At 40.0% G+C, this 72,089-nt stretch overlaps 1 protein-coding gene and 1 pseudogene across 2 annotated transcripts; one reads left to right on the forward strand and one right to left on the reverse strand.

Moving 5' to 3' along the window:
- Positions 1–9,024: 9,024 nt before the first annotated feature.
- LOC101654832 lies at positions 9,025–9,863 on the forward strand (annotated as a pseudogene).
- An 11,623-nt stretch (positions 9,864–21,486) lies between these two features.
- COPS2 (COP9 signalosome subunit 2) lies at positions 21,487–52,251 on the reverse strand. Of its 2 annotated transcripts, none has more exons than XM_004709421.2 (13): positions 52,182–52,251; positions 40,976–41,089; positions 40,223–40,300; positions 33,359–33,484; positions 30,814–30,903; positions 30,609–30,686; positions 29,119–29,293; positions 28,477–28,655; positions 28,328–28,380; positions 25,805–25,902; positions 24,412–24,494; positions 24,134–24,192; positions 21,487–23,528 (listed from the first exon to the last, which is right to left on the reverse strand). In XM_004709421.2, the coding sequence occupies exons 1-13, from the start codon at positions 52,233–52,235 to the stop codon at positions 23,384–23,386; spliced, it is 1,332 nt and encodes a 443-aa protein (XP_004709478.1). In that variant the 5' UTR covers positions 52,236–52,251; the 3' UTR covers positions 21,487–23,383. The 2 variants fall into 2 exon arrangements, with proteins under 2 accessions (XP_004709478.1, XP_004709477.1); XM_004709420.2 differs by having other exon boundaries at positions 30,814–30,924.
- Between the last annotated feature and the right edge of the window lie 19,838 nt (positions 52,252–72,089).

Genomic DNA, 72,089 nt, shown 5'->3' on the forward strand with positions numbered 1-72,089 from the left:
TGACCAATCAGAGCCAATCTATACCTAAGGAATTCTAAATACAAATGGATTAGGGTCTCATTACCAAGGTGTCCAGCAAGAGGAGGAGGATGAAGTGGTAGGGGCTGAGGTGGTGCAGAGCAACACCGTAGGGTTTTCAGGAGCGATCACCAGGTCTTTCTTCCATGGAGCCGCTCAGTGGTGGGTTCAAACCACCTTTGGGTTAGCAGCTGTCTGGCAATAATCGTATTTGGATCCTGAGAATTCAAGGGATGTGTTTCCCAGGACTGGGGCAGAAGGGACCTATAGAGTTGGGGTGAGAGGAACCAGGGTTGCTGATCCAGTCCATGTCACCAGCAGATAGGGAATTGTTTCATGATAACCGGAACCAGAATGAGCACCAGTCTGGTCTTATAAAAATTATCTTGAGCTTTGCTTTTCATTCTTTCTCCCACTTTATCCAGGAGCTTCTGATGTGATTCCTTTCAGAGAAGTTTTAGTGGGAGTCAGACATCATCTAGTTTTTCTGGTCTCAGGTCGGGGGTGGGGGACTGATGGTCATGTGATCCATTAGTCCGTTAGATTCATTGTTCCTATATGTCTTTAATTTTCCTCACTCTTCTCTCCTGCAAAGACAGACGAATAGTTTCTCCTTAGATGGTTGCTCTTGAACTTCTAAGACCCTAGTCAGTACTCACCCAGGTCTGATCTACATTGTCTTTGTGGACTATGTTAGGACAATTGACCTTGGTTCCCCCCCGAGACAATGATTTTGAGGTGTGGGAAACATATTTAAGGTAAGCTTCACCAAAACTCCGCAAACAAAAATAACTTTCTATAAACACTCGTTTGTTGTTGTGCACTGTTGATTCTGAGTCACGGGGTACCCTATATGGCAGAGTATAACTGCCTGTATTGGGTTTCCTAAACTGTCATCCTCATGGGGGAGAGTCCCTGGTGGGGCAATGCTTAAGCACTTAGCTGCTAACCAAAAGGTTGATGGTTTGAACCCACCAGTTGCTTTACAGAAGAAAAATGTGGCTGGCTGTTTCGGCATGGATATAGCCTTGGAAACCCTATGGGGCAGGTCTATTCTGTCCTATAGGATGGCTATGAATCAGAATCGATTCAACAACAGTAGGTTCATTTCTAAAGGAGTAGATCTCCCAAGAGTTTACTCCTGTGGAGAGCTGTTCCCCCCACCTGCCCACCAAAAAACCAAACTTATTGCCAGAGAGTCAATGCTGACTCATAGCGACCCTGTAGGACAGGGTAGAACTGCCCCTGAGAGTTTCTGAGATTGCAACTTTTTACGGAAGTGGAAAGCCTTTTCTGTCTTGGAGCAGTTAGTGGATTTGAACTGCTGATCTTGCAATTAGCAGCCCAACTTGTAACCACCACTGGGCCACCAAGGTTCCTGTGGAGCCGTGGGTAGGGTTCAAATCATCAGCATTGGGGAAAGCAGTTGAGTGGTTAATTATTGCCCCTCGCTTTGAATCAAGTCCCCTCTGGTGAAGCTTCTGGATGCTATTGTTTGCCAGAGGTCTGTCTGGGCAGGTGTCTGAATGCAATCACTTGCCAAATGGCACCAGTCACTTTATGCCAGTTGTGTTTTGAGAAGTAGCTACCAACACGGATGGCTTGGGTTTGGGAATAACCCCCCAAACCAAACTCACCGACATCGAGTCAATCCCAACTCATAGCAACCCTGTAGGACAGGGTAGAACTTGCCCCTGTGAGTTTCCACTGAAACTGTGAGTGTTTACAGGAGTAGAACGCTTCATCTTTCTCCTGCAAAGTGGCTGGTGGTCCCAAACTGCTGATCTTTCGGTTAGCAGCCCCACCTATAACCACTGTGCCACAAGGGCTCTTGATTTAGGGACCGTTGGTGGTCATTCAGCAGCCTGGACCCTCTTGTCATCTCTCAACAGAACCAGTTGATATGCCGTCTTCTGCCTTCCATCGTGGGGCACTGGGTACCTGTGAAGGGACAACTCCCTCAAACATTGAGATGGGTTCAGGAAGATGCGCGTGGCCACTGGTTATGTTAGGGTTAACCTACATTCAAAAGACTCTGAGTGTACAATGTACAGACCTGAAGCTGGGGAGACAAGAGGCTGCGGGAAGAGTTAGAATCACAGGCATTGTGTTAGACCGAATGCTGGGTGGGACTTCTTGGGGTGCTTGGTGTAACAGATTTTGTGGGGGTGCCATGGAAAAGCTTTTCATCTTCTGAAATAATTCAATACAAAGGAGGATGTTCTGCAACGCTTCATAGCTCTGGGGGAAAAAAGACTGAAAATGGGACGTTGAATCAGATAGAACATTTTCTTAAATTCCACTTTGAGAATGCGCAAGAGCTCTGGGCTACACTTTTAAACAATGGCATGCAAGTCGGACGGGCAAATGCCTTCAACAATTTCTATTTAAAGAGACAGCACATGGAGACAAAATCAGGCATGCTCCGTTTCCACAGAGCAAAGAACTCAAAGAGCAGGGAAGGAGATTGCCCACGACCTAATCAGAATAGAAGCGTACACGAGAGAGAAGGGGTCAAATGGACTGTGTAGCATGCTACGGAGTTTGTTTGTCTTGAATATGCATATTCAATATGGATCAGAGATTACTTAATGTTCCAGATGGAAAGATTCCAGAACTTCATTTCTATTTTTTCTTATTTCACTGAATTGCTTCTTTACTTATTTATGAAACTGTATTATTGTTCCTGCCAGCAGAATCAACAGATAAATGTTTGCTTTAATTCTTCCAGTAGGGAAATTATCACCTTTAGCTCTATCGGATCTCAAGATATGCCATGTGATACGATGGGTGGATTGGTTACTTAGCTGGGTTAAAACTCACTAGGGCTTTGTTGGGAAACAAATTGATTTTGTACAGTCCAGCAGCCTCTCACTGTCCATGCTGCTGCTGTCAGGTGCGTCCGAGTTGGCTGTGACTCATAGAGGCCCGGCACACAATAGGATGACACACTGTCCTGCCCAGTCCCCCACTGTCCTCCGATCGCTCTGTTTGAGCCCATTGTTGGTCCGTCCATTGCTATACGTAGGCTCTTATTTAATCATCTGAACACCAGCTTAAGGTTCAAAACAGTGCCCAGCAATACAACGTGACTTTCTCCTCATTAAAAGAAAGATTTAAAATGTTGGACTGTCTTTTAAATGTTTAGTCCAAATAAAGGATTTTTTGTTAAAATTACTTTGATCAGATAACCGTATACTTTATTAGATCACCACTCTTCTGTCAACATATAGCAATACACATGATACTGAAGGGTGGACTTATTAAAAAGTATTTAGTGAGGGGCTGTGCGGTAGATGTTGGCCATGCAATGCACCAGCAGCTCCGCTCAGTGGGGAAAAGATGAGGTTATTTGCTCGGATAAAGATTCCCCATCTCAGAAACACTACAGAGGGTCCCCACGAGTCAGAATCCTATGCAAAGCACCAGCCTGTTTGGGGAAGTAGACAGTGGGTAGTGGGACGCTGTCATGGCTAATTAATTTCCTTAATTTACTCAAATAACATGAGCCATCTATGTGTGTTAATCATTCCCTTTTTCCTTCAGTTATTTTTCTATGTGTGGTATGCTTAAAAAAAAACATGAAAAAAATTATAATAGCACTTGGGAGGGAGAGTAGCCAGGAGGGAGATGGAGCAGTTAGCAAATGAACATAATACGGAGACCAGTGTTTGCTAAGCATACAGAAGATGAAAACTGGTGCTGAATAACTAGTACAAGACTGGTGCTTAAGAACTTCAGGAACTCTGTGTGCTGGCAGCCCATTCATCTGTCTTCCGCTGCAATGGAAGGACATGATTTCTCAGTGTCGTTCGATGGCTGTCTCCCACTGGGCCTCAACTTCTAACATCTGCAGCAACAGCAAGCAAGGCCAGTGCCTCTTGCTCCCGGAATTCTCTTCCCCATTTGATGATAGCTACGTTGTCTACCCTGTCTTCTCTTGTTAAAACTAAAAATTCCAAGTGATGCAATTAAAAAATATATATGTGTGTTTGTTTGGAATCCAAACGTAAGATTTTCTTTTTCACTCAATCCCTGTCCATTGATTCTGGGATCCAGTGCAGAAGACACTTTTCCCAGGTTTATGTCTTCCTACATCTGACCCATACGAAACATGACTGAAAGCATGTTTTTAAAAGCAAGAGTGAGTTTTATTTTACAGTTTATGAGTAATTGGAAAGAGAATGATTAGCATAAAATGACTAAATCTGTCTTTGTTGACTGCTTAGAAGTATTGATGTTTTTATTTCAAAATACTATGGATTACATTTATAACTAAAAATAGTACCTCTCTAAGAGGGGGCATGAAGCGATTTGTGGGACAATCCCATTATTTTGGAGTTCCATTTTTTCAACCAACTTTTTGAAGACACACATGTATATAGGTGAGTTCAAAAATCTGAAACAGCATTTTTTCGTGTGATCTAGATAATTTAGACATGACAAGGGTGGCACAGAGCTAAAATATTCCCTGAAGATCAGAGAAAGCTCATGAATTAGAGATGATTTCTTGTCTTGTGACTTTAAAAACACTAGTTTGGTTAGTCAGAAAAATAAAATGAGTCAAATTTTCAGCGGAATACATTTCTCTTAAAATGGTCAGGCTGTATCATGGCTTTGAAACAAAAGCTTGAAATAAACTTTAAGCTGTGAACAGTGTTTTTAAGGTTTCACCAAACTACACTAATAGACTTTTTACAGAAGATGTTTGACTTTCCTAATTTAAAGAAGCACTTTTTAATTGTGTTAAGTCAAACAATCATTAAGGTTACTTCTGGTTCTGTCTTTTTAAATTGACTTGATAAAGATTCTCTCGTATTCATCACACAACAGCTTCTGCGGAGCGTTGGCACAACTCCATTTTCAAAAAAAAATTTTTTAACGGTGTCTCTTCAATTTCCTCTTAGAAAGAATGCGTGATTTAGACATAGATCATTTCAGTAGCTATCCATGAGTCCTTCAAGCCATCTTAGCAAATGATCACAAGACACTGCTTTTTGTTCCCAGTGGAATACACAACCTTGATCCTCAGAAAGAAAACAGCTAAAACATTTTGAGTTGATTTTTGTTGTGGTTGTGGCTGCTTGATTTGCATTTGCACGGCAACACAGACCGCAGATGTTCGGGAAAAGCCTTGTTGGCGTGGGAGAGCACTTTGCAGAGCTCAGCCTGATGGATGTCACGGGAAAGCAGAGGAAGGAGACTGCAACGGCATTGACCTTCTGTGCTTTCCAACGCTCTTTCCCTGGCCACATCCTTCCAGACTGGTCTCTCTGTCCATGGACTACTAGGGGGGGGGGGGGGACTTCCTTTTCCTGAAGCTCATGTTTCCTTCTTGGGACCACAGCCTGGCACAAAACTGACAGGGTCTTCCCCACCTTAAAAACCTGACAATACACTTTAGGACCACTTAGTGCTCTGCCTACCAACTTAGCACTTGATGATGCTAACTGATGGTGGTGCTGGTCCCTGAAAACGGAAATGTGGAATGAGCCAGAGGCTCCTGAGTTAGGCAGGTCTGCCCAAGCCCTGAACCTATCAGGGATTTGCTTGCATTCGGACCCCTTCTCTGTGCTCCGGCTCCAGAGGCGTGAGCCTAGCCCTGCTGCTGCACCCAGGCAATGCTGGGAAGAAACAGCAGATTGGAAAGGAATCATTGTTGTGGGGGTGGCAGATGTGGGAGGGTCGGGATTGTGAGGGCAGGGTATCTGCAGGCCCTCTCCGGACTTGGCTTTGGAGTCCACCTCCAAGGCTTTGGCATTGTCCTACAGTCATGGGAAATCGTGACGTGGGCTTGACCAGGCAGCCCTCTTGGAGAACTTGAAAGAGGACACATGGATTAGCCGTCATCCAGAGGAAGGAGCGTTGGGCAAGATGTGGGCCTGGAGGGCAGGCGGGCATAGCTTTACACTTGGCGAGTAGGGTTGAATTAAAGGAAGAGGCGAGGATTTCTAGCGCAGACGTGGAGTTAGTAAAGGAGGAGGAGGCTGGGGGATGGATGCAGTCCAGAAATGAGGAAGTACGTGGGGTGACGCAATGCGTTGGGCTTCTTTTCCACCCGTTAAAATTCCCTAGTAGGATTGTCCTTACACTGCGAGGCAGGAGACCTGTGCCTGATTCTTGGTTCGGTCACTGATGTGCCGGTCCTCGGATGGATCATGACACTTTTGAGTTGAGTTTTCTTATTTGGAGAATAACAATTCCATTAGATAACTTTCAAGATCCTGTCTATTGTGGCACCTGGCAATGTAAGCAGACCAGAAAGCACACATTAGTCCCAGAAACAAAACCCAGCTCTATCTGATATGTACACATGAGCATTGACCTTTGCCACCAATATATCCATGGATGTGACGACTGAGCATGGAGTGGGCAAAGTTAGGAAAACTTCTTAGACACAACCAAACACCTTGCAAATACAGGGATTCGGGATCATTGTCATAGGGGACACCAAGGTCAATTGGCATAATATAACTCACAAAGACAATGGTCTATGCCCTGCTTTGGTGAATAGTAACTGGGATCCTAAAAGCAACTATCTAAGGTACAGCTATTTGTCCTTAGAAAAAAAGAATGATGAATATCAAAAGACATATGGAAATAATTAGTCCAATGGGTTAATGGACCATGTAAATATTAGCCTTCATCATCTTGAGACCAGAAGTATTAGATGGTCCCCGGCTACTAGTGCCTGCTCTGAAAAGGATCACATTAAAACAGTGGTTCTCAACCTTCCTAATGCCACGACCCTTTAATACAGTTCCTCATGTTGTGATGACCCCCAACCATAAGATTATTCTCATTGCTACTTCATAACTGTGGTTTTGCTACTGTTATGAATTGGGTGACCCATGTGAAAGGGTCATTCAACTTCCAAAGGGGTCTTGACCCACAGGTTGAGAACTACTGCATTAGAAGGTCTTGGATAGAATGGGGGATGGGGGTGGGGAAAATGTGAAATAAACTCCAAAATCATGAGACCAGTCTTACTAGTCAGATACAGGCTGGTGGAACCCCAAGACTATCAGGTCTGGAACTAAAGTCAACCCGTGTTCGAACAATCAACCATTTAAGATCCAAAGGGCAGTATTTATCCAAGGGCAAAGTCCAGAGAGTTAAGGAGGAAGGGGAACAAAATAGGGAACCCAGGAAAGTAGTATAGGGGAGGGTCCATTGAGGGGGATGCAATGGATGAGTTGAAACAAAACGTGTTTGAACTGTTGAGGGTAAAACGGATGATCCACTCTGGCAACTTTCACCCAATTCACGATAAAACATAGCTGAACAACGACACAAGGTCAACTCTCTGCTCTCCTTCCCATCTCCTGTCTATGTCCTGTTTTCTCTTCTCTGTCTAGTCTTTACAGCACCTTGAGGGGTTACCTTTCCTTATCATGGGGGGTGGTTGGGTGAGTGGGGGAGGTGGGGACTCTGGGGGTGGGGCGAACAGACTTCACAGAGCAAGTTCTTTGAGTGGTTTCTCTCCCAGAAAGATTCTTAATTAAACATCACAGAATGTTACCTGTTGACAAGCAAGGAAGTAAACCACGCATGGGAAATCAGTAGAGTTCTCCTCTTCTTTTGTTTCTGCGTGTGCAAAATAACACTCCACGTGGGTAGAGTCCTCGTCCTGTCAGACTTTTAAATTTTTTCTAATCTTACTGTCTGTTTGGAGGGCTTATTTTCCTTGTGTGGTTGTAATGACACAGTACCTGTGTTTTGCCGGTTTCCACCGAACCTTTCATGGACCATGTACTCATTCACCAGGGGGCAGGCACATCCTCTAAGTTGGATGGCGCAGTGTGCTTTGAGAGGCTAGATCAAGTAATGGGGTAGCACAGAGCAGTCCATCTTAATTGTTGAAACTTTTCATGCATCGGGAGGCCGAATGAGTGGAGATTTTGAACAGGGGGAGTTCTTGGGCCTCCGCTTCCAGATGTTAAAAAACTACAACAACCCGTGGTGGTAAACTTCTCTGACTGATGAGAAAGCAAATGGCTGTATCCACCCGGCCATTTGAAAGGACTATTTCAGCTGGTTGTTGTGTTTAGTTAAAGCGATATTTCTTAAACTTGGACATGTTGGTTCATGATGTCCTTGGGCCTCCAGCCTTCTGGCACCTTAAGTAATTCAGAGGGCTAGCGAGAGTTCCCATCAGCTGGCACCCACAGTTAGCTTGTGAGAGAGCATGTAGCAAAGCCTTTGCCCTCAATCGAGGCTCATGTCCCTGCACCTCACCCTGGTGGCACAATAGTTAAGGGTCATGAGTACAGGCTCTGCTGCCAACAGAAAAGTCCACAGTTCAAACCCACTCTTCTCTCCTCGGGAGAAGAAACCTGGCGATCTGCTCCCGCACAGGCGAAACCCTCTGGGGAGTTCCACATCGTCTTCCAGAGTCTCCAGCAGGCAGACGTGACTTGACCCCATCGCCGGTGCTGGGTTTTATCTACTCAACTTCGGTCAGGAGGCGGGAGAGCTGATGACGTCCTTCTTCTTGGTTCTCTCTTGGCTCCTAGACCCCAGCTTGCTTCTGACAGCACATAATGCACGGACTTCCAGGAGTTCGACATACTGTCACCAGCCCTCTGGGCTCCTGAACTTGTGAGTTGATCGCCTACTTCGTTGGAACTCTCAGCCTGTGGGCGTAGACCTGATCCACGTCCAGCTGAGCCAGCCATAAGCCGTCATTACCTCTGCCCTGTTTTGAAATCATGAGTGGTTCGTTTTCTGTACTTCAGTGGAGAGCCTTTCACCAGGTGGGGATCAAGACGCCGATTTCTCAAAGGTCATGCTTCCAAATTCAAGTTTGGCAAGATACACCAAACATCGAGGATAAGCACGATAGCAAAATAAGGCTCAGCAATCTTTTATACAAAGATGTTCAGCGTGTGTTATTTGTAAAAACTGACCTAATCCCGAGAAGTGGAGTGATTGACTTAATGATGATACGTTCTCATGATCAAGCATTAGGCAATTATTTAGACTGATAATTATTGGTGAAACGCGATGGCGGTGGTTTTGAGGCTGAGCGTCTTCTGCGGTGCGCCGGGAGCCCGCCCGAGCTCTGTCCCACCGAGCTCCAGTGGTCAGATCTGCGCCTGCCTCAGCATTTCCCCAGGACCGCTCTACTCCGGGAGTGCAGCACATCCACCTGTCCCCATCACCACGCTGCATCTGTCCACTGGACTGGTGAGAGGGTCGTCAAGGTTTTGCTCCTGGGCCTGCTCCCAGCTGCTTATTTGAATCCCTGCTCGGCGATGGATTACTCCCTGGCAGCAGCTCTCACGCTTCACAGTCACTGGGGCATTGGACAGGTTATTACTATGTCCACGGGGATGTTTCCCAGAAAGCTGCCAAGGCAGGCCTGTTGGTACTCTCAGCCGTGACCTTCGCTGGTCTTTGTTATTTCAACTACCACGACGTCGGTATCTGCAAAGCTGTGGCCATGCTATGGAAGCTCTGACTTTTTTACTTCATACCCTGAAAATCGATTGTATACCTCTTTGCCTCTGCTCCGTTATGCCATTCGCCTGTCAATAAGGAGGAAATAACAGATATGTCCAAAGATTAAACCTGCAGAGAACCATATGACTAGGAAAAAGTGTGAGAAGAATTGTATTCACGAGGTAGACTGAGCTCCATTTTCTTGTGAGATGATAATGGAACGAGCTCCTAACTACTCCCCAAGCCCACAGTATAAAAAAAGGTATAGGAGCCCTTGACTTTGAATTAGATAGTCTCTAAGTGAGAATTCAGTTTGTTACTATCAGCACGTTATGATTAAATCTCTTCTGTTTGTTCAGGGAATGATAGAAATTGGGCAGGGCTGCTAACTCTTAAAGATTTAACAGAAAATTATGTAGTTGTAATTTTTTAATAAAAAAAGATAATTATTAAAAAGGCTTGAAGGATGAAATGAAAGGTTTATACTATTTGGCTGGGAAAGCAGAATGAACCATTGCAGACAGAGGGTCATCTCAACCACATAAAGCAGACACACGGTGGAGGGGAAAAAACCAAGGTCAAAAGGCAAAAGGCAAAATGCTCTCTCTCTCGGTATGGATGACCTTTTTCTTGTGATTTTCTGGACTTTCTAAAATTGGTATGTATTCCTCTTACCATCAGAAAAAGATAGTCTTTTTTTTTTAAACAACTTATTAAGGTTTGTTGCGTTTCACTTATTTCAACTATACAGTCCCATGATGTTTAGTGTTGTAACCACCACTGTGAATCAGTTTTAGGGCTTGCCTATCTCCCTGATAACATCCCTCATGCCCATTAACAGTGAATGCCCATTTACTTCCCCAACACCCGGCCCCACTAAAAAGACTTTCTCGCTATGCCATTTCTGGACAGTTCACATTAATATCATACAATATGTGGTTTCTGATGTCTGACTTTTGCTTAGCACGCTGGTTTTGAGATGCATCAGTGCACGATGCACTAGTTGGTTCCATTTTGAAGGCCCAGTATTCCATCGTATGAATGTTTTTGTTTAACCTGGTGGCACAGTGGTGTTGAGCTGGGCTGCTAACCACAAGGTCAGCAGTTTGAAACCACCAGCTGCTCCACAGCGGGAAGATGAGGCTTTCTATTCTGGTAAAAATTACAGATTTAGTAACTCACGGGGGCAGTTCTACCTTGTCTTCTAGGGTTTAGCTATGAGTTGGCACCAATCTGATGGCAGTGAGGTGTTTTTTGTTTTTAATTTATCAATTGGATTTTTAAGTTAGTTCCCGTGTGGGGCTCTTCTGAATGCTGCCGTGAAACATTTGTATGCACAACTTTATGGAGAGCACCTTTCCTCTTTGGAACATGTTTTCATTCTGTAACGCTAGGAGCTGGGTCATCTGGTAGCCTTCTGGAGAACTTTTCCAGAAACTGCCAAACTGTCTCTGAAATATGGCTAAAATAACTTTTGTAAACACAGCTCCACGACTGGAAGTCTACCTGTCAGCATTTAGCTACGCCACTGAACTGGCTCTTCCATTTTATTCTTGGCAGAACTAGCTGGGAACCTGGGGGCCAGGCTTTGACACACGTTAGAACCATTCTTGCGTCCTCCCCTCCTCCCAAGATAACATCTTAGAAATTATGGAAGCGTTCTTGGTTGCTGCATAAGGAATCTTATTTCCTTTAGCCCCAATGAACAATGGACTCTACCCAGGCCTTCTGAGCTGTGGAAATATCTATCACAAAAGCATTTGAGTACTGTGTTCAGAAAGGAAGTTGCCTGACCCCTTTGGAATTAAAAATTCCCTTTGGAATCAACAGAAAGACAGACAAGACAGAAAGAAAAAAGATCCAGTAGACAGCCTTACCTTGATATGACTGTAATCATCAAGAATTGAATGATTATCCACTACACTGTCCAGCACTTTTCTAGGTACTGTGGATCATAGAAAAGGAATCCTAGGTGGCCTTTGCCCTCACGAACAGTAAAGCTTAGTTGATAAGATGAAGCTAAACAAACATGACACAGAGAACAATTAAGTGTGGGGTGGTGACCATTCAATGAACTAAAACAAATTAGACAGAAAAAACAGAGTCCCTGGGATTCATTTCTCACTCACTTCTTCCTTCCGCATTTACTGTCGGAGTCACTGAAGATAAAGCAATGAGCCGAGTAGCCAAAATCATTACCCACACAGAGGGCTTCCATTCTGGAAGACAGCAACACACAGAAATACATTTTAATCCTGTAGGGTTGATCCACTTGACAGCATTGGATTTTTGTTTGTTTGTGTAATATATTACCTGTTTTATCTATTAACAGACTCTGACACGTTAGAACCATTCTTGGCTATATAAACATTTTATTAGCTGTTAATATATATAAACAAATATTATATTGTTTCTTAAAAACAGCAACAGCAAATCCACTGCTGTCATGTGGATTCCAACTCATCCCGACTCTAAAGAACTGGAACTCCGTTACATAGAGTTTTCCAGGCTGCCATCCTTACAGGAAGGAACCTTGGTAGTGCTGTTGGGTGAGTGCTGGACTGCTAACCACAATGTCAGCAGTTCAAAACCACTAGTGGCTCTGTGAGAGAAAGATGAGGATGTCTACTCCCATCAAGATTTAGTCTTGGAGGCCCTATACGGGGTCACCAGGAATTGGAATTAATTCGATGGTGGTGGGTTTGGTTTGCGTTTGGGAGGTGAAGTGGTTATGCATGTGGCTTGGGCCCAGATGGTCAGCAGTTCAAAACCACCATCAGCAACAAGGGAGAAGGACTGGGCTTTCTACTCCCATACAATTAGTCTCAGGGTCACGATGAGTCAGCATCGACTCTCGATGGCAGTGAGTTAGGGAAGCACACAGGTGGTGGGTCTGAAGCACTGTCGTTGAACCTTGAACGCTGTGCTACCAGGACTCCTCCAGGCTGTTACTGTAGAACAGCTGAGTGGGGTGCAACAAGGGTACACGGGACAGATAGTAGATGGGAAGGCAAGGGGTGAGGTCTTCCACAGCAGGTAGAAGTTAGGTAGCACAGAGGTTAGCACATGGCCTCGAGTCAGAATGGCCTGAGCTCAAACTTTAGCCTCCTTCTCCTGGATCTTGGACAAGTGATTTAGCTTTTGTGTGCCTCTGCTTCTGGAACTGAAAGTTAACAGGAAAAGAACAGTGCTTAGCTCCAGGTTGCATTGATGAGTACAATTAGATAATGTACATCAGGCACTCTACATAGCTGAGCACGCGCAGTAGGCGTTTAAATAACTAAATGGCATGTTTGTTTGAAGTGAATAGAGAAAACGTTTGCAATGCTAAAAATAATGGAGTTGTGTTTTTCGCTTATAGGACTTGAGAATGGTGGGAGTATCTTGGTCAAAAACTCTTAGTGAAACGTCCCACTGCTCAAATGGGTTTTCTCACAATCTCCTTCTTTGTGAGGCTGCCTCGGGAATGCGGTCGAACTAGTCAGGAATCCCACTCCCCAGCGTGCTGACCACCAGAGGCATTATGACATTTCCCCAAAATATTTGCTGGAATTTTCCCCCCTCTCCAAATAAATGAGTCATTATTATGAGATACTGTTTATTGTAAAACTCTTGTGTTCTTGCCATACATATCAAACAGAAGGTCACTTTCAAGGCATTTTATGTTACAGTCGATGACAAAAGGACATAACACTATAAAATGTCATGCTTCGTGGTGAGCACTGGATTGCTGTGCTGTTTAATATAGGCTTCAGATCAATAATCAGGGGCAAAGCATGTGGCAGAACACTTAGTTAGACCTCACTGATATGAAAATTCTATGCCTTGCTATGGCGTTTCTGGAAGGACACATGAATGGTTAATAGTGATTTTATCTAAGGTCAAGTTGTTTGTTTTTTACATTTCACTATATACCTTTATCTGCTCTTGGATTTAAGAACATTCGTTTCAAGAACGAACAGATAGGATCTGCACAATATATTTCTAAGCTATAGGAAAATTCACACAAGAAAAAAACGAAATCAACTTTATATCCCCAGACTAGGTCTCACAGCACTAGATATAATTTAGGGACAAGGGATAAAAAAATTGCCATGTGAAATTGTCTTTCAAAGCAAAAGACAAGCGTAAATGAAACTGTGTAAAAAAAGCATATGTAAATGTATGTGCACACCTACTATAATATTCTGGAAGTTACTTCTAGCCTAATGCATGTTGAGAGTAAGCAAGTTTACGGCAAGAATTACCACGAAGGACTCAGGAGTACGCCGTGAACACTGGAGCCTGCGTGATTACAATGAGGGCAAAAAGAGGCAACACACCAGCGTTCAAGTGAGAAGGAACTTCGAGGCCTTATCATGGTGGCGGGCTGGATGCTTGCTGATGACACGGGGATCACTTAGGTTCCCACCTGGGTACGGGCATAGCGTGCTGCCTCCTCCAATTCTGCTCCGCTCTCCTGCGTTCAGTCAGAATCATGACTGCACAGGGCTGACAACGGATCTGCCACGAAGGTAGTGGACTTCCTGTCACTTTATTGGTGGGAAGCACATTCCTCAGTGCTTTATTTTTCTTCTTCACTCTAGCTCCTGGGCCTATAGAGCCCAACAACATGCTTATAACACAATCTTCTCCCATTCCTTAACTGAACATTTTCGGTTCTGGTAAGAAGCCTTTTGTTGTTAGGGTGTGCTGAGGGCATTAGATGCCATGCATGACAGAACAAAGCACTGCGTGGTCCTGCACCCCCGACAATTGTTCCTGTTTGAGCAGATGGTTGCAGCCACTGTGTCCATCCATGTCGTGGGGGTCTTCCTCCTTTTCGCTGGCCCTCCACTTTACCAAACAGGATGTCCTTCGCCAGGACTGGTCTCTCCTGACAACATGTCCAAAGAGTGTCAGACGAAGTCTCACCATCTTTGCTTCTAAGGAGCACTCTGGCCTTACTTTTTTCTGGACAGATCCGTAACCTGGAGAATGAATTATGAACCCTCCCAAAAGCTCCAAGGTGTACAGCAAAGTCCATAGCAAAGGCTGACTAAACATTTTTAAATTTGAGGAACGACCATCAAGAATAGCTGGATATTCTGGGTGAAGGCCGGAGGAAAATGCCCCGACACGAAAGGCTCCTTCTAAGGTGGCCAAGTGGATACAACACTTCTTAGAAGTGTCTTCGGCGACCATTTTGCCTTACATGACGGAAGGGATCTGAAACCTGCAGCTCCTCTACTCTTGATTCTTCTCCTCCACTGCTGAGTGCTGTGGCAAAAGGTTATCGAAAAAACGGGTTTTATTGGTAGTGTAAAGGGAGTTTATGGGGCAAGAAGCTTCACTGTGGTTAAATGCTAATTAAGAGGCCACCTGTCCCCACTATCATGACTCCAATTCTACCTTACAAATCTGGCTGGACCAAAGCATGTACATGGGTACAGATGGGAGCTGGAAACATCGGGAATCCAGGACCGATAAACCCCTCAGGACCACTATTGAGAGTAGCCATACCAGAAGTGTAAGGGGAAGGTGGGCGGGGATAGGGGGAACCGATCATAATGATCTACCTAAAACCCCCTCCCAGGGGGATGGACAACAGAAAAGTGGGTGAAGGAAGACATCGGTTAGGTATAGACATGACAAAATAATATTTAAAAATTATCAAGGGCTCATAATGGAGGGAGGAGAGGGGAGGGGGAAAAATGAGAAGCTGATACCAAGGGCTCAAGTAGAAAGAAAATGTTATGAAAATGAAGACAAAAAATGTACAAATGTGCTTGACACCATGGATGTATGTATGGATTGTGATGAGTTGTATAAGCCCCCAATAAAATGATTAGAAAAAAAAAGAGGTCACCTGTACATCGATTTTTTTTTTTTCAGAGCAAAATCTGCTGGCCTCTCTCTTAGTCGTGTGGTCCAGGCTAAACGGGAACAGGACTATCTGCAAAGGAGCTTTGAAAGAAAACACTGAAGATCTTATCTTCTATCATCATGAACCTTTGGTCTCGTGCATGGCTCTGAGTTGTCTAAAAACGTCCTACAATATCCTCCTCGATGCCTGATGTGACCACACTACTATAAAAACCAAACAAAACTTACAGAATATTGGTTCCAAGCCAAAGGAAAGTGTAAGTTAGTGGGGTTCTAACCCTGGCACCAGTACCAAATACACTCTCTCCCCCACATCTGGAGAAAAACTCATGAAGCTGACTAACTTGTTTGGCCCAGTTTCAGGCTTTGATCCTCCTGATGCGTGGTGGCCCAGGTGGATTCCAAGCAGGTATCTGCTTGGCTTGTGTTCTTGCCACTTTATAAGCAGACCAGCTCTAACAGTGGTGGGGAGGGCAGACCCCTATGCCTGTGCCTTTGGAGAGTCAGGACACAAGGAGAGGAGCTGGAGAGCCTGTAAAAGAGGGCGAACAGCAGAGTGATCTACCAGGGAAAGGAATGGAGATGTTCTGTCATTTGGGTCTGCACAGCACACTGAGCGGATGCATCCGGTGAGGGGTTTGGCAGCTGGGGCTAGCTAGCTTTCTGTTGCTCACCCAGAAAAGTCCATTTGTTGACTCTGTTAGATCATGATCTGCCATGAATACAGTATTCTGGGGCTTCATATTTAAAATGATATAATCTCTTTGCCCTTTTGAGTTCTCTAATGGAAGGTTATTGCGTACCTGGATTTAGCATTATCTTTCTTCAGTAGTAAAAATTATGGTCACTCCCATTAAGGATAATTAAACAAAGAAATCTACAAAATAGACAGGCAGAAGAGGAAAAAAGAGATAAGAAATTAGACAATAACAAAACACCTCTCACCTAGAAATGTTAAAGTTAGCTAAAAGCATTTAACACAAAGACAAGCTGCAGAAAGGTATAAAAGAAGATAATTTCCAAAGAGTTAGATCAACTCAAACTGTTCTACAGTAATGCTAAGTACAGTACAGTTTCCAAAGTTCTGTTGGGGGGGGAGGGGATGAACTTAAGGTTTTTGTTTTTAGCTAAATTATCATTTATATATAAAAAATCAAGCTATTGACAGGCATATTAGACACTCAGAAAATGTACTACACAAAGACATTTTGAATGCACTCCGAAGAAACGAATCTGGATTCAAGAATAAATGGAAAAATCACAACACTATCAGCTACAAAAGAAATCTTAGTGCATTTCAAAGACTCAGTCCTCCAGATTGTACTTTTCAAATAGTCCCATTGAAATAAGACTTTGTGATAAAAGGGTATTGTGTATACGCGAGTATAAGCCGACCCGCCGTCCGCCGAGGCACCTAATTTCCCCACAAAAACTGCATTAAAAATGTGCTAAAGAAAAGCTCAGCTTATACACGAGTATATACAGTAATTGCAAATAGATTTTTAATGGAAATTAGGGTAAACAAAGCAATGAACACTGCTGAATGATTGATGGATTGAAGAAAATGAATGCCAACGAAAAGCCTGCAAGTGAAATTGTGACGGGTACACCAGAGCTCCCAGTTTTGAATAAATTAATTAGAAAACAGTCATTTGAAAATGGGACTATGACAATATTAGGTACAGCTAGTCATTTCAAACAACTTTATGGTACTGGAGAGTTAATTTAAAAAAATTACATCTTGATAGTGCTGGAAAAGTAAAGTGGGTTTGAAACATTTTGTGGGCACATTTCATTAAAAGGCTGTTATTTATGTCAGAGTTAATGGTCTGCTGTATTTAAAAATTTCCTATTTTTCTTGAAAATTCAAGTGGTAAAAGGGGAGACTGAAATCTGTACTGCCAGAGTGTGACTATCCCTTTCCTGACCGAAGAGACTTTGGTTCAATTATCCCTGCTCCTGTGTCAATCCCCCACCAAGACACTTGAATCATTCTGACCAATATGCAAACATGCTCTATTATTATTACCCACATATCATCTTTTGACCCTGACCTTCTGCAGACACTGTTCTTACTTCCTATTCTTTACTCAGGAACGTGAACCTAACTTCCTGTATGACTTCCTTTATGGGAAATCCAGGATACGTAAGCCAGAGACAGTAACTAGGTTAATAATTCCCTAGGGATATGGGGCTAATAGGGACCTCATAGTTAATGGGTACAAAAACTGGGAGAGAAATGTTCTAAAATTGATTGCAGTGATGACTGTACACCTCTTAAGATATTTAAACCACTGAATTGTATGGCATGTGAATTACATGTCACTAAAACTGTTAATATAAAGTTCTTCCAACAGGGAAAAAAAACCTAACCCAACAGTGTACCTCAGCGGTCTCTGTGGCCCATCTCCACTTTCTTCAAGGGAACAGATATTCCACCCCCAGGGCTCCGCTCAAAATGCTAATTAACATCAGCAAACACTTCTAGCTTACTAAATCCAAGGGCCAGTCTTTGTTCTCATTTTATTTAACTTCTCAGGATTGTGAATCGCTCCTTTTGAAATGCCTAGCTCCTGTGATACCACTCTATTCACAAACTCCTGGGGGAGTTTCTTTTTCTGACTCTGCCTCTTCTGGTAAGCAGAGGCCCAAACAATTGTTCAGTAAGCACAGGCCCCATCCTATGTATCTTTCCCTCCCAAACCCCATTCGAATTCGTGGGCAAACTTTTTGGCTATGTAGATTCTGAGCACTTCTCACAATCCTAGTTCACTTCACTCACAAATGTGCAATAGATTTGGCTCTTGCAACACACTCACACAATAGCCAGTGGCCTTTGAATAAGTGATCAGAATGTAAATTCCCTGGGGGTGCTCCCACAATTGCTCCAAAACTATACAACTCCACACAATCTAGTTCCTGGCTTCTACTTCATGACTTCGCTCAAATTTGATACACCCGATCCAGCTCCCTTTGCCTGCAAAGGATTTTCTTCTTGTAGATTTTCTACAAGGCCCACCCCTCCTCATTCACAGGTGAAATCAGCGTTCACATTCTGAACATTATTTTGGGGTATATAATGAAGTCCTCTAAATTGTATCTTGATGTTGCAACCCGAAGTGGCTAATTTTGAAACCCCTTAACAAGGATTTGAGAAAATCCATTTCTTCTCTCACTTCTCTCCTTGGCTTAATGTCGTAAATGGAAATGTTGCATTTTATAAGGGAGGAAAGCCCTAGGAGACATCTGCTCACGCTGCTCCAGGGCAGATCACTAATGATTCAGGAGAGACCAACAGCAGAACCCGGTTTCCAGTAGTTTCCTTCCAGTAGTTTCCTTAAGTACATTTAAAGTACTCAAAATCTTCAAGGCATACCTTTCTGAATTACTGACGCATAGGTTATACTGTTAGATCCACTGTGTACAATGCAACTGTTATTTACACAGTGGTTAGTTCTTAAGAGGTAAAATGTAACTCAAATATTATGGCTAAAAAAGGCACACTTCCAGATGAATAACAAGATCCTTGAGTACATAGGTTTTATATAATCTGTAACCCATTCTATACATGATTAACCAATTTCAATGAATAACGTGTGGGAGTTCAGATTCCAGACGGCCTCTGCTACATTCCCACTTATTTCTTATCTAGTTAGCACAAGCTCCAGGACCTTGTCAATGACATTAGCATACAGACAAAATTAAGAAAACTCAAAATGCAACCAATTATAAAACTTTGCAGTATCAGTTTTACTTTATCCTTATCAATGTCCTATCTCTTGTTAAGTACAACTGAATAGCTTAATTTTGATGATCCCCAAAGTGTTACTCAAAATAGATAAACATGTAGCATTGTATTACTAAAGTAGAAGGGGCCAGGCAGACATTTTAATTAAAATTAGATGTTTAACATTCATCATTACTATGCTAATAACAAAGTAGCAAGATTTTTTGACTTCATGGAATAATTAAAACTACTAGAGGTTAGATCTAACCAGTTAAATTTCATAGTTAATGTCCAACAAAACCATCTTTAGCAATTGATTTTAAAAGGACCTAATTTCAGCATTTAAGAAACTGTCGATTCCCTACGTTTTTATTCCTGTAAAATTCCCAAAATTGTACCCTTTCAAATCTCACGTAGTGATTCAGATGGAAGTAAATGAAATCCGATTGTCTGGTGAGCCTGTCGGTAAAGGTTCCATCCACCTCGGGGGAGAGACTCAAAGGTCATACTTGAGTTAAACAGAACCCGATAGGTAGGCTTTCATCGTGGGCGGCGTCAAGTTGATTCCGACTACACTGCACGGCTTTCCGAGGCTGGACTCTTTACGGGAACACTTTGCCAGGTCTTTTCTGTGAAGCAGCTGGTGAGTTCTGCCAATCTTTCAGTTAGCAGTTAACCATTGTGCTACCTTAGCTTACATTAAGGGGGTTCAAATTTCTAATTAAAATTGTACCCAAAATAAACATAAGATTCTAACAGAAAACAAAACAGTAAAGCAGAGACATTCAACAAAAACAAATACAACTGTCACACACAAAAAAATGAGGAGAAAACTATTTTGGTCACACAAATGAAGAGCCAAGGCCTCTTGAACCTCAAGATCTGACACCCATTCTCTTATTCTGAGTACCTGGAAATGTATTAACACTTTGAAATACATTTAAAGGTCAATTCCTTCATTATTTTCTATCAATTATCTATTCAACGTGGCATATATCTTTTAAAATACTAGATATATTTTTCTAGTCATATACCTCTACAAAGAAATGACACTGCGTTAGTAGAGTTACATACGCTTAAGTATCACTTTAAAACTGAATGAAAATGTCTCAGGTTTATTTAAAATAGCAACTATAAGGATCACAATAAACAAAAGATCATGATAAACAAACAACCTTGGTAAATAATGGATCTGACCCACTCAAAAGAGGTAAGAGGAATCCACTAACCAGTGGTTCTCAACCTACCTACTGTGGCGACCCTTTATAATACAATTTCTGTGTTATGTTGACCCAAGTATAAAACGATTTTTGTTGTTACTTCATAACTGTAATTTTGCTAGTTATTAATGGGGCGACCCCTGTGGAAAGGTCATTCGACCCCCAAAGGGGTGGCGACCCATAGGTCGCAAACACCTTTGTCTTAAGGACTGATCTAATTCATGTTTTAGATCAACATAGTCTGTTCCGTATGCTGATTGTATGCCCTCACTCCAATCCCAAAAGAACTGTATTTGCCAGTTCTCTTTAACACAAAAATCCTAACGATTATTAAGAAGAATAGGTTTCTTTTCTACTGTCACATATCGTAGATATCAAGAATAGCTACTTTTCTGTCTCAGACAAATTTTACTGTAAAGTAACAAGGAATACGGTGCCACCAAAGTAGCCTCATTAACTACATTCGCCATGTGAAACCAACTTCTCAGAAGTCTTAAGAAGATGCACTAGTAACCTTGTTCATTATGACTTGGAAAGGGTTCAGGTCATGAAAGCAAGACTTAAGTGTACACAAGCAATCACATACACAACATGATGGGGGCTTCCAAAATGAGACAAATAATGGAAGTTTTCCCACCAACTTTTTGAAGTCCCATCGTATACGCCTGTTAAGAATTTGCCATTCAGTTTTCCACTTCACTTGAATTTTACTTTGATAAGCCATTGCTGAGTCAAATTTCAACCCTACCTGAATCAATGCACAGAAGTGCACACGTGCATGCACATGCACACCCTCCAAGTGGGAAGATGCCTTAGTCTGACTGTTAAAGAGCCTGTTTCCATGAACAGACATGGCAAATGAATGAAAAACCCAAACCAAAAACCCTGTATTTGGGGAATAGGATATTGCACAAAAACCCTCTGTTGACATACACACAAATACAAGTAAATAGAAATTATGGTATAGCTAGACACTGTTAGATGTAGCTCAATCTTCCACAGAACACCAAGTACACACTTTCCCTGTAACGCCTGGAAGGTGCATTCCTGCGCACAGCCAAGATACCTCAGGGAGCTCGGCACTGTCGGGTTGGAAGGCCAGAGCTGAACTGCACCATTCAGATTCCCTGCCTTCTAATCCCATCAACTCAAAGTCGGCAGGATTTGCTTCCCATGTCACCACATGCATACATATTTAAATATAGGCACAGATACTTGTCATTTTTATTTGAGTAACAAAGTCTCCAAGTTATACTGAAAAATAAATCCTAATATCACTCCTGTAAAAAAAATTAGCACACTTTTCACAAATGATTTATGTAAAACAAGAAAATACACATACTTTTATATCTCACTTTTTTATTCCCTACCCGACATTGTGTCTTTCACTTTCATTTTTCTACAATTTTCAACATGTACCTGTATTTAATACTGCCTTAATCTGCTAAAGACATTAACTGATTACTTTCCTAAATCTAAGGGTTATATACTTTTAGTATAAATATATATCACATTTTCGTAAAATTTTGACAAAACCAAATAAGCATGCCTTATTTTAAGTCCATGCTCTTCCCACTGCTTATAAAATCTAATTTAATGGTCAAAAATTCTTGGTTTGCACCCTTCAATTACCAGTCTTCTCTGTAACTGCCACTCACTTTTTACATAATAACGAGCAAATAGAAAAACCAAAAGAATTCTCTTAATCTTCTTTCCATTTTGATGGCTATAAAATAATGACCTTTTAAAAATGAAACAAACATATCCAAATCTCAATACATTCAAATGAGCTGAGTGTCTTTAAGGAAGGTCACAGTCCATTCTTTTAACGAGGGCACCACTGCGAGGCGGATTACCTTCCCCACTCTTTTGGAATTGCCGTCAGAGCTGGCTGCACTTCTACGATTGCCTCACGTACAGATTTAATTTTTAGAAACTGCAATCGGTCATTGGTGGCGAACAATGTTGCCTAAGTACAATCAAGACTGGATGCCTGGCAATACTTTTGCTTTTTATGTGATCATAAAGTCAATAGTACATATGATTCAGATTAGCTCTGAATGCAATTCTAAAAGAAGGAAATCCAAAGGTTGTGGGCAGTGGTAGATTGCTGGAGTTACACTTAACTTTCCAGCATGATCAGTACACAGAATAACATTCATTTAGCTGTCTACGTTCTCAAATATTTGTTTATATGAATATTCTGGTAGTTAGAATTTAATCCTTTAAAAAGGAATACCATTCTTCAAAAAAAAAAAAGGAAAAAAAGATTCCTTTAAAGCGTCACTATCAAAGTCAACACTATGCAAATGTTTTGTTAGAAACTAGTTCTCCTTGATCAAGAAAGGCTATTTAGAAAAACCTAAAAGCAAACAAGCAACTTATCTGCCCTCAGGTTTTTTTCCCTCCTTTTAAAATCATCAACAGAAGATAAAATAACTTGAAATTTCTAAGGTACTAAAAACAAAACAAGCCCAATGTAATAAAAACACATCAAGAACCAAACTACAATTTCTGAGCTGCACTGTTTATTTCGCTGCTTGAAACCTAAGTGACAGTATGCCACTATAATTACGGGGTTTCGTCTAAACCTTTACTACACTGCAGGTACAGAAATATGTGGACACATTTTTGGAGAATTGACATTTTGCAAAATGCAGCAGACATTTTAATTTATACATGAGAAAAGGAAGTGTTCAAAAGGGTATGCATTTCAAGTTATTGCAGGTTATCTGTGAGAGAATTTCTGCAGGTAAAACATGTTTTAATTTAACCAACAGTAGCGTGTCAGTGTATTTAAAATCATGACAAAAATCTTCTCTCTGGTCATGTTGCCCACGACAAATTACTATGATGTTGAATGTTTAGGGCAAGATGTCAATACAGCATAAATCCCATGGCATTTTGGTTTTCTTCTGGAGATTAAAGCTGTTTTTCTTGGGATAAATGCAGCAGCAAAACACAAACCAGTTGATCAAAAAAGCACTTCTGCCATAACTCCAATAATTTTCAGGACACATCAACCGACAGTCGTTTTGCCATTCCCAGTTTTTAAGGATTACATCTCTGCACTGTTGCCTTAAGTACGTCTGTAAAAGCTTGCTCTCCGTTAAGCCAGTTTACTGACTACAGCCTGGTTGAGTGAATTTAGTTGGTTGGTCCATTTATCTAATGCCGTATATCGTGCACCACCCCTCTTCTGATGGTCCAGTTCCAGGAGCTGGTTGACTTGATCAATTCGGCCATGAATAGTGCTGCAAGTAAAGAGAGAAGGCGTGTCTATACTTCACATTCACTCAGCAGATCTTCTGGACCAGTTCTTTAAAAATATTTACAATAATCCAAAATGTCAGTAAATGCAAAAGAAAAAGCTGCTGTCTACACAAATGAATGAGTTCAGTGCTACTTAGAACATTTAAACACTGGGCAAAAACCAGATTTCAACTACCTCTCATCAGTTTCATTAAAAGAATTGGTAAAGACCTACCAACTATCAAGAGCAAAGGCTATTTGTGAAGTTTTTAGAAATAATGTAGTACTTTTAAGAATGATGTAATTGTGCAAGTGTTGTGTATCTAAAAACATAAACAGCACCCATTAAATACTTCTCTAGTTGTATTATGAATCATACACTGAATGACCCATACACTGAGGAAATCTCCATTAAAAAAATCCATTTCAAGCTTTTTCAGAGATGTTTCACATGACCACCCAACTATTGAATACCATTACATACACATACCGCTATCTTATAAGTGCTTTTCATGAACAATCAAGAATTCAAATGCCCCCTTCCTAAGTTTTAATCAAAATATGCTCTCAAACATTTGTGATATAAAAAAAAAGACAAAGTACTTACTTATCCAATATACACTGCACCAGCAAGCTCTCCACGTCAGCTACATCTATGTTTAACTCCTAAGATAAAAGACCCAATATATATAATTTGAGTATATGACATTTTAAGCAGTTCACGATTTTATGTAATTCTTCTGATTTTAAGGTCACTTTCATCACTTAAAAGCAAAACCAGTGAAGAGTTTTTAAACAAGTTCAGTAACACTTTGTAATGACATAAGTACGCTAAATTTATAACTACAAATTATGAATATCATTAAAATGCAATAATATAAATACCTTAGAAATAAAAGGAATATGTATTCTTGTGTAAGGCTTTATTAATTTTATGAGCACTTGTGTTCTGATGTTTCTCAAAAGCTCTGGAAAAAAAGATAAAAAGGAAAATAACACCTGCAGCTTAACATTATGATGTCTTGTACTTCTAAATTATATTCATCAACATCAACTACATTACTATTTATCATCTCAAAGTATATCCTCCTGATTGGCACAGACAAAGGTGTTTCGATCTAAAAACATTCGGGTCTAAAAGAAGTACAGCATGAGCAGAAGCTGTGGCTCCTGTACATTTTTCTTGCTCCCACTTTGCTGACTTGACTCATGCCATGACTCTACCAACAGACCCCGCTGCCCTCTCAATAGTAACACACTCCCCACAGGCCTGTCCATCTTTTAAGGGGCTCTGCTTCACATCAGCGGACTTTCTTCTTCATGCCCTCGCAGTATACCGTCCTCTTATAATACTTCCCCTGACAGGTTTCATCACACAAAAACATTTTCTTAACTAGATTGAATTTAAGGACACGGCTTCTCTGCCCTTTTCTGTATCCACACAATGCAACACAAACTTACAATCCTAGGTTCATGTGGGAACCTTAAAATATCTGTTAAATGAGAGAGGAAGGTGGGGAGAAACAGATAATTATTTCTGAAATATTCTTTGGATCTTCTTGATGTATATGGAACTTATGTATTTGCACACATTGTCTCCACATGCAAACAACGAGTCACACAGCCCAAGAGGCGAGGGCACACGGGAATGCAAGAGTGGCCCCAGAGTGAAGGCACGACTAATTTCCTTCCTATAATATCTTTATGAAAGTAAACAGATGCATAATACATTTATTTTGGCAAACCACTCTTCTCACTAGTTTCTTATACATACTATGTGGGCACACACCTTTTAAGTTGGCAAGTTATATGAGAAAATATAGTAATCCAATAGTACACTATTAAAATTCTCATACACTTATTGGGATAAAATCTTCCCAATGTTAGCATACCTTATCATTGCATCTCAGAGCAGCATGTTCTCAAAGCTTTTGTTGCCTGTCAAAAATAAGCCCTAAGAACTAACTTTGAATTTAAGTACCAATAAGTAGGCAAGAATATCTAAATTGGAGTAAAACGTTAAGAAACAAACACCTTACATAAAATGGGCAGCTATTATGACCTTGGTATTAATAGTGTGAAACTGGCAAATGATTTTCTAAAAAAGTCTCACAATTTTAAGGAGTACACAATGCCATGACACCAATAGGACACATGTCTATGCTTTGCAATAAGAAATAAACAAAACTACCACATTAATGCCCTGCAGTTTCATTAATAAACATTGCTTGATTACGGCAAGGATAGTAATAGAATTCATTCCGCCGAAATAACATACCTTCAATGTGTTCTCTTATGAAGGGGTCATCCATTATGTTGCTGTGATTTGTTTTTAGAATCTTTTCAAATTCAGTAATGTCATTATTCTGATAGGCACTAACAGAAAAAGAACAATATTAAAATTTTCAGGTATTAAAATTTCATATTAAATCAGATAAACCAAAGAACCTATTTCCCAAATTTTATATGCAAAAATCTACATTATATCATAGCTTCTCTAATCTATGAGGAAGAAGTCATGGACATCAGAGCACATTCTTTTACAAATACAACAAATTTCTTCTTAATACTTTTGGCTTTTTGTAAGAAAGAATAAACCTTCTAAACAAAACCTTCTTTTGGGTTTATATACCGCATTTATAATTGCTAATTAAACCATCACAAAATCTTAGTTGCATCAAGGCCTGACAATAATTTAGCAACTATTCACTATTTGATGTTTTCAGATTAAATTGTGCATTTAATCAGTAACTGTTCTTAATGGAAAAAAACAAAACAAAACAACAAACCAAACCCAAGTTCATGCAAATCACTGTCTTGATGAGTTTGGCCATATCTGTTCAATACGAAAGTATAATCTCTCTGAAGGGTAGTAAGAAAATGCAGCTTCCTAATTTTTTCCTTCCAGAAAGCCACCAGCAAACTCCCAAAACCTTTCAAAGGGAGTATTTGATTTTCAAATGTATCTAGCCATACAATCCTACTATGTATCCAGTGGAAATATCAGTGGAAGGAAGTTAGTACCAAATGAGGCACTCACAAAGTAGAGATCGATGGAATCCCCTGTTGCAGAAGGCCAAAGGCTGATTTATGTTTACAATTCTCTCAAGTGTCTAATACCTGCTTTGGGGATCAATTCTGTAATACACTACGGGGACTGCTACAGGTGCTGAGAAGGAAGAAGCCAACCTTCTGGACATGGCACCACTGTCTGCTTTATATGTAAGACATATCATCAGCCACTGCACGCCCTCTGCTGTGCTTCCATCTGCTGGGTCGCAATGTAACTTCATGTTAGGGGCAGGTGATTCAAGTGCTCCAACGGGAATTACTTTCCTCTAGTCTGCTGGCAACTGACTAGGAAGATAAAATTAGGATGCATTACTTTCTTACCTACCCCAGATGAGTTACTGTAATTTACTACAGGAGGGTGTATTCAAATAGTGAAAAACATTTTCACGCACATACATTTTAACTAAGACACACTCTTCTAATACATATGGGGTTTTGTTCTCTTTTTAAATCTTAACAAAATTGTGAAATGCCTTTGGGCTCACTTGGTTGGCCCAAATTTGGCATTAAAATATGTCTGAGTTCTAACACAGAGGCCTCCTTGGAGTAGACACTAAGTCTATACAGATCTGGTACTTTTTAAGTTCTAGTAATCGGTCCTCTTACCCAGTTTAAAATAGCTGACCAACTTAACTTAGATAAACCATTAATGTCCAAGGTGACATTTCCTTTAATATTTAAGAGTTTTAAAAGTTTAAACTACTGGTTAGCATTTATCTTTATAATTTTTTAAAGGATTATGAAGTTAATCTTTAACCCAATGTACATGGAATACTCTGAAATGAAGATGGAGAAGGCACCTTTTGTAACTAAAATCAAATGAACAAACATTAAAAGAGCGAAGAATGTATAAAGAATTGCTTCGTTATTATGGCAATTTAGTTTTTATCCCCCATTCCTAATACTCCTAAAACAACTTGATTCCTCTTTTTATAGCTAAATTAATGTCTCCTTAATTACATATAAAAGCCCAATACCTTATCAAAGTCATAGCCAAATAAAGTAGTAGAGGAGTTTTCGATGGTGGGTCCTTCAATAGCTAACTATTATTACCCACACTTTCTTCCACTCAAGCTTTCAACAAACCTATGTGTTTAACCAGTATAAACACTTTCCCCCTACCGAGTGAGACAATTGTCTGGGGTCAACATTTAAACGGTTTATCATTGAGAAAATATAGAATAAAGAAATACATTTATGCAATAATCTTGTCTTACAGAAAAGGCTTGGCTTATGTGGACCAACTGATAATTTCATTTTGGATTAAGACAGATGCAGGCATAAACACTGTGAAATAATGCTTTGAAACACACACACTACATGCTTCATAAAATTGTGTGACAGCACCGGTTAAAAAAATGACCTTAGAAGATGCAACTTTCATAAACTTTATAATATTTAAAACCAACATATATATTTTAAAAAGGGCAAATTCAGAGTACTAAGTAAGTTTAAGTACCTAGTGATGTAGTGGGTCACACGTGGGCTGCTAATCACAAGGTCAGCAGATAAAAATCACCAGTGGCTCTGCAGGAGAAAGAGGCGGCTTTCTGCTCCCCTAGAGCTTTATACTAAGCAAACTGAGAGGCAGCCCTGGCCTGGCCCAGTGGGCCGCAGAGTTGGAATCAACCCCGTGGCAATGAGTGAGAAGAGTGAGTTTTGAAAATTCCTGTCTTTATGAACTGTTTTAAAGAAATAAATACATCTTAACTGAAATACAAAATCTTACCTTACTAAATTTGTCATTGCTAGAATTTCTGGATCATTTTTGTACGGCTTGGCCTAAACATAGTAAAAAAAAAAGTTTAACTATGTATGTATACCAAAAAATTCACTTTTACAAGGCAGCTAAGAGAAACTGATTAAGAGCAAACATACTTCCTGGGAGTCAAATGGATTGATTCCCGATTTCATTAGCATATTTGCCAAGACCAAATATTTTAAGCAAGTAGTTCGTCTGGGACTTCCTGATTCATCATAGTTCTTGAAGGCTTCAAAAAAATCAGTGTGTGCCTTTTCAAATTCACCTTCTCGCAAGTGCATTTTACCTCCACATTCTGTGAATGTGAGAAAAGATAACATTTTCAATTGTTTATAATAAGACTGTCAACTTTACAAAGATCAAATGAAAAGGTTTCAATGGCTTGTAGTCTTTTACTTTTATAACTTGAAGAGTACTGGCAACAGGGTACATACTTTAATTTTAAAATATTCAAGTTCTTTATTAAATACCAATGAAGAAACTACTAAACAAGCAACTGTAAATCACTGATTGCAGATGGAGCAGAAAACAATTATTCTAAATAGCGCCACACTTCAAGGATGTAAGTTCTGATAATGAACTTCTCATTATTACTAATGACACTAAAATAAATTTCATGAGACAAAAAGCATGACTTTAAAAATCCATTTCCATTATTTTAAAAGTTCACTATCAAGTGTTTTCAAGTCATTCAGTGATATGCAATGACAACCTGGCAGCATCCATTTCGTTGCCCACCCTCTTCAAACCAAACTTGCCTCTGATGACTCCCATGATCAGTGGATGAGGGATGGCAGACTTGATGTGAAGTGACTGTTCATAGAGTGCTTTAAGTTTTTTGTTATTTTTCTGTGCTGTATACATTTGAATTTCCAAAGCGTATATTTCTAATAACTGTGTACCTTTTTTCAGGTCATCTTCGCCATCATCAGTCTAGGAAAGCAGATACTCTAATTAAGATAGAACCTAGAGACAATCATATTTAATAAACTAGCACATAGGCAGATATTAACTAAGAAATCATTTTGTTGCAAATAGTTTGTCACTTAAATGGAAATGAAAATATTTAAAAACAAAACCAAATCTAAGTTGGCCCAATAAAAGTTATTAGCCTACAATAAATATAACACTTTTTGAGTTAGCCCAGGAATCTTAAATTTATAATACTATGAGTGAAAATACACTTCATATTTTATACATGACCTAGCACATTACTTATAAGGTCAGAAAGGAAACCAAATATCCTTTCTATGATCCAGTCGACAGACAAGAAAAAGACAGAAGTTATTTTGTATGTATAATATACTGTAACACTTGTCTTTATGAAGAATACTACCTATCTCTCCAGACATTTATTTATTCAATTTTTAAAAAGTATTTTCTAGATGTCATCCACGTGCTGTCTACTTGGGCTTACTTTGGCGTGATTAAAACTTAAAATTAGCCAAGCTTTCTGAACTCCAAAGTTCATAATCGAGTAAATGACCAATGGTCCACGGCAGTACAGGCCAAGAATGGGTAGTTAAGAAACACTTTATATTATGAGTGGTATTTTATAAGGCAAACCATTAAATCTTAGGTGACTGGAATGATTTCCTCAGCAATCTTTTCCCCAGAGAGATTGACAGGTATGTGTTTAAAATCATAGTGCATGTTTTTGGAAAATTTATAAACTATTAACAGTGTTCCTAGTAAGATTTTAACTAATATCTGATCAAGATAAAAAAAACAAATATAAACCACAGCCCACAGTTAAAAAGCTGAGTTGAGCTGTCCAGTCCTTGAAGCTATTTACATTAAATCTGAAACTCAGTTCCTCGTCACAATAGGCATATTCCACGTGTCTGACAGACACACACACATATATGAACAGTTCTATGGAAAGTGTTGAGAGGTGATTCATATTCAAATGACTTAGCTTTATTATACATGCTTAAAATATCTTTGCCAGATTTTCATATGACATATAACTAGATAAGAGAGGCTTACTCTAAATAAGGATCAACTAGTCAGTTAGTGATACCTGCTCAGTTCACAAAAGTTAAGGACTGAAATTAGAATGAAAACAGAATGAAATGGAATATTCAGGGGAAAACCCCCCCTAGTATTTTAAATAGTAACTTATTATTCCACTCTTATTTTTGAGCTAATGCCTATCAGAAACACCCCTAAGCAATATTTCAAACACAATGATTTCTTGGCCTTCTTATGACACACACAATTTGAAGAAAAAGGAAAGAAATGATACCTGGCAGGACTGGTGTAGTTGGCGTAAAATTTTTTGAAGCTTTCCATATTCCTCTCGCTCTAAGTATAATTTTCCAAGCTGGAAGAGAGTACAATTATTAAAATCAGAAGACCTCAGGAGGAGAAGGTAGGCATCTTTAGGAGTTTAGTTTATTAAGCACTCTCCACTCATTCTTCAAAAGAAAAAAAAAAGGGTAATTTGTTACCTTTGTGTTTGTCTTAAACCATAGTCTATCATTCTTAGCATCTTTCAAAGCTTCCAGTGTTGTTTCATAGAATTCCTGCAGTAAATCCATCTGACATAAAAAATCAGAATTCTATAATTGTAAACAGCAAATTTGTACCTGTTAATAAAGTTAATTTGAGCAAACTAAAAGTGCATCTTTGAACTTTAATACACAAATAAGATACACACTATATGTATCATACTGAATGTTTCTACAGTCCATACAAATCAACAAAACTTAAGCATAATATAGGCGAAAACATGTTCCCCATATAAATTAAAGGGCTATAAATTCTATGCTCTGGTTAAGGGCTTCTCCTTCCCAAAGTAGTAGCTTGTTTTTATGTTAACTTAAGTAAGTGTACAAATAGAGGTAGCTATACTGTTATTATTAATAGTGTTTATCTTATCCATTCACCATTCATTTAGCATCTACCATGTAGCAAACAACAAACAAGCTGCTAAACAACGAGGAACTAGCTCCTTCCCTGAACATTCTTCTACAAATGTAACTGATCAGTGAACTGGACCAATTTTTAAGTGCTGGTATGCTGCTGCACTGTGATGAAGGGGAGCGAAGAGCTCAGCTTTAGTTGTCTCAAACAGAGCCCTGGCGACCTAATTACAAAACGAGTTGCTATCTGTAAGATCTGCATTTTAAACCACAAGCCACTCTGGGGGTGAAAGATGAGGCTTCCCCGTCCAGTGAAGATTTCCAGGCAGTAGTGCTTTGTCCTGACAGGGTTGCTATGAGCTAGAATCCACGCACTGGCACTAGACTTATAGGTGGTGGTGGTGGTTTCTTGTTACCAACTTGCCAAGCTGAGGAACAGTTTTTCACCAAAATCACCCTCTGTGCTGTTTTATGACGCTGCTCCCAAGACTCCCTCTACAGCCCAGGCTCTGGCTTTGCTTGACTACCTTATTCTACACATCTCCACCTCCTGAAACCAGAGGCAAGAGGGCTCCAACCCAGGAAAGTCTGACACGTTCGGGAAAGGCTGCCTATTTACTCTTAACTGCTGATGGCACATTGATTAAGTCCACTTTCAAACCACCCCAAAAAACTTATGTAATATAACTTACAGAATCTACAATCTTTTTTTTTGCTCCTGGTTCTTCTTTATTATTATTACTTTTTAATCATTTTATTAGGGGCTCATACAACTCTTATCACAATCCACACATACATCAATTGTGTCAAGCACATTTGCACATATGTTGCCATCGTCAATCTCAAAACACCCGCTTTCTACTTGAGCCCTTGGTATCAGCTCATTCCCGCCCCTCCCTTCTCACTCCCTCCCAACCCTTAATAATTTATAAATTATTATTATTTTGTCGAGCATCTGCAAATTTTTAAAATCACTTACTTATATAACCACTTAACCACTAGCATAACATTTAAAATTTTGGTATAGAACCAAAAATGTTCTATAACACTTGTTTGTAAATTTTGAAAACATTCTCACATTAAAAAGAAGAAAAAGATCTCCATGATATATAGTTCCAGATTTAGAGTCATTAGGTGGTATGTTCTAACTGCATATGTAGATTTAGCTTCTTCTATTTCCATTATAGATTCTATATATAAAGAACCAATTTACTTACTGCTTCAATAAATAAAAATGTTATCGAGTAGAAACAAGAATAAAAGAGGCCAGTAAGATGAACATTTTTATTAATGAGTATAAAAAGTATTAAATGCTCTGCCAAGTGTTACAGAGAATGTTTGCATTCAAGTATCATAAAGTAAGAAAGTTGAACCTTAGGGCTATGTTGCTGAAAATACGAACAAATAATCGAATTAAAAACAATCTGAAGAAAAATTTCAATATCAATAAAAATAATCATTGCTTTCCTTAATAACAAAACTCTAAAAGAATGAAAACATCATTTCCCCAGCACCAATTTTAGTTTTACTATCCATTCTTCCTTTTATTTATCTCTCTTCTCTAAAAGCATTTATTAAGCACTGAATCATTAATGCTTTCCACTGTAAGCACTGTAATGACTCAGGCGGCTTGCAAACGTAGAGACCGTGCCTGATTTTGCCTAGGCTGCGCGCTATAGCACAAGACTTAACAATTGCCATGGAGGAGCTGGGTTTGGGGTTTTTCATTTACTGAAAAGGGGCAATAGGCTAAATAAATTGGGGACCTAAACCTAAAGAGTAAAGCAAAGAACTGAATCGCCTCAGGCTCTTAATCTAATCAAATTTATAAATGAAGTACGATTCACAGTGTTAAGTATTTAGCGACTCAGAATGGAAGTGATGATGGAGTTTATTACAGGGAACTATGATAGTAGCTATGTAAAATTCTAATATAAACTTGCAAAAATTGTCTGATTATTTCAGCATCGGAATTTATTTAAGAGTAAATTTGGAATTAATACTTTACAAATACCATATAATTAGTATTAAAACTAATGGATATTTTCTTAAAGCACATGAACAAAAGGGCACTCAGGATAAGTAACAAAACATATTGATAGGCACCAAGAGGAAAAAAGAGGAGTCTAACCTGTTTAGAAGTGGAGATATAATCAAGGATAGAATTAATAGATTTTTCAGAATAATTTCTTGTGACTGCACTCCGAATATAGGTCAATAGTTGTTTATATCTGTTCATCATTTCTGGAAAATTTGTCTGCAAGAAAAAAAATAGAATGTCTTAAAAAATCCATTAGACTTATTCTCAACCTCTATAAAGCACATAAACATTTAAAATTCAAGGGGCATACAATATAATAGTAAATGGGTGCTACTTTGTGGGATGCATTAAAATATTACTACAATTATCGCATTATGTTAAAGATGCTTCAAAGTATCTGAAAGGGTTTCTTTAATGTTTTTTATACATAAATAAGTATACTATATATGACATTTGAATGATGGTAGATCCAAACCATATCTAACTATTCTGATTTATGTGCCCACTCAATTTAAGGGCAGATTTAGAAACTGACCTTATTTCTGTGTATATGATATGATATTTGCACCATGGTTAAATAAAAAAAAATTTTATTGGGAGCTCTTACAGATATCTCATCAAGCAGTATTGTACAACTGCTCCCACAATTTCAAAACATTTTCTTTCTTCTTGAACTCCTTGATTTCAACTCCCCTTTATTCCCTCCCTCCCCGACCATACACCCCCACTTTTTTTGGCTATATCTTACATAACCTACCATATCCTTCACATACAATTCTGTAGTTCGATCCAATCAATTTGGGCTACATAGTCATCAATGCTATCAGCTCCCAATTTCCCCCATCCCTGTACCCTCAGGAAACCATTACTCCTGTTACTGTTTCTGAAGTGTTTATCTATCTTGACTTTCATGTACAGAGCGATCTTAAATATACAAAATGAACACACACAAATCTAACATGATTGAGGTAAAACAAATAAAAACCGTAACAGAGGAACTATTAAAAGAACTAGAGGACAGTCATGTGGTTCATTGGTGCCATGCGGCACCCTGGATTTATCATCCCTCTGAGAGGGGCTGTCCAATTATCTCACAGGTGGGGTTTGGGTCTCCATGACAACTACGCTCCTTCACTTTGATTTGGTTGCTTGTTTTTGAACTTCTGATACCTTTTTCTGTCGACACCTCAACATCACACAGGCTGGTGTGCTTCTTCCATTGGGCTTTGTTGCTTCCCTGCTAGATGGCTGCTTTTTTATCTATAAGCCTTTAAGACCCCACATGCTATATCTTTTAATAGCTGGGCACCATCAGCTTTCTTCACATTTGTTTATGCACCCATTTTGTCTTCAGCGATCGTGTCAGGAAGGTGAGTATCCTACAGTGACTATGGCCAGATTTTATAAAGTTCTATTTCATTTAAAGTATCGTGAACATTAAGCTACACATTCTGTATTGGTACAGAATTAAGAAATAACAAAATTTTATAATAGAAGAAATATATATGTACAACACTAGAAATATTTTATGTTGAAGTTGAAGTAGATATCAGACATATGAACCAAATATACTTAGTCTATTAAAAAAATACAACTTACAGATATTCCAAATTTCTGAAACTGCTCCTCACATTTAAATAATAAAAAGATATTAACAGGCTAAGATATATAAAATCAAAGTGATTGGTATTAATCAAAAAACCCCCAACTTTTAAAATACCTTAAAGAACAAGTTACACAGATTTGCCATTCCCTAAAGGTTTATCCTTTTTAGCAGGAAGCTCTACTACAATTTTTCTCCCTCACTGGCTGCTTGACATAAAAAATTGAAATGCAAGAATCTCTGAAAGCCCAGTTACTAATCAGATCAAGAAAAGGCCTTCAAGCTAATGTGCTTTTTAATGTTGTTTTTGTTAGATGCTGAATGGGTTTTGACTCATAGCATCCCAGAAACATTACGCTGTCTTGCATCATCTGCACAACGCTTGCTTCTTGAAAAGAGCCCATTATAGTAACCATTGGCTCAATTCATCTCATTGGGAATGGTGATGGGGTGGGAGTGGGGGGGGGGGGTAGTCTCTTTTTTAGGCTGATCCTCTGTCAAGTACAATGTCCTTTTGCAGGGACTGGTCTGTCTTTGTAACATGTCCAAACTATGTGAGATGAACTCTCACTAGCCTCATTTCCAAGAAGCACTCTGGCTGTAATTTTCCAACACACATTTGTTCTCTCTCCTGATAGTCCATATTCTTCGCCACACCATAATTGAAATGCATAAATTCTTCTTTGGTCTTTATTCATTTCAGCTTTTCTGTACACAAGAAGTATCTGAAAAGAGCATGGAGTCTCAGTGGCACGGTGGTTAGGTGTTGGGCTGTGGCCTGCAAGGTCAGCAGTTCGAAACCACCAGCTGATCTGCAGGATAAAGATGGGACTTTTTACTCCTATTAACAGTTAGTCTTGGAAACTCAGAGGCAGTTCTACCCTGTCCTACAGGGTCACTTGAGTCAGCACTGACTCAACAGCAGTCGAGTTTTACGGTCAAGCACACCAGATTCTTCACAGTGACATCTTTGCTTGATAACAGTTTAAAGAGGCAGCTCTACCCCAATCAGCACATCATTTGATTTCTTGACTACTGCCTCCACAAATACCAACTGCGGATCAAGTGAAATGAAAACCTGGACAACTTCAACCTTTTCTGTTTATCATGGTGCTGTTTACTGGTCCAGTTGTGAGGATTTCTCTTTTTTCTATGTTGAGGATTACTCCTTACCAAATTCTTTGGTCATTAATAAGTGTTTTAAATCTACTTCCATCAAGTAAGTTTGTGTCATCTGCATGTCACAGGTTACTAAGTTTTTAATTCTGATGGCACTTCTTCATACAGTCCAGTTTCAACTGATTTGCTCTTCAAATAGACTGAATTAGTCACAGACTACAACCCTGATATATCCCCCCCCCCACCATACCTTTTGTGGTAGTTACATAATCTGGTGTCAACTTGAGATTATTTAAGAGTGAATGGGTGGAGTTTAGCCGTCAATCAGGTTGCAGCTTGATGACCTCATTTGAAGGCCCTATGGAAATAAATGGCTCACTGGAAGCCAGACCCACATTCACTCTCTGCTTCGTCTTCCTGCTGACAAGACAGATGGAGCGACACTGATAGAGCCAGAGCCCTGGAGCTGGAGGAGCCATGTGGAGACCCACGCCAGTGCTGAGATAATTCCACTGCCACTGGATCCACAAGACTTTCCACCCACTGGCCTGTGATCTTCCTGCACTTGGGCGTCACTGCATGTGTTATGTGAGTCTGAAGAGGAATTTATAGACTGGTATTGGACATAGGGGCTAATATCGGACTTAAGGGCTTGATCATGACTGGGCTGGGATGTTTTCTTAATATACAATTGCTCTTTGATGTACAGATCTCTCTTAAACACAAGTGTCCCTGGACTTGTTTCTCTAGTCAACACTACTAATAAACCTTTCTAGACTCGAAACCAGGTAGTATCACTTTGTTCTATTCAAATGATACCTCTTAGTCTATGTACAAGTTTTGAGTGAGAATAACACGGAATTCCCATTCTTTGCAATGTAATCCATAGTTTATGATTCAAACAGTCAATTCCGTTGCATAGTCAACGAACAGGGAAACATCTTTCTGGTATTCCCTGCTTTCTGCCAGGAGTCACCTGATATTAGCACCTGATATTGGTCCCCTTTTGAACCGCCTTGAATATTTGGTAGTTCCCTTTTAGTTATCTTTAGCAACATTTTACCTGCACATATGAATGACACTGCTTGAACATGTCTACACTGGTTCACTATTTTTGCAATACAAAAATGGATCTCTTCTAGTTGGTTGGCCAGGTAGCATACTTCCAAATTTCTTGGCATAGATAAGTAAGCACCTTTAAGGCTGCATCCATTTGTTGAAATATTTCAACTGATAGTCCGCTAATTCCTAGTCTTGTTTTCATCAGTTTGGACTTCTTCCTATAACACCATCAGTTCTTGATCAGATGTCTTGAAATGGACCAACACTGACCAATTCTTTTTGGTAGAGTGGATGTTTATTCCGTACATCTTCTTTTGATGCTTCCTGCCGTGTTCATTCTTTGTCTTGAAGGCTAACTTTTGTCCTCCGTGTTGAGTGTAGTCTTTCTTTTTTGGTCTTCTCACTCCAGCTTGCTGTACCTTTCACTCTAGTACCCCGTCTTCCTGAGAGGCCCTTTAATTTTTCTGGTTTTATCTGCAGTGACGAGCACATCAAATCGTTGGTAACAAACTCATCTTTTTACTGCCCAAAACCCAAGACTACAGCAATATGGGCCTACTATGAATCCAACCAAAAAAGAAAGGAGCGTGGAAAGGCAGGGATAGAACCTGCACGAAGGCAGACCATAAGATAACCCGTTTCCTTTCTCACTTCCCATCATGGCCGCTGAAGTCTCAAATGTATCATATTGTTTAAATGAGTCAAAATACAAAACCACCGTTAGCTTGTTAAGACAGCAGATTTCCACAGAGCTTGTCATTATTTCAATTCACAGTTAAAAGCTGAGTATTTTAATCACTAACTATTTTAATTAAAATCTCTGTCCCTTGAGACTGGATTTCATACTTCCTGAGAGCTTCTAAAAATCATTGCAGGGATTATTTGTGTGTTCATGCAAACAGTAAATGGGAAGGAAGCACAGAGGATCTTGGTGTACTAACGGGATGTTCTGAGAGTACCACAGGAGAACTAGAGGGTAACTGCAAAATAAGTACTGTTCCTTCTTTAACTAGAGTCAAATGTTAATATACAATGCACTTCATAATACTTAACAGGCTTGGATAGTCCTCCTATTTGGAGGGTAGAAATGAGCTAAATTAAATGTGGATCATGTTGACAAAAACCAAGGGGAATATCTCACTAGAGTGAGAGCACATCAAAACAGTGTGATGCTTTTACGTTTTGTTTGGATTTTCTGTGATGATGTCCAGGAAAGGCAAACCCCTAGAGACAGTACGTGGATTAATAATCACCTAGCGGCAGGGCCGGGGAGAATAAGGAAAACGGGGAGCTAACACGAGTACGAGAAGAAAATGTTCTGAAACGGATGATCACACAATTCTTCACGATTGACCAATTAAATTGTATGATATGTGAAGTATATGCCAATAAAACTATTTTTAAAAAGAACAGTAGGATGTAAGATTATAAACCAACTGCCATCAAGTCAATTCTGACCCATAGTGACTACAGGTCAGAGCAGAACTGTTCCTTAAGGTTTCTGAGGCTGTAATCTTGGCAGGAGCAAAGAGTAATCTTTCTCCAGCAGAGTAGCCCAACCTTGAACCCACTACGAGACCAAAGCTCTACTCGGGAAGCAAGAGGAGTGAAAGTGAGCTGGATAAAGACACTAGTCAATTCAAGGAATTCATTTCATGATGGGATTGAGGTGCTAATGGGGAAAGAGAAGACACATGTGGGAAATAAACAAGGAAAAGAAGGTGGTAACCAACCACCAGGTATCCTTCTTGCTTCATCTCCTGAACCATACGCAGAGCTCCACTCTGCTCTTCTAAGCTCCATTGTCCCTCAAAAATCTCTTTACTCTTGGTGATCGAAAATGCACATTTACAAGGAAACAATGTAAAAGGTGACATTTTCCCATGACTTTTAGAAGCCCCGTCATAGTCCTCGACTCATCTCCTGTTTCTTTTACCACTTCTACCTTGTAGTCTTACATTGGTTTGATCAAATCACTAAAACTGATGATTTGTCTTCCTCCCCCCTCCCCCACGAACCCTTGAAAATTTATAAATTATTACTTTGTCATATCTTACACTGTCCGACGTCTCCCTTCACCTGATGATTTGTCTTCTAAGAGGCTATAACATTGTGACAATTTCAACTTATCTATGAGTTCATTTGACAAACTATTTGAATGTCAACTAAGTTTCAGCCACCCTAAACAAAGGACTAGAACAAAGTCCTGTTCTTAAGGGTTATACTCTACTGGGGCGACAGAGAGTGGCGAGGGGGAAGACAATAAATAAGCAAAAAGAGCAAATGGTGATATAAATGAAGAAAAATAGCAGGATAGGTAAAGGTAAGCAATGGTAGTAAAAATGCGAATGTATGGTTATATACATGCACACATATATATGAACAGATAAATCAGGTGAGAAAAAGAGTCACATAGCTAACTATTTGGGTGCCATAAAGCTAATTATAGCTTTAATGCAGAGAAAACAGCCATGGTAAGTCAAAAAGGTAAGCTTACACCGAACCTTGCAAGCCATTGAAAGGAGTTTGAAGTTTGTTGAAGGGGATGGAAGTTATTAGAAGATTCTGCACAAAAGAATGATATAATCTGATTTCCATTTTTAAAAGATCACTCTGCTGCATGTGGAGAAAGACTGAGGAAGGCAAACATGGAAGCTGGGAGAACAATTAGGAGGCTATTGCAACAATGCAGAGCTCAGGGATGCTGTTGGCTTAGACCAAAAGAGTCAAGGTAGAAATGCTAAGAAGCAGGCAAACATTAGATATATTTGACGATAAGCAGAGCAACAGGAGTTCCTCCCCCAGAAAATTGTGGATGAAAGGCAAAGAGAGGTGCTAAAAATTAACCCAGTAATTTTTGCCTAGTCAGTGGAAGAGGAACTCTTTTATACAAAAGAATTTTAGAAATTCAAAATAAACACTAAAAAATGTAGAAAAGCTGCTCTATTAATAATGCAGCTAAACACCGTCCTTGTATTTAAGGGATACATTTTCTTAAACAGAAATATTTTGTCTCATACAGAGATTTTTCTTCTAATGAATATAGGCATAACTGCAAAGCAATCTAAATAAAGAAATGTCGAGAGGTATGTTGTAGAGAAATAGAACTAGTGATATTTGCTGCCACACAGGTCCATTAATGGCTTAATTCTCCTCAAAACAAATCTTACCAATTTGAAGTTAATCTTAATCATTTGTTTCAGTGCTTTAAATCCCCATTCTCCTTTTTCACCTTCAAGTTCCAAGACCTTAAGAGAGAAGAAGTTTAGTTCAAATTGAATACTAATATGCCATTTTCCAATGACAACTCTTGATAGTTACATAATTTCATGTCAACTTGAAGATATATAAAAGTGTAGGGGTGGAGTCTAGCCTATCAGTCAGGTCACAGCCTGATGGTGCCTCTTTGTGGGCGTGACCTTTTCATAAGGAGGGTCCTGGGAAACCACCCCCACCCCCACCCTCTGCCATCACTTTCCTGCTGGCTGACTCTGGTTTCTGCAGACCTTGTGATGTGGCCACTGCCTATGCACCCACTGGCCTATGATCTTCCTGCCTTGTGCATCATTGCATGTGGCTGAATGCGTCTGAAGAGGGACTTCTAGTCTAGTATCAGACTTAAGGACTAGTACTGGACTTATGGACTTGATCTGGACTGGGCTGGGATGTTTGCTTCATATAGAATTACTTCTTGACATAAAGCTTTCTTACACGTATGAGTGTCACTGGATTTGTTTCTCTAGTCAACCTGACCTAACACAACAATTAATGTCTAGGTTTTGAATTAATTTTACATCACATGCCCACAAGACATTTCTGGGATATAAAATCACTAGAGATTTTTCCCCATCTAAAATACTGTTTAAAAACGAAAACAAAAACCCACAACTTTAAGGCAGAATCAATTGGTGAAAAACATGAACCTTTTGGAAACTGCTTAACGCTGCTTTTGGGTCATCTTCTTTCAATGCTTTGGAATTATAGTACTGATTTTCCAAATCCACATTTGGTTCAGAGTTACTATCTTCAGAGTATTCCTGTGTATTGAAAAGAGAAATGAAAATGAAAAAAAGAAAAAGAAACCCACACATCATACTGTAAAGAGTGGCTGTTGTTAACATGGGAAAACCACACAATTACACAAAACAAGGCAATCTTGAACACATAAGTAAAATGCCAGTGATATTAACCATTATGAAAAACATTAAGTGGGTAGAACAGAACGACATTTTTCGTATCAAAACTCCAATTCCTATACAATGAACACAAACAAAGGCCAAGAGTGAATACAGGCTAATACCCCCAATTCTAGTTAACCTCTTGTTGGGCATGGAACTTGAGAAAAACCTAATTATTTACCTTTAGTTCTGGAACCTCATTTTCTCCATTTCCTAAATCCCAATTTCAATATTCTAGCCTGGCCTACATACCTGAGATGACAGTCCACAAATGATAAAGAGGTTTACTGCTTACTATACCATTTCATTTTTGTAAATGAAGTGTCCTGTATAACTCACACAGGGAATTAACACTCGAGAGGGTTAGTGTGAAAGCAACATAATGTTTGTATAAAATATGGACATTGTAAGTTAGTAGGAATATTTTCCTTTATGTGCATTACTTAACAGCTGCTTAACTATATTAACATACCTTAATAGTTTTATAACAAATGAGAAAAAGCAAAACAAAATGGATTTATAAAATTTTATGACATTTCTATTGCATACATTTAATTCTTAGCGAAAACCAGTATTGAACAATAAGGCAGAAGAGAAATACAGAATAAAACAATTATTTTGTAGAGCTGTGTAAACATGAATTTAATAAAGCTCCAAGATATTCACTCTAATAATGAAGATTACAAAATATAAATGTATAATTTTGGAAATAAAAATATAGGTAAGAAAGCTATACCCACACACACGGAGCAGAACAAAAAAATCATTATTTTAGGAACACACAAGATAATTTCCTTCTCAATAGCAGTCATTAAAAGGGCAAATTTTTGTCAAGAACAGTTTTCCAGAAATAAACACAAAAATATAAGAACAGTACTACATTCATATTTGTAAACCTAAATACAATGAGCAGACTTTCTGACAGATTTGTATGAAAATTTTGTGAAGGATCATAAAGGCCTAAGAGAATAAGAGAGAGATACACAGAGTGGTTCAGTGTAAGGCAGCTTGAAACCAGGCCACGTTATAACTGAAATAGTGCCTTTGCGCCCTCTGGAGGCGTTTTGCTTGTGTGAGACAGGAAGGGGAGGCACTCATGGAAGACTAGAGTTCAGTTATGTTTAACATGGAATTCCCTGGGAACTTTTCTTTTAACATATGAAATACAACTCGAGGCAGTAAATAAATTTCATAATCACTTAATTACTTCTTAACCCCTGTACTTTAACTCTGACTACAATGAAACTGAGCAAGCTAAAAAATAATTAAGAAACCACTGGACACAAAATAATGGTGTTATAAGTGATGGTGTCTGAAATGGATCCTGAAAATGGGAGTTTATCCGCTACATGAAATGAGTAAGTCTTAAAGTACCTATATATAATAATCTATAAAAGCACATGCAGGAGGTAACTGAAGCTTGCTATTGCTTTCTATTACTGGCATATAAAACTCTCCATTTATTTGACTTCAAAATGAGTTCCAAGCAAATCCACCTCTCCCCGGCACTAGTTTAGCCCACACAGAGACATTTTCATTTCTCTACAGATCAGCCGGTTCCTACTCATTTCTAACCTTCAAGGTCCAATCTTCTTGGGGTAAATAATTTTTGTAAAATGTACATTATTTCATGATCGCCCTCAAAAGCGAGCTCTTTAAGTTAAACAAGCTAACACAAAAACTATCAAAATCTGAGCTCTAGCAAATGTGTTCAATCTTGTCTCTGTCGAGCTCCCCTCCTCCTCCTCACTCACTCTGCTGCAGCCAGCCTCGCCTGGCCTGCCTTACCTTCTGAATGACCCAACTCTGCCATGTTTACACGACAGCCCCTCTATCTGGGAACTATCGCACACCTTTCAAATCTCAGATCATTTCTTCAGGGAAGTTGGTTAAATTTTCAAAGTGTCCTAGAGTAAAGAATCACAGCTTCACAACCTACTCTACAACTTTGGAAATGTGGAATACTTTTCCTACCTGTCTTATTTTGGGTCTCTTTGGTTGTTATGTGCTGAAATCAACTCAATGGCAGTGAGTGAGTTTTGGTCTACAACAGATTAGAAGCAGATCAGGATATGAGTGGGGAGTACAAGCAGAGATATGCATGGCAGTAGAAGGTGAAGAGTTGCCACCAAAGGGTAAACAGAAAATGATATGTAAGGACTTAAAATGCAAGTAACCTCAACTATCTGGAAATTATGGTCAATTATAACCCTGCTGAAAACAATCATTTACATTTCCTGCTATGTCTATCACATTGTCCTGTCCACACAACCACTGATTACAGTACAAAACTGTCTACCTGCAATATATGGGACCTGGCCTGCTCTAGATAACACAGTCATTTTTAAGCTTTAGCTGTTTTAACAAAACAAAAATAACAATCGAGACAAGATTTGACGCACTATTTATTATACAGAAAACAAAAAAATGGCCCCATACAATGGACCCCACCTTTTTCAATTCTCAGCAAGCTGAGGCTCATTTGGTCCATGCCAAAACTTCGGGATCATAATCAGTCACCTGAAACTAATGTGCACGAACTGTTGAAAGGAAAAGTGATTGGTTCTACAAACCTTCACTCAAACCATAATAAAGGCTTTGTTTTGTTTTGTTATTAAGACAGATTTTTAGGCATTTATTGTGATTTAGGTAAAGTTTTAGAGCAGACAATCAGGTTTCTTTTCCTTTTTAAAAATTTTTCCATCAGCTTGACATTCAACATTTTATACACTTTTCTGTTTTAATTCATCCATTCCAATCACTCAATGTACCATCACTACGCCTCCTTCCTCCCAGTGTTTGTTTCCATTCCTCCTCCTTTCCTAACCTTCTTGATCTTAAACAGCTGATCGTTCTAACCGGGGTCAACTCAAGTTTCAGACCCAAAGGACTGCTCTGAGCCCACTAGTTTGTGGGTCCCACCAGGGTCCATCCAACCAATAAATTCTGATCTCTTTTATGACTTTGAATTCTACTCCACATCTCCCTCCCACTCTATACCCAGAACTTTCTATGACATTTTCTTCAGAGCATTTGGTAGTAGCAGGTGGAGGCTGCCTGCTTTACATACAGGCAAAAGTGCAGCTTACACCTGATACTCAACCCACTCATTGCCATCCAGTCAATGCCGGCTCAGAGCAAGCCTATAGGTTCAGGTAGAACTGCCCCTGTGCGTTTCCAAGCCTGTACCTCTTTTACAGAAATGGAAAGCTCCATCTTTCTTCTGCTGGATGAGGCTTTCTACTCCAGAAAAGATTGTCTCGGAAACTCACAGGGGCAGTCTGGTTTTGGTCTGGACACACGAGAGAGAGGTGGGCCATGTCCCATTAATCTTAAAATTCAGCCATAATCTAAGTCCTAGGTAGCCATTTGTGGTTTAGCCACTCACAACTATCTAAACTTTACGGAATTCCATTCTAATGGTGTAAATTAGACCATCCTTTTATTTGTCCATCATAAGTCACAGACCTGGGTTCTAGTTCTAACACTCTCAACAATCTGTCCTATATATTTAAGTGAGCCACCCAATGATATACCTCTCTGTGAAGTTTGAGAGTGAAACCCCAGGGGAAATTTCTATTTCCCACTAAAGGTAACATGAGTTCATTCTAAGATTTAATATATAAATTCACTTTATTGGACATCCAAAATTTACGAGATCATTTTCATTACCCTTGTTTGTACTACTTCATGTTAACTTTACAGAGTACACCGAAGAAATAATTCAATAGGCCTTTTTGTAGACCCACCAAGACTTATACCCCAAATCAATAAATTCTGTGGAATAGTAACTTTAGTGGGCAATAGAATTATTCCAATGGTACCCCTGTAGGTTAGTAACACTTCCAAACACTTCACAGTGCCCATTTTATTAAGGTCAGGTGTTCTTAATCTACAAAAGTGGGATCTAGTTTGAAGATCTAATGTATTTAACAAACCTGGCTCTGAATATATTTTTCAACTAAACCCATTCAAAAGACAAAGCCTGGCTAACAGCGTAAGTTGTTAAACAAAGAACAACCCCCAAAGCTGCACAGTTTCTAACAGTGAAACACTGAAAACAGGCCAAGTGCATATCAATAAACATAGTACACATATACAATCAGTGAGCAATGAGTAGGTAATTTAATACTTACATAATCACCTCTAAGAAAAATAAAACGCAAAATATAGAACACTATGTAGATGTCTACATTATGCTTTTTAAAGAAAAGGATGTGAGTCTTTATAAATGCCTATGGGGAGAAAAGGGAACTGGGCAGACGGGCAATAAGGAACTTTCATTGTATACATTTTTATAATTTTGTTTTGGATCATGGGCATGCATTACCTATTTACATAGCTAGCTTAATCATGCTTCAGGTTCCAAGGACAAGTTTGTAAAAGGAAGTCTTAAAATTTTTTTGAGCAGTGGCAATTACTGTTGAGTGCCCAAGACCAAATGAAAGTAACTGTTCTCTGCACACTGCAGCTCTTTGCCTCCTGCCATAAAAATAATAGAAGTTCACTGTTTGGAAGAAGTAAAATTTAAAAACAAGACTGAAAAAAAAAAAAGATAGAAATAATTCATAATTTACGTCCAGGCCTTTTACCTGTATTTTCTCACCCAACAAATAAGGCTTCCATGGTCTTGCGTATTTTTAAACCTACATTTGTAGTAGACAGGTATTCACTGGATAGAGCCCTGGTGACTCATGCTTCCCCTCCTGTGGCCCTGGTGTGCATTCTCATTACAATGCCTCATCCACAGAGGACCAGCAAGCACCTCCCTCTACAGTGAGTGGTGTACAGAAAGGCACACAGACCTCAGTTGGGCCAATAGAAGTTTGGGCTTATGATACTTGGATGATGGCTCGTTACAGAAAGTAAATTAGCCAGTCAGGGTGCGATGTAACTGATGAGAAATACAACTTTCCTCTAGTTCCTAAATGTTTCCTCCCCGCTCCCACTACCATGACTCGAATTCGATTTTGCAAGTCTGGCTAGACCAGAGGAGGTACACTGGTACAGATAGGAACTGAAAATACAGGGAATCCAGGACGGATGAGCCCTATAGGACCAGTGGTGTGAGTGGCAAAACAGGGAGGGTAAAGGGAGAAGGGGTAGGAAAGAGGGAACCGATTACATGGAACTGTGTGTGACCTCCTCCCTGGGGGACAGACAACCGAAAAGTGGATGAAGGGAGACGTCGGACAGGGCAAGATATGACAAAATACCCATTTATAAACTATCAAGGGCTCACGCGGGAGGGGGGAGCGGGGAGAGAGGGGAAAAATGAGGACCTAATGTCGGGGGTTTAAATGGAGAGAAAATGTTTTGAGAAACGATGTACAAATGCGCTTTACACAATTGATGTGTGTATGGATTGGGATAACAGTTGTATGAGCCCCTAATAAAATGTTAAAAAAAAAAAAAAGAAAGTAAATTAAGCAAGCACAGTGAGGAACATGGTCCAAGGAGAAGCAGAACAGAAAGAGCCTTGTGTCACCATCTGTGCCCATGAATCTACCAGAATGGTATATCCTAGTAATGTGAACAGACATATGTGCTTTTAGTTTAAGCTAGTCTGACTTGCATTTCTGTCCCTCGTACCTAAGAGTCTGGACCAACATAATGTATTGAAGCCACGTATATCATTGAGTACGCTAAAGAAAACCAATGATTGGAAACATGTTAAAATGCTGGCACATCCCATGGATACACCTAATGGCCATTATGTCTCATCATTTGCCCTGAGAAGCATTCCCCCACTATTGTTAACTTGTATCTCCAATGACTACTTCTAAGTAGACAATGCCTGAATGGAAACATGTTACTTTTCTTAAAACCCTAACTGTAATGCCTAATACCTTCATGAAGGCTACATGTACAATTCCAAATATCTGTGCAGCCCAGATATTTTGCCCAGACCATAAAACAAGTAATCACTTAAGATTCCTAATTTATAGTTGTCAGGTAATAGTAAGTCATTGGGACAATAGTCTCATAGCAAAATTATCCACTAACTTCACACTTAATGGCATAGTTAGATACTAAAGACCAGGCCTTTCTGTGAGAGTTGGATGGGTAGTGTGCCCCCCCCACCCCCACTGCCCACAGCCCTCCAAAGAGCCCTCATGTAACTGGCTGCAGGGAGCTCCACACTGTACCTTAACCGTCACCATAGCAACCCCATCTCTCCATCTTCCCATTAAGCAGCTGCTAAGACAAAGCCTTGTGCATAAGTGAGGCCCAGCTACCTGGGCCCAGCAGCAGAGGCTGCAGCTTGAATGACTCCTCCACCCAACCTGGCAACATAAACAGCTGGTGGTCCTGGGTCTCACACCCTCTCACAATACTCACCCTCCTCCCCTCCCCTCAGCTCCCTATTTAATGGGCAACAGAGAGACTTTTTACTACTGTTGTAAATGTAAAATGTCCAGATAAATGAGTAGTATTGGCCTAATACAAAGCTCCTTTATCTACCCAATAATTAACATGTTAGTCCTTACTGAACACAGAAATTCCTAAAGGTTATTCCTGTATCCTTGTCCCATATTTCATCTACCGCTTCCTACTACCACTGGGTTTATTTTATTTTATTTTTAATTTAAATTGACCCTAAATTCTTTCCTCAAGATCTAAGCATCATTTTTCCATTTTCTAAATAAACCACCTTCTATGGTTATTTTGAACACAGAAAACAAAACTCTCAACTCATCATTTATCCACTGACTTGATTAAGATAGTGGCAAATGAAGAGATTTCTATAGAAGCCCTAGAGGTAAAATGAGACTCATCTCCCTCCCCACTAAAAAAAGCATAGTACAATTTTAGGGCATTAAAACTACACACTAGTAACATCTACTTACTCACTTCAACTATGAGCTTGACAAAAGAAATACAACAGGACACAGATCTTGGTATTCAACCAAGTGGAATTACTATTACTTTCAGATCATTTTATTCTTTATAATACTTTAAATACTTATCCAAATACAGAACAAAACCAAATCTACTTCCGCCAAGTCAACTCCAACCCATGTAGTGTTTCCAAAGCTATAATCTTTATGGAAACACAGAGGGGGGTTTGAAATGCTGACTTGCAGTTAGCAGTTCAAGGCTTACTCTACACTGCCACCAAAGCTACCTAAATACCCGTTCCCATCTCCATCCTTTGGGTTAGCTGACCATATTAACTAACTTTTTGTACCATGTAGGGACTCTTACTTAAGCAATTCCCAGGTACTATTGAATAACTTTTGGCATAATGCCAGTCTCTCAAATTCTAACTAAAAGAATTACATATTTCATACTAGAATAGAATTAGAATTACAATATCGTTAACTTATCAGTAGTGTAATCAACTTAATGAATGGTATTATAGTTGAGACTAGCATACAATCGATAAATCTGCAAAACTAGCTTTTACCAGTACCATCTCCCAATTGCCCATTTACTATGACCTAAGACTACTAAGAAAAGCTCCAGCTTCTACCGCTAATAAAAATGAAACGTTACTGGAACAAACGGTCAAGCGTGGAGAATTCTTCCACATTTCTGTTTCTCCTTCTTTTATCAAGACTGTCCTCTCTTTTTCCTAGACACTGAGAACATCTTTTTTTGGGGTGGGGGGTGGTGGAGGGGGATAAACACTATAGTCTTTGAAACAGATTTTTACTTTTCCAGGTAGCAGTCCAATTAATTTCAACTAGATAGGGAAAGAACAAAATCAAGTAAATTTTGGATATATGTATTACACTTTTTAAGAAATCCAAGTTGCATGGTCACCCAGCATCAGTCAAGTGTAGCAAGTCGATCAGCACCATTTCCCCCAACAGTATGCATTCACTTTTAGACTGTCAAACTTTTTCATAAAGCCACTGCATACCTTAACAGAATACAGTGTAAACATTTTATATGCACAAAATTTTTGTTGTGTGCTGTACTGTGCAGTGATATGAAAGTGAACCTGCAATATCTCTGCAACATGCCTACATTGGTTGGTATATAGCAATAAACTTATAAAAGTTATGCTCTAACCAAGTGGTCCAAAATACTCTAATATATTTAAAAAATGATATGATAGCAAATTTTCCAAATAAAGGCTACATTAAAAAATAAATATTGTTCTAATGGACCAATTCGGTAAACTCTAAATTCTCAAAGGCAGAAAATTGATCCTGAAAAATGACTACTTAACAAAAGCAAAAAACCCCAAACAACCTTCTCTTTAGCAACATGAAATTATGAATGTTATGAACCAGTCCCCTTAAGTATTTTAAAAAAATATAACAATTTGTGGAAATTGGCTAAGGAAGTCAGTTAAAAAACTAATTGAATTTTCTGACAACAAACAGTGTAGCTGTTATCAGATGCAGTAATAAAGTTTCCACTACTTGACAGCAGATTGGAAATCTAGGTGACCATGTTAGAGACAGGCAGCAGAATCCTGAACATTATTTCATCTAATTTTGTAGTAATGTAAAATCTTACACCTTTTTTGGGGGGGTATACGGGGTGGTGGTGGTTAGAAATAAAAAAATCTGTTAAAGTAACTACATATTCAACTTCATTATACTGAACATGTATGTTGGACCCTTAATGGCTGGGAAAGAGCTGTATTTAACACTAGATTTAATTAAAATTCTTGCAGAAATTGAGCATTTCATGGGACAATACGATTCTCACAGTTATTCCTTAATGATAATTTTCAAATTAATTATAGAGCTGATAAAGTAATGTAATCAATATTCTTCAGGAAAGAGGTGAGCAGAAAGATTTAAAAATTCAAACAATATACATGTGAATAGAGGCCCAAAGCCCATTTGTAGACAACTGAACACCCACTCATAGAAGGATCACAAGGCAGGGGAAGAGCCAGCCAGGGTACAGTAGAGCACTACTGAACATACAACATTCTCTAGTTCCTTAATGCTTCTTTACCCCGACTATCACGACCCCAGTTCTACCCTACACATCCAGCTACACCAGAGCATGTACACTGGCACAGGGAAGAGCTCTCAACACACCCCTCAGGTACAAAAATAGGAGTTGCCATACCATAAGGGTAGGGGGAAAGTTGGGGGGGGGGAAGGGGAAACCAATCGCTATGATAGACGAGACGTATTACACGCCCCTCTCACCATCCCACCCCCCACCGCCAAGGGGACAAACAACAGAAATGTGCATGAAGGGAAACAGTGGACGGTATAAGATATGAAAATAATTATAATTTATCAAGGGTTCACGAAGATGGGAGGGGAAAGGAGGGAGAGGAAAAAAGAGGCACTCACACCAAGGGCTGAAGTAGAAAGAAAATGTTTTGAAAATGATGATGGCAACATATGTACAAATATGCTTGATAAAATTGATATATGAATTGCTGTAAGAGCAGTAAGAGCCCCCATAAAATGATTTATACAAAAAAGTACACATTTGAATATAACATTTTGAAGGTTACAAAACACCTTTAACATAAATAAATGTATAAACAAGTAAACAAAAATACATACATAACAGCCTACCTGTAACCTATTTGGTTTGTACAAATCAAAATGTAAGTCTAAAATCATAATCATTAGAATTCTACACTTAACTCGAAGAATTATAAAAATTTCTGACTCTCAAGTCATAGCAAGCATATTTTCCGGTTCCGTTGAAATACCCAGTCTTTTAAAAATGGGTGATTAACTAGAAATGATTACCATCAGACGAGAAGGTATACACTAATTTAATGCAACATACCGGTACTAATATGAATTTCTGGCACTAAAAAGTCCCATAAAACAAATAAACATAGCAAAGCTGATGAGAATTCTTTGTACAAATAACTTTTCTTCGTTCCCACAAAGATCACCCCTGTCCCCTTTTTTTAAGAAAAAAAAAAATCATTTTATTGGGGGCTCTTACAGCTCTTTTAACAATCCACACATCCATTTTATCAGGCACATTTGTACATATGTTGCCAACTTTTTGAATAGCAACCCGGAACGTTTGGGTTATTCTTTAAACCTGTAAATCCGATCATGAATTTAACCCTGAATCTTTAAAAGGCATCATTCGGCTTGATGAATTCGTTAGTTTCCACACTGTTGATATTTTAAATTTTGAACACTGGGAAAATTCTACATCAAGGAAGAAGCGATCTAGCCCCTTCAGAAAAAAACAAAACCCAACACCCCAAATAAAGCAAGACCACCTCCCTCAGCGGTTAACTTTCCTCCCTTCCCGGTCAGCTATTATGTTCGAAGCATCCCAAGCGGTGCAGTAGTTGAGCGTAACCGAAAGGTTCGAATCCATAGCTGTCCACGGGAGAAAGGTGGGCGAGTTTTCCCATAAAGGAAGGGGCAGTTCTACTTTGTCCTCCAGGCTCGCTGACTCCACGACCATGGGTTTGGGGGGATTCACCTCTGCTTTGGGTTTCTTCCATCACCCGTTACTCCAGAGCAAGACTAACCCTCAACAAGATTATCTGAGCGCGTCTCCGGGAGACGCCAAAGTGGCGTTTGGAGTTAGGCCCGGGGCCAGTAAGGGTCCCTCAATTTCCAGCTCCTCCGTCCAGCATTTCGCTTTCGCTCAGTCCGAGAGTAAAGAAGGACCCGAACTGTTGGAGCCGACGGAGCAGAGCCGGGGCCTAGACGATTCGCCCAGGGTCAGAGGGGGTGGGAGGCACCCAGAGTTCGGCCCCTGGGGCGAGGGGTGTCGGCCTAAACGGGGAGTACACTCGGACGTGGAGCGCAACGCCCAGGACCACCGACGCTGCCTCCTCCACCCTCCCCTCCCCCAGGCTGGGGAAGCAGGGTCCGGGCCCGGTGCGCGAAGCGGGAGGAGGTAAACCAGTCCTGTCACCGCACCGGGAGAGGCTGGGAGAAGCACACGCTCCACGGAGAGAGGCCGCAGCGGCCCCCTGCCCTGACCCCAAAAGTCAGGCGCCGCCTCCCGCCCCAAGGTTCCGCTCCCTGCGCCTCACCAGGTCGTAGTCCTCCTCATCATCGCACATGAAATCATCCTCCATGTCAGACATCTTGGCCGGGCGGAGAGGAGGGGGGAGGAGAAATTGGAGACAACCCCTTCCCACAATCCTCTGCGGCGCACAGGCGTCCCTCCCAGCTTCTCGCTTTCCCGTCGCTCTGATTAGCGCGCTGACGGTGGCCCCCGGAACGAATGTGCTCCACTCAGAGCGGAACCAGGACGGCTCCAAATAGGGAGCGCACCACCTGCTCTTCCTGAGAGACCGTTGGTGCCTTAGCAACCAGCCTAGCAACCGCAGAATCCTCCGGGGCCCCGGGACGAGGCGGGCTCCGCGCGGTGGTAGCAAAGGGCCTCGGAAACCTCGCCCTGCGCGAGGTCAGTGTCCAGCCTCCCCGGCTCGGGAACGGTGTTCTCCCACCCCTGGGACCTTGGAGCCGTCGGCTTCTGGGGGAACTGAGGGACGACCCAAGGCTAGAAGCATTTCTCCGGGGAAAGGCTGAGATGCCCGTATTATATGACAGGTAGTCGTCTTCCTGCTATCATTATGTAAGTGCAGTCAACACGCACCTGGAGATAGGTGCACCTGTACTGTTTGGGCAACACATTTTGCACGCAATGTTTGTTATACTGGTAATTAGTAAAACGATTCTGTGACCATTATTTAGGAAGTAGGTTAAGCATCCCTCATAGGAGGCCCCACAAGTCTTACTCCGTTTTTTCACCTAGTTACAAGGTAACTTTTACTCGCCGTCTGGTCAAAGTTGACAGGTTTTTATTTTTAATGCAGTAAGCACAAAATCGCTAGCAAAAGTTGAAATTAAAAAAATAAAAAGAAATTAAAGCAACAAAACCTGACTTTCAGATAGCACTTTCTGTGTAAACTGCATACACTGTATAAACTTATAGCTCTCTACACAAGAATCCATAAATAGTTAATGTATAAGCAATTTTGAATTCTTTTTTTTTTGTACCTAGTTATATAGTAGGAGCCCTGGTGGTATAATTGTTACATGTTGGGCTGCGATCCCCATGGTTGGCAGCTCCACAGGAGAAAGACTGGGCTTTTTACTCCTGTAAACAGTTATAGTCTGGGAAACCCACAGAGGGATGCTATGAGTCAGCATTGATGACTGTGAGCTGGGTTTGAATTTATGTAGTTGTATAAACCAAAACCCAACTCACTGCCATTGAATGGATTCCACCAGCTCATAACTGGTTTCTGAGACTGTACCTCTTTACAGAAGTAAAAAGCCCAGATTCTCGCCTGAGGAGTTAGCAGCTCAAACGGAGCAGCAGAATCGAATGATGATTTTAATGACAATTAAATTAAATTAATCCTTCCCTTGAGTATAATAACCATTGCACCCAAAATTACTCAAGCCATTATTGCTATATATTTAGGATGTTGTGAAAATAAGACTATTTTAAACAATTCTACAGCTTAAATAAAATAGTCACTTTAATTTTTGCTCAGGAAAAATTTCCAAGAGGTACCGACTAGATTTTCTAGTAGTCCTTTTACTTGTTATTTTTTTGGTCATAGTTCTTTTTTTAATCGTTTTATTAGGGGCTCATACAACTCTTATCACAATCCATGGTCATAGTTCTTAAAAGCCATTGAATAGCAATCTTGCTATCTTATCTATAAACGCAAATATTTTTCCTAATTTTCTTTCTCTCTTGGTATTAAGAAAAATTTCAAAATGTACAGAAAAATGAAAAAAATAATACACAAACACTTATATACCCACAACCTGCTTTATTATGTATATGCACCTAATAAAGCAGTTCGGGGGTATACAAGTTTATATATTTAGATATACATAAATATATATTCCATATATGTCATATGTAGTATCCCTGAATCAGTTTAAAGTAAAACACCCCTTCCACATGAATTCATCTACATGTATCTCCTAAAAATAAGGACACCCTCCTGTGTAATTACAATATCATTATTAATGAATAATTTATTAATATCAATACCATTCCATATTAAAAACTCATTTATTGCATATAGAACTTTAAAATCGGAATAGTCTTCAATGATCTCTTTAAATGCCAAGATTTCTTTAAATCCCACACATGGTAATCCACTAGATTTTAATTTCCCAAAGCCCACATCAAAGATTCCAATTCAAATCATAATATATTTATATATGTATACTTAAATATATATATATTTCTCTTTCTTCTTTTGTGTTTCGTCTTTTTCTTTTTCTTTCCTCCTGCCCCACCATCATGTTTACCCATTGTTCACCTCTCAGATACAATTCTATTGATGAGACACGACCAGAAAAGCCATATCCTTCTTGCCACCCAGTTTAGAACCCTTCCTATTCCCCTTTACCGGTCTTTATTGTCTCACCGCTCTCCTCCCTGCCACTACCTCCTCTCCCATGCCCCCAGGCACCATTGCTCCTTTTGCTGTCTCTGTAGTATTTCCTATCTTGTATAGATAAACACACATAAAGAACACACTAATAGTCACAATTCTATCAGGGATCCTCACGCAGGGCAGATGACTATCTCTCTGGAAATTAGCAAGAAGGACATGTTATAATCCATTTGTCCAGTCCCCTTTGCTTTCAGTGTTCCATATCCCGGGTCCCACTTACCTAACAACACATACACCCCTTTGGTCTTCAGCATTCGTGTCCAAATGGCACACATCCTAAAAGTCCCCATTGCTAATCCTGCAGACAGGGATGGAGCTGTCTAGGCATCTAGGCACCCTCCTACCCACTTTCACCTTTAGATGGTCACTGTGGTTCTCTTGTGCATAACCCCAGCAAGATCAGATGGGATGCCAAGTGCTGCCCTCCCCCCCCACCCGCCCCGGAGTCAAAAGTCTACAATTGGGATTCCTCAGGGACTTTAAATATAGGTATGTGTTTATATATTTATATAAATGCAAATGCAACAAGGAAGCAGATGGACTTGGGCCTCTAAGCTTACCTCAGTACAAAAATGGTTTGTTCCAATAACGTGGCATTTTATGATATCACCTTCCTGACACAATCACTGAAGACAAAATGGGTGCTGAATGTAGCAAATGTGGTGAAGAAAGCTGATGGTGCCCTGCTATTAAAAGATGTAGTGTCTGAGGCTTTAAAGGCTTGTAGTCAAACAAGCGGCCATTTAGCAGGGAAGCAACAAAGCCCACAAGGAAGAAGCACATCAACCTGTGTGATCATGAGGTATAGATGGGAAAAGGTATCAGAAGTTCACAAATAAGCCACCAAATCAATGTGAAGGGGTGGAGATGTAGTGGAGAGCCCAACCCACCCTACCTGCAACTTAGTTGGACAGTCCCTTTCAGAAAAGCCACGCCACACAGAAGGATGATAAATCCAGGGTGTTGTATAGCACTGATGAAGCACTTGGACTTGGACTTGTTCACTACTGTCCTGGACTTGATCACTACTGTCCTGGCTGAGGCAGCAAAAAGAAGCTTTCTACTCTCATAGAGTTACAGTCTCAGAAACCCGGGAGAGCAATTCTACCAGTACCCTATCTGGTCACTCTGAGTCTGAATCCACTCGATGGCAGTGAGTTTTTAGTTTATCGCTCTTAGAAGTTTGGATAATAAGTCACATTGTTACTTGTAACTCAATTCTTCAAAAGAGATAGTGGATTCCTAAGGTAGTTAAGAGGGTTATTTGCTTAGAATAATCAGAAATACTTACTTTCGCTTTTTACTTAAAATATCAATATTGAAACTGATTACCTATTAGTCAAGTGCACATGAATTATATTATAAAACTATGTTAATTTATGTTGATCAAATTTGTTTGCATATTTTGTTGCTGTTTCATGTAATTCTTTATTCCCTTGATGAGAAAAGAATGATTTAGGTGAAGTGTTAACTAGGAGCAGTTAGGAAGACAGCAGTTAAATTTGAACATAATCTCCTTGGCCATCCCCAAATTAATTAATCCCAGTCTGAAGTTTGGTAAAGAACCGTTGAAAATGTCATCCTATGCTAAGCATACTGCTTGAGTACACAAATGACAATTAGTGCTTGTTGAGGAAACGTATTAATTAATTAATCTGTGCCCAGGGAATTCCCTTATTTCCATCTTTACCCATCAAAATCTTTTTCTGTCCTTGAAACTGCCACCTCATTCACACAGCCTATCCTGAATACTTTGTACGATTACGATATTTTTCTTGACATCCACTGGTAAATTATTTAACAATGATTTTAACATAGTGTGTTGGTATTATTACATGGGACCCTTGTTGGAAGTAGATTCTATTTTTTTAATACTTAAAAAATACCTTTATTCAAGTATCACTTAATGCTGTATTGAAGCGCATGACACTACACCTAAAGTGTGCAGTCTGATACGTTTTTATAGATGTATCAATCTGGGAGCCTAGCACCACAACCAAGCAATAAGCCTGCTCACCAGCTGCAGAAGATCCCTCATTGGCTTCTTACCCCCTTCTTCTTTTCTTCCCAAAGTAACTCACTGCCATCAAATCAATGATGACTCATAGTGACTCTATGGGACACAGGGTCGAGCTGCCCCTTTGAGTTTCAAAGATTGTTAACTCGTTAAGGGAGTAGAGAGCTGTCTTTCTCCAGCAGCTGGTGGGTTCAAACACCAGACCTTGCAGTCAGCAGCCCAATGCATAGCCACCACAGCATCAGGACTCCTACCCCTACTTTCATACTTCGTGTCCTATAGATGAGTTTATATTTCCTGGCATTTTGTCTAAGTGGAATCGTTTATATTAAAGCCAATTCTGCCTGACTTCTTTTACAAAGGACAATTACTTTTAGAATCATCCCTACCGTTGCATTGTTTCTTTAGTTATTTTTATTGATGGATATCCCATTGTATGTACACACCGTAGTTTATCCAGTCACTTATTGATGAGTATCTGAATTTGCTTTTTTCATGAAAAAATGTCATTGTTTTTCTTTTTCTTTAACTTTTTATTGTTAATTGGGTGAAGTTATATGGAGCAGAGCATCAGTTTTGTGATCAACAGTTCATGTACATTTTATGACATCTCATAGACGACAAACATTTGTGTGGACATCAGATATCATTTTTCTTGGGTAATATGGTGGACAGACAGTAGGGTGATCTCTGCTGTACCCTCTCCCCCTCCCATTATCCACACCTTGGATAATGATTTTTTTCCCTTGAGTGTGAATGATTCTTGTGATTTGCTTCTAACTAATACACTGCTGCAACTATAATGGACATAATTATGTGTTTATGATTATATTACATAAGATTGTAAATCACTCCTGCTAGGAAAGGCTGTCTCTCTAGCTGCCTTTGTGGAAGCACGTGACCATGTTGCAAGCGACAGTGTCCCAAGCAGCTGAGGCTGGCTGCTCTCACTTAATTAGTGTCGACTATTTTACCTTCCTCATTTCCAGTATCTACTGTGAAGGGTACACAGAAACTCACAGACAAAATTCATGATTAAAGGGTTTATTAAGGAAGTCAACCAGTTGTAGTGCCAGTGAGAAATGCTCAGGGTAGTTTTTTACCAGAACAGGTTACAAAGTTACAAAGTGATGCCAAAGGGGCATTCAGCCCCAAGGCATTCAGCTCAAGCTTCAAGGGTCAGCAAACCCAACTCCTTAAAGTAAGTGCCCAAAGGTACCCAAATCCAGTAAGCCTCAGCCCAAAGGCACTCAGTTTCACTTCTGTGGGTTGGCAGGCCCACCTTCCCCAGTTACGTGCCCAAAGGGATCCTACTGCAAACCAGCCTCCTGCACAAAAGCACTCAGCTTGCTCCATGGGTTGGGAAGTCCATCACTCTGTTCCATGGCTCCTGGTTCTGCTGCTGCTCCTGTGATGGTATAGTTGTCATCTGAATCCAGGAGGTTCGCTGCATAAGGATCTTGGGTCCTGAGGACCCACGCCACTCCTGGCTCTTGCTGGTAGTACAATCCCTCTTCCTCATTCTCAGAAGGCTCATTATATACACCGAAGAATGTCACTTCAGGGAATTGTGTTTGAAGTTACAGCTGAATCCTTTCAGTCTCTCCCCCATCTTCTTACCAGACCCATTCAAGGAAAGGTCGTTTGGTGGGAGTTAGAGACTGGCTGGAAGAGCCATATTAAATAATTCACTGCCCCTGTAGTGCTGCTCAGCAGACAGCAAGGAACTGAAGTTCTCAGTCCTACAAGTCACAAGGAAATGAATGCTGCTAACAGCCAGGCGATCTTGGAAACAGACCCCTCTCCCAGTCAAGCCTCAGAGAAGACTTTGTGAGACCCCGAAACAGAGGGCCCAGCTAGATCATGAGGGCCTGGTTTAACTTGAATCTTGAACCAGAGAAAGGGGAGGTAATAAATGCATATTGTTTTATGCTGCTAAATTTGTGGTAATGTTATATAATAATATAATGTGAGTACAAGTAAATACCTGCTAATTTAATGATATGGTCATATGGTAGGCATATCCTTAACTTAAAAAAATTGTTTTACTAAGTGGTTTTACCATTTTGCTTTCCCACCGACAATGGATGAGAATTCTGTTTGTTCCACATCTTTGTCAAGTTTTGTTCAGTTTTAAAAACTTCAGTCACTTTAGTGGGAGTGTGGCATAGTGGTTTCACATTGGGCTGCAAATCACAAGGTCAGAAGATTGAAATCATCAGCTGCTCTTCAAGAGAAAGATGCGCTTTCTACTCCCACAGAGATTTAGTCTTGGGAACTCACAGGGGCATTCTGCTTTGTCCTATATGGTTGTTATGAGTCCGTATTGACTGGATGGCAGTGAGGGTTTATTTTTCCTTTTGGAGTGGGAGTGTAGTGGCATATCATTGTAACTTTAATTTGTATGATTAATGTCGAGTATCTTTCATGTGCTTGTCATTCATATATTGAAAGACATTTCTGTAGTGAAGCATATCTTCATTTCTTTTGCCAATTTGTGTATATTGGGTTATTTGTATATATTGTAAGAGTGTATATTGTAAGTGTATATTGTAAGAGTATATTATAAGTGTATATTGTAAGAGTTCTTTACATATTCTAGATATAAATCTTTTTATCAGATATATGATCTGTACATTATTTTCCCCAGTCTGTGACTTGTTTACTTTTTCATGTAATGCAGTGGTTCTCAACCTTCCTAATGCCGTGACCCTTTAATACAGTTCCTCATGTTGTAATGACCCCCAACCATAAAATTATTTTCATTGCTAGTTCATAACTGTAATTTTGCTACTCTTATGAATTGGGTGACCCCTGTGAAAGGGTTGTTCGACCCCCCCCAATGGGTCTTGACCCACAGGTTGAGAACCGCTGCCCTAAAGGTTCCTAGCTACTCCATAATATTGTGGCTGTTAGGTGCCATCAAGTTGGTTCTGACCCATAGTGACCCTGTGCACAATATAGTGAAACACTACATGGTCCTGCACCATCCTTACAATTGTCCGTGTGCTTAAGCCCATTGATGCAGCCACAGTGTCAATCCATCTTGTCGAGAGGTTTCTTATTTTTTGGCGCCCCTCCCTTTACTAAGCATAATGTCCTTCTCTAGGGACTGGTCTCTCCTGGCAATAAGTCCAAACTGTAGAAGATGAAGTCTTGCCATCCTTGCCTCTAAGGAGCACTCTGGCTGTACCACTTCCAAGACCGATTGGTTTATATTTTTAGCACGCCATAGTAATTTCAAATATTCTTCTCCAGCACCACAAATTCAAATGCATCAATTCTTCAGTCTTCCATATTCCGTGTCCAACTTCACATGCATATGAGTCAATGGAAAATGCCATGGCTTGGGTCAGGCACATCTTAGTCTTCAAAGTAACACCCATGATTTTCAATGCTCTACTTTTAGATTCCATATAAGGGAGACCATATAATATTTGTTTTTTTATGTTTGACTTTATAATGCTTTCAAGGTTCATCCATGTCAAACTATCTATTACAACTTATTTTTTCTTTATGGCTGATTAATATCCCATTGTTTATGAGTTGGCATCAAAGTTTGTGAGGGAATGGAATTAAAAGTTAATGGAATTTCCTCGCATAAGTGTGTGTGTGTCTAGTCTATACATATCATACACATGTACATACAAACATAAAGGACCACTTGTGGTTCTGTGAGTTAGGAACTGGATGACTAACTGAAAGGATGGTGGTTCAAATCCACCAGTCACTCTGTGAGAGAAAGATGATACTGTCTGCTCCCCTAAAAATGTATAGTCTTGAAAAGCCTATATAGGGTTGCTATACATCAGAATTGACTCAGCAGTGGGTGATGTGTATGTGTATATAATATGTTTTGTTGTTTCATTCATGTGATAGTGGACATTTGGGTTGCTCTACCTTTTAGCTATTGTGAACAGTGCTTCAATGAACATTGGTATACATGTCTGTTCGAGTTCCTGCTTTCATGTCATTTGGGTATATACCTAAGAGTGAATTAAGTTGATCATATGGCAGTTCTATGCTGAATGTTTTCACAGTGACGGTACCATTTTATATTTCACCACCAATGGGTAAGCAGCCCATCTTTCTTCTGCAGTGTAGCTGGTGGGTTTGAACTGCTAGACTTGCAGTTAGAGCCCAATCCAAAACCCACTGTGCTAACAGGGCTTCTGTCTTAAAAGAAAGTAAGGCCAAATAAGAACTGTATGCCTACAAATTATTAAAGACAGAGTTAAGAACTGGTCTGGGGATGGCCTGAATTTGTTAGTCCCCTGCTTTCAGTAGGCTACTGTTGGAGTGACTATGTCATAAATTGGTTCAGATGTAAATGGAATACATCATGTTTTCATTATTGACTTTTATTATAGTATCGTTATGCATCTGATCTTTGTCTTTGGGGGTTGGAAATCTAACATGCAAATATATAGATATAATACACACATAAAAATACACAAACCATAAAAACTTACATCATTGATGTGGCATTGGATGGCACTGGCATTTTGTCAGTTGTGGTAATAACTCCTCTTGTGGAAGGTTCTAGATCACCTCCTGGGGCATGAGGATTGTGTTGTCAGTCAGAAAATTAGAGTTTTCTGTATGGCCCTTTTGCTTTTTCTCTTCATATTTCCCACAGTCCCATCTCACTGCTTTCTGAGCCTGCCTGTGGACTTTAGCCAAGCAATCAGCATATGGGTCCATGTGTTCAAGTGACTGAAGTCCCTGGCTGTGTGTAGAAAACTAAACCAACAGGGAAGCATTTTGAAGTAATAAACCATGCAATTCAACATCTGTGAGTAAATATCCAAGAATAACATCAGCAAATTAGGCTGTAGCATTGTGTGTAGTACATCTGAATGATAAGATGTAAAGAAAAGAAATGCTGTTTTTAAGTGTGGTTCATTGTAACTTGTATAGGTCTCTGTAAGACAAAGACTACCTGTGCTGGGCTAAATATATAATTGAAATTAAGTTCACTAGTTTTTTATGCTTAAGTTTATTTTTGTATTTAAAAATATATACAACACATATTTTGCCAATTCAACAGTTTTTGGTGTACAATTTACAACATCAGTCATGCCTTTTTGTTCCTTTTAAGGTGGTTTCTAGAAAATTAAAAAGGATATATTTGGTTTGCATTATAGATTCTGGTTCAGTAGTCTGTGTTCAAGCTTCTGCATTTCTAGGAAATGCCCTCGTGATGTGGTTACTGCTTCTCTGGACAGACAAGAAAGCACAGGTTATGACATTAGTGTTGTGATAGTCACTGTGCACAGACGAAAGAAGATGCTTAATAGGAAATGATTTCCCAACCAAGACCTAAACGTACCTAAGAGTTTTTTTGGTCTGTATGACTTGAGCACTTTTGTCTCTTTTCCTACTTTGGATCCAGTTTTTGTTTTTTGTCATTTGTATGTGTGCATGTGTGTGCTAAAAATTTATGTGAATAGAGATGAATATCCCTTGAGAATAATCAATTTCAAGTATTTAAGTAGATTTATTTTTGTCTATCATGAAACTGTTGTTTATAATTTAGACTCTAAGCCTTATTGTAAGATTTAAAAAAAATTAATGAAAAAGTTCAGTGTGTATAATAATAAAAATACTATAAAATTGAAGCATTTTTTGTTGTCAGCTCTAGTAACAGCCAATTCAATGAATTCTTAAAGTTATTTTTTAGCCCATATGATTGTTGAGAAAATCATATAAAAATGCTTGCTTAGCAAGGGACCTCGCGTAAGGAAGATAGTATAAGAACGTTTTATTAGTTTATTTTTAAATTTTGGTGTCTATTTAGGGTTTTCTTGTAGTTTGAGGGAACCTTTGGGTGGTATAAATGGTTATCATGCGCTGCTAACTGAACACTGGAGGTTCAAGTCCCTCTTGAGGTACTTTTGAAGAAAGGTCTGGCAATCTGGCTCCCAAACAATCAGACATTGAGACCCATGTCATACAGCTCTCCTCTGACACACATGAGCTTGCCAGGTGTTAGTCAGCTCCGAGTAACTGATTATTTTCAGTAGCTTGAAAATTGGTTATCTTAAGAACAATGTTTATGAAAATTATATACATTTTAATTCTGGAATAAGAACGACTAATTATTTTAATAACTTGTTTTTAAACAAAATTTATTGGGGTCTCCTCAAACTTCACACATTCAGGGATAATCTAGACCAGTGGTTCTTAACCTGTGAGTTATGATACCTTTGGGGAGGTCGAATAAACCTTTCACAGGGGTTACCCGATTCATAACAGTAGCAAAATTATAGTTATGAAGTAGCAACGAGAATAATGTTACAGTTGGGGGGTCACCACAACATGAGGAACTGTATTAAAGAGTCATGACATTAGGAAGGTTGAGAACCACTGCTCTAGACTCAGGGTTATGAGTTCAGAAACCTGGGTTTTGATTCTAGCCCTGCTATTCTCTTGTTCTTTTGGGTCAATCGTACTAAAAAGGGGAGTTTTACTAGTTGATCTATAAGGTACTCTCCAGTTTTATGATGCAATAAATATGTATGCATCAGTTTTGTTGAGACTGTAATAGAAATTTTTTTAAGATCCAGAGTAATGATTTGCTGTTGGGGTTCGTTTCAGAAAGTTCAATGTTTGGGCACTACATACATATGCAATAGGAAAGGTTCATTTTTTAAAACATTAGATACAAATTAGTATTTTATAGACAACATTTGAAAAACTTAAAAGTTATCTTTTCAATGACTAAAATAGAAGGATATATTGATAAAATAATTTGAAGAAATATCCCTTTTTTATAATAACTGATAATCCTAAAAGCATTACTATCCTTTTTCTCACCTAGGCACCATCTTCATTCAAGCCTATTTACAGAAAGTAAACCGCAATAAACTTCATACTGTGACTTTGTGGGGTGCAAAAGAAAGAAGATTTAATCTTTTTCTTGGAAAATAATAGGTTAGAGAACCTAATAAGAACAAGGCTAACGTAGGTGAGAAAGCAGCCCTGAGACCAGGGTCACGTCCTGTTCCTGATGTACCAACTGTAGTCAGAACCCAAGAGAGTGTCAAGTGGCTTTTGATCTTGTCATTTGACGTTTTAGAGCCCTCACACATCCCTGCCACCCTTGGTTCCCACATACTTATACCTGTAGAAATTCTGGACTGGTAACGTTTGGGTTTCATCTCAGCATTCTGAAGTATAAAGTATAAGTTTTGCCTTTTGCTACCTATTAGCAGGGAGGTCCTGTTCAGTTGTTCATTCCAGTCGCCTTATCTATTTATTACAAGGCTTCTCTCCCAGGCACTGTGCTAGGTACTGAGGACACACATCTGCTAGTTTCAAGGACCTTACCTTCTAATGGCGTGTTGGTGGAGGTGGTAAGCTAGGTGATAAATGCACAAGAAAATAAATATGCAGAGTAATGAGGAAAAACAGAGAATTATGAAAGAGAGCAGTATGGTAGAGTGGTAGACAGATACAGGCACCTGGGATTTCTCTACATCACTGAAACATGAAGGGGTGGAATTGAATGTTGCAGAATGAAAAGCATCTTATTTCTTCTTTTGACCACTGAATGCTACCATTCTGGCAATCAAGTGCCGCATGAAATTTATGGAAATAACGTATAATCAGTAATATTTTAGGGTTGTTTGGGGGAGTAGCTATTATAAAAGTAAAAGAAAACAAGAAACAAACAGCAGTGTTTTCTCTGTGGCACTATGGGAGTAGTGGAGGAAAAAACCAAATTCACTGCATAAGCCCTATACCACCAGAACTCCTAGTGGTAAAAGAGAGCTTGAAATAGATCAGACGACAAAGGTGTGTGATCCAAAGGTGCGGGGTCAAAGCGCTATTCAGCCTTGACACACAGGGTGCGGAAAGAAAACGTCCTTAGTGTTGCCTGTGCTCAGCGCAGGGACTCCTCGGACGGACGCTGAGAACACAGGGTGGCTGCGCTGCATCCTGCTGTACTGGACAGCTGCTGGCGGGCCCGGGCCGAGCCCCGGGAGGAGCGGGAGGCGGGGCCGCCTGCAAGCGGCGGCATTTCCGCAGAGGGCGTCCTGCTGGCTTCCGGAAGAAAGCTGCTCCGACAGTACACGTCTCGTGATTGATCCGGGAGCCTTACTTCTCCAGCCGAAGGTGCAAAAGAAAGGAGGATCTGGCGACATATGGCTGCAGAAGGCCCCGCCACGCGTCAGGTCCAGGTGGCAGCACACCTCAGGTGGGGGAGAGGCGGCGGCTGTGTTGTTAAGCACGGACAGGGTCCTGGGCTTTTGGGTGGTGCTTTGGGAGCACACCTACTCCTTGGGATTTCATAAGGCCTCCGACTGGACTTGCAAGGTCATGCAGCACACACTGTCGGTTTTGCTGCATCTGCACAAATGATTCTTTTACTTGCTGAAGGCAGTGCTCGGTTTTTAGCAGGAATGTCCAGGTCAGTTTTGAACTGGCATGCTCTGACAGCTGTCGAGTTTGACCCATCGCGACCCAATAGAAGGAACGGTCTCAGGGTTTTCAGGGCTGCAGTCCTGTCTGTCTCCTGCAGAGTGGCTGGTGGGCGCCACTGTGGACCTTGGTTCGCAGCTGAGTTGCTAACCCCCGCTCCCCCGAGTGTCCTTTGAGAATACAGTACTTCGCTCACCGCTGTGGAGTCCGTTGGACAGTGTGGAACCTAGCCCCTGGGAGTTTCCCAGAGTTTAAAGCTTTATTGGAGCAGACAGCCTCACCTTTCTCCTGACAAGCGACTGCTGACGTTGAGTTAGAAGCTCAGTGACTAACCCACTGTGCCATCAGGATTGTGCTTTTGAAAGTCCGTCCCGTCCCCCTTTTAAAACGTAGGAAACCCTGGTGGCGTTACCGGTTAAGTCTAGGACCGCTAACCACACAGTCGAAGAGATGAGGTTGCTCTGTAAAGATGAACAGTCTCGGAAACCCGCCGCTCCCTGAGAGTCGGAATCGACTCGATGGCATTAGATTTGGGATTTCTAAAATATGTGGACCCCTGGTGGCACGGTGATTAAACGGTCAACTGAGAACCCAAAGGTGGACAGTTCAAAACCCAACAGGTCAGCTGGCCAGCCCTGGGTGGGGAATAGATGTGGCAGCCTAGGACACCTGTGTGGGTAGTTGCATTCTATTCTGTAGCGTCTCCGCGGGTCAGAATCAACTGCACCACAGTACAAAAGAAATAACGCAATATGTTTACTTTTTGCAGATCTGTTCAGATTTTATATTTCTGCTCAGATGTTTTTCAATTTCATTTATATTGCCTAACTTTCTGGCATATAACTATTAGTAGTTATATGAGTAGTTTGTTTTAATTATGTGGTAATAATCCCTCTTTCATTTATATTGTCTAACTTTCTGGCATATAACTATTAGTAGTTATATGAGTAGTTTGTTTTAATTCTATAGTAATAATCCCTCTTTCATTTCTAATTCTAGTGATTTGAGGCTGCTCTTTTTGTTTTGTTCAGTCACTAAAAATGCATTGCCATTGAAGCCAAGGCTGTAAATCTTTTGGAAGTTTAGAAAAAACACTACAATTAAAAAAAATCTTTTTATTGGGGTTTCTTACAACAGTTCATGCCGGGTCAAATCTTTATGAGCAAACATCCAGTGAAGAGAAAATGACTGTCTCGTCTCCCTGATAGATGCCTCCCCGGTGGCATAGTGGTTACCCGTTGGGCTGCTAATTTCAAGGTCAGAGGTTCAAAACCAGCAGCTGCTCCCCAGGAGAAAGACAAAGGTTTCCATTCCTGTAGAGAATTGGAGTCTTGGAAACCCACAGGGGTAGTTCTACCTTGTCCTACTGGGTTGGGGTGATTTGGCATCATAGTTTATTTTTGGTAGTCAACCTGATACACAGAGCATTCAGGGACTTCACTGAGTGTGTGGGGAGAGATAGGAGGAGTGGGCCTGGAAGTCCATGGCATGGGCAAGGGTGAGGGTCCAGGTGAGCACAGACAGGGGCACTGAGTCACTGTGCATTTACAAGAGCAGCTACCCAGAGTCGGCTGTTCATTATGGAATGGGGAAGGGTGGTTTTAACACCGAATCAGTGAGGGCTGGAAAAGGTGAGGGCCACAATGAGGCCGTAGGACCGACACTTGGGTGAAGATGAGGGTCCAGACCATGCCACAAAGAGTCAGGGCTGCTGGGCTGTGTCCCCATGACCCAGAGGACAAAGCCAGCTGCCAGCCCACTCAGGCCCACGCCCAGGTGGTGTTCAGTGGCGGGAAGCTCTTGGCCAGGGTGGTCTAATCATTCAGGGAGTAGGTGTGGGGTCAGCCACCACCAGGCTGTCCCCCCATAGCTCTGTAAATTTTGGTTCTTTATTTTCTTTAAAAAAAACTTTGCTTGTTTCCTTTGATAGCCTCCAGGCTTTTTGCATTTCAAAGATGATTGTAGGATGGTTCTCTTGTCTAAGAACAGGCTGCCCTCCTGAAAGTGGTCTGATTTTATTAAAACACAATTTAAGAAACTCATTCTGACTCTGCTTGTCGGCACTTCAAGTTTTGGGGTATGCAGTGTTTATAAAAGCTTATTAGCATGAGTTCAAGTTTGGCAGAATTTGAATTTTTCATCTGGGAGCCTAGGTGGTGCTATTGGGTAAGCATGAGAGTGCTATTGGAATTGACTGGATGCCCACGGATTGGGTTTATACGATACAGGCAGAAACAACATTCACCCCCCGCCCCCCTCCCGAGGCTAGCAGAGCATCCAACAGAAAACCGGCAGTTACCATATTCTTCCTCTTCCTTCATTTAATTGGCTACCTGCTCCTGTAGCGTTGACTTCCGTTCATCCTGGTTTCATTTCAGCCCCTCTCTCTCCACCACTAATGTATCCTTAGCTTTGTATGCCAGGTGCGCTGCAGTAGCTTCCGATTAGAATACTTTGTTTCTGTTCTGGTTTCCTATTACCCACTCATCACACTTTTCTTGGTGAACTTTTCAATTGATATCATTCCATCCTTAAGCATCTGTTTACACCCAAGTGTTAGAGGCCAGGATCCTTGACATGGAATATAAAATTCTTTAAGATCTGGGAGTTGTCTGCCTCCCAGACTCCTCACACCCTTTTCTCATCTAGTTAATAGTAATTTTCTGAGTGCAATAAACTGAGCCTTTCACTCATTTGCCTAGAAAACGTTGATGTGCTCCTTTAAAGTCCAGTTAAACGATGACGTCTTCAAGAAGACTTTTCTAAGTCTTGTTCATTGTTGTTCAGCTGGTTCAGACACATGTTGACCACGTGTACAATAGAATAACATGCTGTCTGGTCCCGTGCCAGCTTCAAGACCATTGGTATGCTTGATTCAGTTGTTGGGCTACTGTGTGCTTTAGTGATTTCCAGCCTCAAAAACCAAAACAATCCAAACATTCATTGCCATCAAGTTGATCCTGACGATCCTATAGGACAGCATAGAACTGCCCTGTGAATTTCAGAGACTAAATCTGTGAGACCCAGCCTCACATCCGGTCAGGTTCTAAGGGGCAGTTGTGTAATTGAAGGGAAGAAAGTAAGGGACAAAGTTTTGGGGTGCTCATTTATGCCATGACTTCAGGAGCCGGGTCCACACACACACACACACACACACACACACACACACACACACACACACACAGAGATTGATTGTATTCTCATCATCATTTTATCTTCCTTATATACCTTATATTACATAGGGCCATGCAAACCCTTTTAATTATAGGTAACTACATACATAATAAAGTGGGCTGTACCCTAACCCTAAAGGTCTCTGAGTTCATTGGAGGAGTAAGTAACTTATCACCAGTGCTGGGGACAGGTAAGCAGGAGGGACTGCCCCCTGAGCAGGGGAGCAATCACACAGGTCTGCTCCTATAGTTAGAGCTGCAAGTCAGAAAGCAATCAACCATGTGCTTGTAAGAGGTAACCTTTAAGGCAGCACTATTATGGGAGGATATTGTGGGGATTGATATTAATTATGAGAATGTGATTGGGACTCATCTCTAGTCCACAGGTGTGAAGGCCTCCTTCAATTTACAACTTGTCAAACTGGCAGTTTGGGAATCTATGAGATACTTAAATCAAATTCCTTTTTTAATGTTTGAGTTTTTTTTTTTTTTAAAAACAAAAAGAAGCCTGAAAGGGCAAGATCAGAGCAATAACATAGATGACATAAGACTTTCCAATTTTCAGATAGCCCTTTCTGCCGTTGTAGAAAGACAGGTGCATTATCATTATGGAAAAAAAAATCCCCAAGTTAAAATTTAGTTGGTCCAGCAGCTCCACTTGGAAGCCACTGTTTGAATGGATCCTTTTGGACAAGTACTCTCATGACAACTTGTCTCTAGCCATCTTCTGATCCTGTAGAGACGTGTTTAAACAAGTTTTTGTTTTTTAAAGAAATCCTGCCTGTGTCCACTGGAACCTTTGTAGCAATACTCTTTTGACTCCCCTTGCTATTTAAACTACATCTCTAAAGATCATTTAAAACTGATGATAACGCAAATGATGCTTGTCCATAGAAAATGCAACTTGTGTCTGGTAGGATGCAGTGTGGCAGTTAGCCAATTCTGCTGGTTTTAATAGCTATTTGTAAATTCCTGATAGCATTTTCTATTTAACTGTGTCGGATGGTTTGCGATTTGTTATATACTGAGCAGCTGTCCTGTAATCTTATAATTTTTTGGTGGTTAATTATATGTAAAAAATATTTTCCACATTGTTTTCCTTTTCAACCATTTTCAATGTACAATTCAATGAGATGAATTGTGTTCATGATGTGCAATTATTACAACTATATGTTTAAACCTCCAAACCCAGAAACCAAATCCTGTGATGTTTTTGTTTGTACATAAACAGCCACAGCAACTATTTTTTCTTTTGTTGTTGTAAATATTATACAACTTTTGCCAAATCACCATTTATAGGTGTACAACTTTTTCTTAATCGTTTTATTAGTGCCTCATACAAGTCTTATCACAATCTATACATACATCAATTGTGAAAAGCACATTTGTACATTCATTGCCCTCATCATTCTCAAAACATTTCCTCTCCATTTAAGCCCCCCCGGCATTAGGTCCTCATTTTTCCCCTCCCTCCCTGCTCCCCCTTCCTCATGAGCCCTTGATAATTTGTAAATTATTATTTTGTCATATCTTGCCCTGTCCGATGTCTCCCTTCACCCACTTTTCTGTTGTCCGTCCCCCAGGGAGGAGGTCACATATACTTCCTTGTAATCAGTTCCCTCTTTCTAACCCACTCTCCCTCTACTCTCCCAGTATCACCACTCACACCACTGGTCCTGAAGGGATCATCCACCCCGGGATCCCTGTATTTCCAGTTCCTATCTGTACCAGTGTACATCCTCTGGTCTAGCCAGACTTGCAAGGTAGAATTCATGTCATGATAGTGGGGGAGGTGTACAACTTATTGACAGTAATTACCATGCAAGCCCCTACCCTCAGCAGTGCAATATTTGCATCATTGCTAACTCTCCCTTTTCCACTACCTCCCACCTTTGGTAGTCACTACTAAACTTTGTTTTATACGCATTTGACTTATCTTGTCTCTTTATATAAGTGAGCTAATACAATATTTGCCCTTTTGTAATTGACATTTCACTCAGTGGGTTGTCTTCCAGTTCCACCTATTTTATAGCTTGTGTGGTTATGCATTGGGTTGTGATCTACAAGGTCTGGTGTTGGAAACTATTAGCCACTCTGTGGGAGAGAGCTGAGGTTTTCTCCACCTGTTAACAGTTGCAGTCTCAGAAACTCACACTGGGCAGTTCTGCCTTGCCATGTAGGGTCACAATGAGTGGGCATTGGCTCCAGGGCAGGGAGTGTGAGAGAGTGAGTGATGGAGGCCTGGTTTCATGTTGGGCTGCTAACCACAAAGTCAGCAGTTCCAAACCTCTGCCTGCCCCTCTGGAGAAAGACGATCTTGGAGCCCCACCAGGGCAGTTCTACCCTGTCCTGTTGGAATGCTAAGAGTTGGAATCAACTTGATGGAGGTAAGAAGATTTCATTTTCCATACTGGTCCAGTGGCGGTCTACTGTATGTATGAAGCACATTTGTTTATCCAAACATCTGTTGAGACAGTTAGGTTGTTTCCAACTTTTGGCTCTTGTGAATAGTTAGTGCCTTGTGTACAATAGAAGGAAACCCTGCCGGGTTCTGTGTTACCCTTCCAGCCATACGAAGTTTCACTAGCCTCTCACTACGTCTAAGAATAGTCCAGCTTTACTTTGAAAACATGTTTGTTTGTTCTACTGGCAGTCCTTTGCCAATACCATGATTCAAATGCATTAATTCTTTTATCTTCTCTATTTATTAACCAACTTTCCCATGCATATGAAGCAATTGAAAATACCATGGCTTGGGTCAGGCTCACAGTAAAAACAAAAACCTTAGCCATCTTAGTGGGAGTGAAATGGTTATTGTAGTTTTGATTTGTATCTCTGATGGTTAATGCCCCGGCGCATCTTTTCCTGTGGTTGGTGCTATTTGAACGTCCTCCTCGATGAGATGTCTATCCAAGTTCTTTGCTCGTTTTATGGCTGTGTGTCCTTTTGTTGTTGAAGTGTGTGTGTGTTATTAGGATCTTTGTCAGATACATGTTTCTGAAGGTATCTTTCCTAGTTGGCACCTGGTCTTTCACCTTTTCTTTTTTAGTAAAGTCTTTTGATTAACAAAGTATCAATTTTTTTATGAGGCCTCATTTACTTGTTTTATCTATTGTTATTTAGACGCTCCATTGTTAAAAGGAAAACCTGACAGCATTTCTCCTGTTTTATCTCCTAAGAGATAGAGGGTTTTAGTTTTAGTTTGTACATTTGCATCCTCATCTAGATTTGAATTCGTGGTGTGTAATATGAGGCATGGCTTAGCTTTATTATCTGTGTCATTTAGAGTGCTGTAATATTGTTTTGCTCTGAGGCTTTCAAGTAAGCGTGCCAGAAGATTTTACTTTTATTCCTTAAGCAGAAGTAATTGACAATGGGAACAGGCATAACTCAAAGATATTTCGGGTTTTGTTCTAGATCACTACAAGGAAGGAAATGTATCAGGCACTTGAATTTTTTAGTTTCTCAGTGCATATAAAATGATGCTTACACTATACTGCATTCTGTTATATATACAATAATATTATGATAAACTTAAAGATAATGTGAGATTTACCAAAACATGACACAGAGATACAAAGCAAGCACTTACTGTTGAAAATATTGTGCTCATGGATTTGGTTGGTGCAGGTTTGCCACAAGCTTTCAATTTGTAAAAAATGCAATTTCTGCAGTGCACAATAAGCAAAGTACAGGTATGCCTATATATGAAATTTGTTTGTGCAAGAGGCTTCAAAAAGCTCGTGGGAAAAAATGGAATGATGTAGTATTAAATTAAAAAGATGGCACGGGGGAGTGGGGTGCCAGCCCCCACCCGCTGCTACTACTATTACTACTACTCGGATTCAGTAATGCACAATTGTACGGTTGAGATATATAAGCATTATATTA

The sequence above is a fragment of the Echinops telfairi genome, unplaced genomic scaffold, assembly GCF_000313985.2.
Source record: "Echinops telfairi isolate 266 unplaced genomic scaffold, ASM31398v2 ScPeMD7_8;HRSCAF=38, whole genome shotgun sequence".
Classification (NCBI taxonomy): Eukaryota; Metazoa; Chordata; class Mammalia; order Afrosoricida; family Tenrecidae; genus Echinops; species Echinops telfairi.

Coding starts and splice junctions, on each gene's coding strand:
- COPS2 (XM_004709420.2), bottom strand. CDS start 52,235: ATGTCTGACATGGAGGATGATTTCATGTGCGATGATGAGGAGGACTAC. Junction 24,495..25,804: donor CATAAGAGAACACATTGAAG/GTATGTTATTTC, acceptor CTTTTTTTCCAG/AGCTTTTGAGAAACATCAGA. Junction 23,529..24,133: donor GTGCAGTGTATATTGGATAA/GTAAGTACTTTG, acceptor CTTTACTTGCAG/CACTATTCATGGCCGAATTG.